Raw genomic sequence first — 72,089 nt, 5'->3', positions numbered from 1 at the left:
TTTCGCGGATTTTTTTCGGAAATATCGCAGAAATAACGGACTAGCGAGAATATAACGGGTCTTTAGAGGGATATGACGGATTATAATATGATATGGCGGACTTCGGCCGAAAAAAACGGATTAGCTAGAATATAACCCTTTTTTCTGGTTATTTATGACATTTTACCACGGTTGTGGCATTTGTGTCAATGGAAACAATAGGATAGATGGGTATAGATATAGATGGGGATAGAGACACATTTGACACTCAAATCTCGAGCTTCGTTTCTTTAATGAAGCGGTTTACTACCTTCTCTCTGTTGTCGTCGTTCGCTAAAATTTCCATGACTGATCCGTTGATACTGTCCCGGATAGAATTTTACAATAGCATTTACCCTACAAACAATCTTAAAACAATAAATATTGTAGTTATTACTGTTTCAACATTGTTCGATGCCAAGTTCTCACAGTAGATTTGCAATAAAATTTCATGTAACAATAAATTTCACTGTTCAGCAAAAAACTGATACAGTGCATTCACATTAAATTTTACTGTTTCCGAGAAAAAAATGCATGGAGAAAAATTGATTTTTTTAATGTTAAGATACATAACCACCCCCCTTTTTCACTGTAAAAGTCTATTTTACATTGAAATTTACTGTAAAAACGTTAAGGTTTAATGTTTTTGTATTTTAGCATAACACTAAAACTTACTGTAAATTATTGTAAAATTACTGTACTGTCACAGTGAAAATCATGGTTTTGTTACTGTACATTTCTATTCGGGGTACTGTTGTCGAATCTGAACATATCCTCGGTAATTCACTAGAATATGCTTCACTGTTATTGGAATTCCGCAGTAGTAACAATTCGCCCGGGCTTGTGCTAGCATTATGTATGAGTGGCTAAAACGAGTATGCCCGATTCTGAGTCTGATTAGGGTGCGCTGTTCCGATGCACATTTTCTATCTGCATTTTTTCCTACGTTCGGTTTTAGCAGTCGCAAAAAACGATGGAGTGCGGTTCCATTCACTTTACCAAGCGTCCCATATTTTCTTCGTGATGAAGAGTACAACGTCTTGAGAAGGAATTGGAATGTTCATTGGATTTCCAGTTCTTCCTTCGTTCGAAAGTCTGTCCGCTTCTACATTACCGGAAATACCTGCATGTCCTGGAATCCAGCTGAGCGTGATTTTTCGTCCTTCAAGTGCACGTTCCAGTTGTTGGATCCACGGGTGCCTCGAGCGGCCTCCACGGAGGGCGTCAAGACAGCTAGCGGAGTCAGTTAGTATGATTGTCTCGTAATGTTCGTCTGTCATTGAAGCAGCAGCAGCCAGTGCATATGCCTCGGCTGAGAATACGCTGCAGGGTCCCGGTAGAGTATAGCAGATTTTTTTCCTGTTTGTCACTAGACCTGCACCTACTTTCTCGTCCTCCTTGAAGCCGTCGGTGTAGATTTGTTCGTGCGTAGCGTAGTGGTTGTTTATGAAGTCCTGGAACTTTGGTACCACTATCTAACAGGATGTACCGGCTTGAACATTTCTTCCTATTTCGTCAACGATTTTTGTTGTTTGGCTATACCACTCCCTATCAGTAAGTCTACAAAGAATGCATGTTTTTGGCACGGAATATTCAGTGGTTCGGTGTAAAAGTTCTACTGATCTTTTGGCTACTGGATATTCCGCCACGTCGGCATTTTTTCGGTGAGACGTGTTACTAGCTGCACTAATCGCTGAACTAGCAATAGTCTGAACGGCAGGCCACCTGCTTCAGCCATAATTGAGGATACTGGACTTGTTCGGAAGGCACCTGAGGCCTGGCGTATCACTTCGTTGTATACTGGAGCAAGCATTCTTTCCATCGCCTCATGATTGCTGCTGGTCGAAAAATAACTTGGAGACAACTAGTGCGAAACCGACTGACAAAAGCGTTGATCTGCTACTTTTTTTTTTTTTTTTTTCAATTCGTTTATTTGATAAGGCAGGTTTGCGTTAGCTTAAAGGTGCCAATTTTGTTTTGTTTCACATTTTAAATTACTTAAAACTAGGGGCTTACATATTGATTTTTGAAATTAAACTAAGGCTAATTTATAGCTATACATATACACAAGGGGGTAGTATAATTTTCGTAAGATTAGAGGGGTCATTTAGTTTTTATGGCAATATGGTTTGACATTTTTAGCAATGAGATTATTGGAGCAAATAATGTTTAACTAAGGGGGAAAATTTTTACGACTATCTTAAAAGTAGAAATAATTAGAGGGCGTGATTAAATTTTGTAAAGATTCGGAGACATTAATTAGAGTTATTTTACGTGGTAGTAGAGTTGGGCATTTTAAACGAGATCATATAATATAATAGTTAAAACTAGAAAAGGCAAGAAGAGCTAAATGCTTCATGAAGATATTTGGGGGGGGAAGGGGTGTTACTTCTGTGTATAAGAGTCAGGGGAAGTAGGGTGGACAAACATGGCAGGGGGAGAACATTGTTTCAGTTTCAGACTTCGGGAGATCAACGGATGGATTACAGAATCAGGGTGGTCTTCATCAGGAAGAATCATGTACTGGGACGCCGGGTGGTCGTTCTCGAGATGGCAGGGGTTTCTCCAGACGATTTCGTAGTGCGGCTCAGATGTTGATCGGCTACATTTCGAATTGTGCGTGTGATGTTCGTGCTTTAGGTCCCGTGTTTGTTGGCTCATTCGACAGTGATGTTTTGTGTCGCCTTGGAGTCCACAGTGGCACGACTTAGCACAAAAGGTGGACTAAAGTCCAAACTTTGCCGTATCGGTTCAAATAGGACGATTTTATGTAATTTTGGTACGCTGAATTCGTTTTTGATATTAAAACATTTCAAAAATAAGCGTTTACTAATCATTAGGGTGTCTCAAAAATATTTTTTTTCGATATCGTTGTTAAAATTTGTGTATATTAATTTTCGTGTGCTAAATCGTTTTTGATATTAACACAGGCAAAAAAATAAATCATTATACGTTAGGATGGCTCAAAAAATTATTTTGTTGTGAAGGTTCATAAATTTGTTTAAAGAAGTTTTTGTGCGCTGAATTTCTATTTTAATTGTAAAAATAAAAATTAACTTTACTACTTATTAGAGTGGCTCAAAAGTAAATATTTTGTCTTTTATAATGATTTTTTTCAATAGTTATTTTGGAATTTATTTTCCATATTGAAACGAATTAATGGACATCTCATTATGTGGCTTCAGAAATGACTATTTTGTTATTACGGATCAAATAAGATGTGTTCGACTAATTTTGGAACATTTAATTCATTAGTGGGTTTCTTGATATGAAAGCTACATTTTCTATCATTTTCAAAACAAACATCTTATTGCATTCACTAATCAACAAGATGGTCAACGATTTTATTTTTTTCGTAGGTGTGTTTTAAGTTACTTAGATTGTATATTTCATATCTTAAATGAAAGCAAATCCAAAACCCTTTTTCCGCGTATATGGTTCATTTAAAAATGGTGTTATTTTATTTAGATAATATCGCATACCCGTAAGCTATATCAGTGTTATACAAATTCGGATCAAAATACTCTCACTAAACGACTAAAGCTCAACTGTATTCACTCTATTTGACAGTTATTGCGCAAGTTAGCATGAAATAGTTCCAGAAAGATTTTATAACCTATTTCAGATGGTTGAAATTTTTTTTACTGATTTTCAAACATTCTTAATGCCTCTACCATTTAAAAAACATACTTCCCACTCGGCTCCTTACTCTTGATCACTAGTAAATCCCTTGTTCATCATGCTCTCAATACTATTTGACAGTTGTGCATGTATTCGTGTCAATATTCTAGCTAAAAAGTGATTATTCAAATTCAATATAAGTAATAACCATGCGTTTCCATTCACAGTTTTTTAAAATTTTGACTGCTTATCGCAAGTTTTCGCAAAACTAGCATAGACTCATTTTAAAGAGAAAATTAAAAGCTTTCGAATGAGTATAGTATGATCGCGGGCATTCACGGGCGTCGTTGTTGTTATCGCATTAGAAGTTCGAATTTAATAAAAATTTATGACAAACAGTTATCTAAACACTAACTAAACCAACTAGTGACTTATTTTTGGCGATTTTATGATGTAATTTTATCACACGGATAATTTTGGTGAAGTAATGCAATGCATAAAATCAACCAGTTCTTTGAAAAACGAAAATAACCGGATGTAGTTCCTATAGTCAAATTATGCAAAAAACACCTGAAATATGCCCTTAAGAAAGCTGCCAAAAATTTATTTTACGTTCAAATCACTTATAATCTCGCAAAAATGTCTCTGATGGCTCAGCTGATAGGAGAAAAATACTAGCGAGAATATCGCATAACATTCATATATAGACTTAAGTCCGGGCTCGTCCCACTGTGGAGTCGCATCAAACCATCGTGGGTGTATGGTACAGGTGGAAGAGAGCGTTTCTGAGAATGATAAGGAAAAAGGGGCAGTTAAAGTTGGATATTGATGGTTTTTATGAAGGTGTATATAAGGGACATATAGAGGACATCGCGGCTTGCCAACACATCTCGAACCGGGACGTTGGGTGGTCTTCCTCGGGCCCGGAGGGTGTCTATAAGTCGAGACCTGGCGGAACTGTACTCGGTGCACGCCCAGACTATGTGCTCTATATCGTGATAACCGTCGCCACAAGCGCAGATACCACTCTCCACGAGCCCAATACGTCGGAGATGTGCATCCAGCGTGTAATGGTTCGCCATGAGTCGGGACATCACACGAATGAAGTCACGACCCACATCCATCCCCTTGAACCAAGGTTTCGTCGATACCTTAGGGACTATCGAATGTAGCCACCTTCCTAGCTCCCCATTGCTCCACGAGGTTTGCCAACTTTCGAGAGTTCTCTGATGAGTAATACTGAAAAATTCGTGGAAGCAAATTGGTCTTTCAAAAACGTCACCTTCAATGGCACCCACCTTAGCTAAGGAGTCCGCCTTCTCATTGCCCGGAATGGAGCAATGAGAAGGGACCCACACCAAGGTAATCTGGAAAGATTTGTCAGATAAAGCACTCAGTAGCTCCCGTATTTTCCCCAAAAAATACGAGGAATGCTTTCCATGTTTCATCGAGCGAATAGCGTCAATAGAACTCAGACTATCCGAGACGATGAAGTAATGGTCTGCGGGTAATGTGTCAATGACTCCAAGGGTATACTGAATAGCAGCTAGTTCTGCGGCGTAAACTGAAGCAGGGTCACTGAGTTTGTAGGAGGCGGTGAACTTTTGATTGAAAATACCGAAGCCAGTGGACCCTTCGAGGTTTGATCCGTCAGTATAAAACATCTTAGAACAGTCGACTTCTCGGAATTTATTATAAAAAATATTTGGAACCACTTGTGGGCGTATATGGTCCGGAATTCCAATAATCTCATCTTTCATGGATGTGTCGAAGAAAACAGTAGATTCAGAAGTATTTATGAAATGCACACGGTTGGGATTGTAAGAAGAAGGATTAATATTTTGCGCCATGTAGTCAAAGTACAGGGACATAAAACGGGTCTGAGAATTGAGCTCAACAAGCCTTTCGAAATTTTCAATCACCAACGGGTTCAAGATATCGCATCGAATGAGCAATCGATATGAGAGTTCCCAAAATCGATTTTTCAGCGGGAGAACGCCCGACAGGACTTCGAGACTCATCGTATGGGTCGACTGCATGCACCCTAAGGCGATACGCAAACAACGATACTGAATTCTTTCGAGTTTGATGAAATGTATGTTCGCGGCGGATCGAAAGCAGAAGCATCCGTATTCCAGTACCGACAGTATCGTTGTTTGATACAACCTAATTAGGTCTCCTGGGTGGGCACCCCACCACGTTCCGGTTATTGTACGAAGAAAGTTGATCCTTTGCTGGCATTTCTGTTTCAGATACCGAATATGGCATCCCCAAGTACCTTTCGAGTCGAACCAGACCCCTAGATATTTTACTGTGAAGACCTGAGCTATAGTTTGACCCATTAATAGAAGCTGTAGTTGTGCTGGTTCACGCTTCCTAGAAAATACAACTAGCTCAGTTTTCTCCGTGGAGAATTCGATACCCAGCTTAATAGCCCATGCAGACAAATTGTCCAAGGTATTCTGTAATGGTCCTTGTAGATCGACAGCTTTGGGTCCCGTAACAGACACCACGCCATCGTCTGCAAGTTGTCTTAACGTGCAGGAATTGTCAAGACATTCATCAATGTCGTTGACGTAGAAATTGTATAACAGGGGGCTTAGACATGAGCCCTGGGGAAGGCCCATGTAGCTAAATCGTGATGTCGATAAGTCACCATGCGAAAAATGCATGTGCTTTTCCGACAACAAGTTTAGTAAAAAGTTGTTTAAAGTCGCTGAAAGACCATGCTGGTGCAGCTTCTCTGAAAGAATGTTGATAGAAACTGAATCAAAAGCCCCCTTTATATCTAGGAATACTGATGCCATCTGCTCTTTACTAGCATAGGCCATTTGAATTTCGGTTGAGAGCAACGCAAGACAATCGTTCGTCCCTTTGCCTTTGCGAAAGCCAAATTGTGTATCTGACAGTAAGCCATTTGCTTCGACCCAATTGTCGAGGCGGGATAGGATCATTTTCTCGAACAACTTTCGGATACAAGATAGCATTGCGATCGGTCGATACGAATTGTGGTCGGAGGCTGGTTTTCCTGGTTTTTGGATGGCGATGACCTTCACTTGCCTCCAATCGTGTGGGACAATGTTAGCCTCAAGAAACTTATTAAATAAGTTCAACAAGCGTCTCTTGGCAGAGTCTGGCAGATTCTTCAACAAGTTGAATTTGATTCTGTCTGGCCCTGGAGCTTTATTGTTACACGACAAGAGAGCAAGTGAGAACTCCACCATCGAAAAAGGTGTTTCGTTTGCGTTATCGTGACGGGACGCGGCGCGGTAGATCTTCTGTGCCGGGGCGGAATCCGGACAAACCTTCTTGGCGAAATCGAATATCCAACGGTTTGAATATTCCACGCTCTCATTAGTACTGTTTCGATTTCGCATACGTCGGGCTGTTCCCCAAAGAGTGCTCATCGATGTTTCTCTCGTTAATCCGTCGACGAACCGGCGCCAATAACCGCGTTTTTTGGCTTTCATCAAACTCTTCATTCGCTTGTCTAACGTCGCGTACTGTCGAAAACTAGCGGGTAACCCGTCGTTCCGGAAGGTCTTAAACGCGGCGGCCTTCTCTGCGTACACGTCTGAGCACTCTTTATCCCACCAGGGATTGGGAGAACGTTTTTGTATGTTCGCGCCGGGTACTGGCTTAGTCTGAGCTTGATTCGCGCTGTCGAGAATCAAGCCAGCCAAAAAGCTGTACTCTTCCTCCGGAGGAAGTTCTTGAGTAGATTCGATGTTGTCGGATATCGCGGCAGCATAGCTCTTCCAATCGATATTTCGTGTGAGGTCATACGAAATATTGATTGTTTCCAATGGCCTTGAGCCGTTATTGATTGAGACTACGATCGGCAGATGGTCGCTACCGTGGGGATCAGGGATTACCTTCCACGCGCATTCTAACTTTAGCGAGGTCGAGCAAAGGGATAAATCTAATGCGCTTGGGCGCGCTGGTGGGGGAGGAATCCGTGTCATTTCACCCGTGTTTAGAATTGTCATGTTGAAGTTGTCGCAAATATTGTGAATTAAAGAGGAACGGTTATCATCATAAAGGCAACCCCATTCCGTACCGTGAGAGTTAAAGTCGCCTAAAACTAGTCGCGGTGCAGGCAGGGATTCTATGATGTCATGTAGCCGGCGATGCCCAATCGCGGTGTTGGGGGGAATATATATGGAAGCTATGCAAAGATCTTTGCCTTTGGTTGTTACTTGACAAGCGACAACTTCAATACCTGTTATCGAGGGAAGGTTAATTCTGTAGAAGGAATAGCGCTTTTTGATCCCCAAAAGCACTCCTCCATAGGGGGTGTCTCGATCCAGGCGAATAATATTAAAGTCGTGGAAGTTGAGATCTATGTCGGAAGTTAACCAAGTTTCACATAATGCAAATGCATCGCAACTCAAATTATTTATTAAAATTTTGAAGGAATCGATTTTCGGGATGATACTTCTGCAATTCCACTGTAGAACAGTGATCAAATCCGTGACCTCGTTCGATGAGTTAGCCATCGAAGGATACAATCGCTGAAAGGAGGGGCCATTTAGCAGTCAACTGCTTCAAAAATGTTCTTACTGTAGGGAGAAAAGCTAACATAAGACTTTTAATAGGATCAGTTATATTGAATGTTTTTATTATCCAGTCCACAATGTCCGAGAGTTTGATAATTCCAGTGCCGCGATTATTCTCGAACTGAAACAGAGGAACACTTGGGATTTTTGATGTTCCGGGAAGTGCTGGGAACTCCTTCTCTGAGTTTATTCCTCCGAGACCAGGAGCTAATTGCTTCGGTTTGGTTGCAACACTTCCAATAGATGTGACTTTCTGAGTCCCGTCAAGGGATACCTTCTGGCCTTTACAACGAACTTTAGGAGAGGAAATGTTCCTCCTCTTCCTATAACTTCTAGGCGCCCTAGTAGATGTTCCCTCTTGTGGGTCATCAGCCTCGCCCTCGATAGGAGGCAAGTGAGCATAGATGTTTGTTGAGGTTGGTGGTGTAGCTTTCTTTAGCATTTCTGCGAAAGAACGTTCGGATCGTCCAGCAAGGGAACGTTTTAGTTTATCCCCGCGTAGTTTGTACGCGGGACATGCCGAGATATCATGCAGATTCTCTGCACAGTAAGGACACTTCTCAGCATTCTTACTGCACGAATCATCTAGATGATTCTCCCCGCATTTTCCACAGCGGGCCTTATTGCTACAATGGGCGACTGTGTGACCCAATTGTTTACACTTTGTGCAATTCATGACCCGCGGCACAAACAGACGCACAGGCAGACGAACCTTGTGCAAGAGGACTTAATTTGGCAAAGCAGAACCAGCGAAGGTCAACCGATAAGAGTTTGATTGGGGGTACGTTTTTGAACCATCCCCCGCGACTACTACTGAGTGCAAACGCTTGCACTCGAGTATTTTCACTGGCTGAAGTAAGCGGTCTCTGAAACGGCCAACCCCGTACTGCAGCAGATCCTCGCATGTCAAACTGTCATCGGTGACAACGCCTTCAGACTGTACTTTCACAGCTGGAATATACACGTGATAGTCCTTCGTAAAGTGCTCGCAGCAAGCAATATCGTTTGCCTGCTTTGAGTTAGTCAGCACGACCCTCAGCCTGTCTGAGCGGACCTTTTTTATTTCGATCACAGCCGAGAACCGTTCCGTCAGGTCTTTTGAAATCTGTAATAGATTCAGCGATTTTGTTTTGGGCCGAAAGAAGACCACAAAGGGACCGGTCGAGAGCTCTGGATATTGTTTGGGTCGGGGGAGAGCCTTAGGAGTCGATTCGATCTCCATTTGGCCATCCGGGGAGGAAGCCATCGACACCGTCAACGCACGGGGTCAGCACCCGCGCAGACGGGAAAAAGCCGTAAATGTATCAAAAAGGTAGATTTCACTTATCTGTATACTCGTTTCCCACGACGCACCAGTCCAGCTTAAATAGCTGGTTATTGTTCAATCCTCGCTTTACGAACAAAAGGTTGAGGAATGTGGCCTAACGGTTAACACACGCACAAAAGAAAATAAAAGTCCAAACCTCGAAGAGGCAGAGAATGGCAAAATAACCTTGAACGCGGATTACTGCACTGTTCTTTTTCCAACAGACCGAAAACAAAACACTTCTATCTCGATCGAGCGATGCGTAGTGACTGATCTGCTACTTCTTTTTAACCGAGAGCCCAAAATCCGCAAGATGTTAGATCTTTTGGTACAACTGTTCTTGATGGCTGTGAAATGCTGCAGATAGTTGAGTTTAGAGTCCACAAGCACTCCTAGTATCCTCATCTTCCTTAAGCAGGGAATCGGAGTCTTATTTATTTTGATGGCCCGGCCACGCTTGCGATGCCTTATGTTGCAGATGAGAAGTAGCTTAGATTTTGATGGTGCGATTTCGAAACCAACATTGGCGGCCCAATAGACAAACGCATTGACAGCTTTTCTCAGTTGACATCGTATTTGCCCGGGGTTCGTTCCTCTAACAGCTAGTACATCATCCGCATATAGCAGAACTTCGACATCAGCTGGGATTACTGCAAAAAACCGGTTCCATCGCGACAAGAAAAAGGGTAACGGATAGGATGGATCCCTGCGGAACACCGTTTTCTGCCACGGAGCGGCTGGAGGATGCTCCGTTCGCTGATACCGGTAAGGTTCTATCGGATATGAAGCTTGATAGGATGTTAAATAATCGGCCAGAAATTTTCCAGCTTGCGAGAGTTCGGAGAATAGTAGGTTTCCAGGTCGTATCGTACGCTTTGGATATGTCGAGGGAGACTATCTCGGCATGCTGATTGCCATTAATACCAATGAACGATTCCATCTGAGCTAGATGGGACTCGACACCTCCTCCCGGGCGAAATTCATGTTGGTGGCGATCCAGTCTTTCATTGTCTTCTAGTTCAGTAATTAGACGACGATTCACTAGGCGTTCGAATAATTTGCCTATGCAACTCAGGAGAGTGATAGGGCGATAACCGACTGGACTGCAGCGGTCTCCTTCCGGTTTTGGGTCGGGGTTACCATTCCCTCTTTCCACTGATCCGGGAAAGTGCCAGAGTCCCACACCTGGTTAAACAAATCGAGCAGAACTACTTTAGTGGAGAACGGGAGTCATTGCAGTAAAGGGTATCCGACATTATCAGGACCTGTTGATGCTCAACCACCCTTGGAGAGGGCCCACATCAGCTCGTCCATAGAGAAATCTGCATTGTAACGTTTAAATAGGTTCGGTCGGCTTGATTTTGGTAATGTACTTATCAGCGCCGTTTTCTTCTTACGAAACTTTTCATTATAGTTGGCGTTTTTTCTGGTATTCCTCTGCGAATGTGTCCGCCACTTTCTGCGCATTAGTGGTAATACCACTTGGAAGGTTCAGGCTGACCGTGTTTGAGCGCCTTTTACCCTGGAGCTGATCAATCCGATTCCATATCTGTGTTGAGGGGCTCTCGGGGTTGATGCTCTGTACTAGATCTTCTCAGCATTTCTGTTTAGCTTCCGAGATGATTTTGCGGCAGGCAGATCGAGCTTCGTGGAAAGACTGGAGAGCTGCCACTTCGTTGGGCTCACCGTCCGTAATGCGACAGGGAGCACGTAGTTTCTTTCTTCAAATTTTGACTGCTTGTTCTACCCCTGCGTTCCACCAGACCACTGCCTTGGGTCCTGGTTTACCACTGGTTCGAGGGATACTGGCTTCGGCGGCGGCTATCACTTTTCTGGTGAAGTCTTCGACTGTCATTATCTGGCCGTACAAATCCCAGTTTGCTCTTTCGTAGATCCATCTTCGTCATCGCCTTGGTTCATCTGATGTTCCGGGTGTATCAATTTTAATGGGGAAGTGGTCATTGTCTGCGCAATCTGGAAGTGTTTTCCAAATAAAATTGCCTGATATGGATGTTGAACAGATTGATACATCCAACGCTTGCGTGCTGCCGATGGATGGATCGACTCGAGTGTGGGATCCGTCATTTAATACTACCATGTTTTTATTAACTAATGTTTCTAGAATCGAATTGTCACTTTTCTGTGCATCAGATTTTGTTTTTGTCAATCGACTACCCCAAGCGGAGTGGTGGACGTTCAGATCACCCAAGAGGATAAGTGGTTTCGGGAGTTCTTCCAATAGACGTGTTTTAAGTTATCAGCAGCATTTTTGTCTCTTGGTGGCAAGTATACTGAGGCCGCAGTCAGTTTCGTGTGAAGCTGTATTGCCTTTGCCTGTATGTTGGTGTTTATTTGTATTCGTTCTAACGCAGTGCCATCCTTAACCGCTAATCCTACCCCTTGTCTGCCGCGGGTGGAGCAAGGTCCTAATAGAAAGTGATAGGATCTTCCGATGTAATTAACTATGGTACTGTGTTCTTCCGGCGTTAGTTTCTTGTAGGCAAACTTCTGTTGGCTTATACTTGGTTAGTAGGTGATGGTGTTAATTGAATGGCCTTCTGCCATAGTGGCGATATTTCCGGTGTCAATTGATGTGGGATTTGGTGCGGGGTTTGGGAGAGGGTTTGGAGGGAGGGATAATGGTACTCTGCAGCAGGATAATAATGGTTTTCTATCATTGGTGGGTATACTTGGTCTTTGATGTTGGTTATTTGATTAGGCTTGAAAAGTTAATCGGATATAGCATGTACCTCTTCAGTCTCAACATTAATTTGAATTGTTCCACCTTCTTTTATGCTGGGGGACCTGCTTCTGCAGCTACTCTCAGAGCTGGCGCCAGGTCCGTCTAATTTGGGATTCTTGGGGCGGGCCCTAGTCGCCGGTCCGATCGGTGTTACGAATTGCGTTTGGTCGTTGTGATCCGAAGAGATTTGTGTTCGTAGTTGAGAGTGACTGGTTGATTCATCGGCGCTTTCCCCGCTAGTTGCAGGCCCGGAGTTTCGCCCTTTTTTACTCCGTTGATAGTGTGTAGATTCATTGGAATTACTTTTGTGCTCCCCTAAATTTTTCCTGTATGCGTCTTTGTATTTCCCAAGTTCTGCCTTCAGGGCATCAATCGTTTGGTTGATCTGTTGCTTGGCGGCTGCTTGCCTACGGAGACTTAATACTTCATCTCGCAGGGCTTTCATTTCATCGTTCTGTTTCCAGGCCTTTTCCAGTTCGTGTCGGAGTTCTCTGATTAACTGGTCCTTTTCGCTGTCCAGAGACTTAATTTGGTTAGCATAAATTGATGGCTCCTCAATTTTTTTTGAATTCTGCTCGGGCTTCTCCATAAGTAAGGTTGTTATCAATTTTGAATTTGATCACCGCTTCCTCTTTTTTTGTATATCGGACAGGTTCGGTCTGTGGGTCCATGATCACCCTTGCAGTTGCGGCAGAACTTCTCCTTCTTACATGGTTGGGCATTGTGTATTTCATGTGATTCAGAACAGGTAGCGCAACTCGGGGCTTCAGCGCAGTTTTTCCTGGAGTGTCCGTATTTGGCGCAGCCGTAGCATAGGAGAGGTGATGGATAGTATTTGCGCACCGGAAGCCGCATGAGTCCGAAAAAAACGTGGGGCGGAAGAGATTGTCCCAAGTAAAGGAATGTTGGTTACCATCTCGTTTGGTTATTCTCCTGACGTTCAGGATGCCCTGCGAAGCTATATTTTCTTTGAGGTCCTCGGGTGTCATATCAATTGTGTCTACATCGTACACAACGCCTTGGCAAAAGTTGAGAGTGGGGTGGTAGATAATCTCAACGGTAGTGCCATCGACTAGTTGTTTAAGGGTTAGCAACTTCTGGTAGGTCGAATGGGGGCTGGTGCGAAGGGTGTATTCGTGCCTTTTGCCTCCTTGGAAGCACTTACCAGAGCTTTTGGATCTTGACCCAATAACTGCTGCAGAGATTTGTGAATGATGAAAGGATTGGAAGGAAGTTTGGGTGGAGGGGTGGTGGTGGTAGGGTCTTTGTTTTGCTGATCTACTGACAGTGGTGATGTTTTGCGGGGAAATGTCATGCAGCAGCAATCAATCGAGCAGAACAAATGCCCGAGCAAATTATCATGGGCTCAAACACCACACAACTCCTTAAAAAGATCATGAACATGGTCCGCTTCAAATTTCACAACCATCAACACACCGTAAAATTGTTTCAATAACCAAAAAATACACCAACGTACGGTTTTGACATGGGATCTACCGGACCATTGCGATGGTGTTTTCATGAGTTGATCCCATGGCATACACTACATTAAAATATAGTGGGGGTGAATCTGGACCATGAGAATGGGGGTGTTATGGGCTTCCCGTTTGATCGAATGTTTCTGCGCAATAATTTCTAAACTCAAATTTCACTACAGCTACAGGTTAGTACGATTAGGGCAGTAGTAACTTGTGTACTTCTTAAAGCTACTAGTACGTGAGTAGTACGGATAAGTTATCTTAAAATTAAGACTTACTAACTTACGAATTGAATTAAAATGCACAACTATCAATTGTCAGGCAAATAATCACGTTGCCTGAGCAGAACGAAGAAAAAAACTATCCACACATAGTAGGCAAGCTCTCGTCTGTGATAGGGCGCTTTTTCTTTTCGCTCTCGGTTTTTCCCGTGCTCGTGGATAGTTATATCTGCGTTTGAGGCGACGGCTATCACGATATCGAACACATTGTCTGGGCGTGCTCCAAGTGCAGTTCCGCCAGGTCTCGGCTAATGGATACCCTCCGATCACCCTTGGTAAATGGCTGGTAACGCGATTACAGACCTCTCTAATGGTCCTTAGCCTCTGCTTTCTTTTTTTCTCGCTCTCAGAAGTCTCCAGTACTGCTTTGTGACGCCGACTCGCATCAGAGCGCTACCAGGTGATTGTCTTCACTCTCACCTTTGTACTGGCATATATCAAAATTCCATTGCGTGCTTTTTTTTACAGTACAGGTCGTACCGTCAACGATGTGCCATAAACTGCAAGCTTGATTCGTCTCTTCTCTATCATGGTTAACCACACTCTCTTCCCTGTAAATTGCCGGTTTTACGATGCTGAAATCAAATCCCCATGAAAATGTCTCTCTCAAGTAAATAGGCCGTTGTTAGAAAAGTTGAATTTGAGATTCGAGTGTGTATCTTCGTTGCGAGCGGTTGACTCTCGTAGAGCTCCCTTCGTGTCGGTTAATTTTCATCATTTTTGCCACAGTTTACTGTCTCCCGGTTGTCAAAAGTGTTAATAACGGTGCAATTTAACAATTATACAAAGTGAAGTGGTTTATAAAACCATTTTTCGGCATATTTTCGACAGACGCGAGTGGTAACAGTTTGTGAAAATTGAATTCCGGCAAATGAAAAAATATCTTTTCCTCGCATTACGGGCCGTCGATTCCCGATGCAAATTACAATGAAAGTGTACACAAAACATCTAGAAACACAGTGTACATTGTGGGAATGGTGAAAAATGGTTTTTCAGAGAAAAAAATTCGATCCGAAAAGTGAAAAAATTTGGCAATAAGAAAAATTGACATTCAAATAATTTGCGTTTCACCAGCGACTAGCGACTACCAGGTGTCGCCCAAAATTCTTCACCCGAAAAATAGATGGCAAAGCAGCCGGTCGGTGCTCAGCTAATTTCGTCCGTGTCCCTTGTCACCTTTTTGCCTTTCTCAATAGAAAGGTATTGCAATTGCTCTGAAAACCGACTTTTTAACGGAGGCCCGAAGGGCCGAGTGACATATACCATTCGATTCAGTTCGTCGAGTTCGGCAAATGTCTGTGTGTGTATGTATGTGTGTATGTATGTATGTGTGTGTATGTGCGTATGTGTGTGTGTATGTGACCAAAAATGTCACTCATTTTTCTCAGAGATGGCTGAACCGATTTTGACAAACTTAGTCTCAAATGAAAGGTGCAACGTTCCCATAGGCTGCTATTGAATTTCTAATGGATCCGACTTCCGGTTCCGGAATTACAGGGTGATGAGTACGAACACGCAGAAAATGTCGATTTTAATAAATTCTGCAATGAATGTATAAAGGTGAATTTTTTTCCAAAATATGACCACAACTGCTTCGATTTGTAGTATTAGGTCACTAACATCCATTCAAAGTCTATTTGGCCACATTGGCCACCATCATCGGTTCCGGAAGCCCCGGCGGAAGTATCTAAATTCAGAATAACAGTCACATCGGTTTCTCGGAGATGGCTAGACCGAATCAACCAAACTTAGTCTCAAATGAAAGATGTTGCGTCCCCGTAAATGGCTATTAAATTTTATCCCCAACCGACTTCCGGTTCCGGAGTTACGGGTTGTGGCGTGCGATCACATAGCAAATTGTGATTCAAACCGATACTCCGATGGAAGCAAAAAAGGTAAAAATTTCGCCAAAATGTCTCTCAAATAACTTAACTGTGCAGTTCTAGGTCACCGACGGCCAAACAAACTTTCGTTGACTACATTGACTACCATAGACGCTTCCGGAAGTGCCCGGGAAAAGCGGCCATCTTTCAAAATTTACGAACTCACATCAGTTTCCCGGAGAATGCTTGGGCCGATTTTCACAAACTTAGCCCCAAATGATAGCTATAATATCCCCACAGATGTCTATAAAATTTCGTACGGATCGCTTATATGGGTCCGGAAATATAGACTAAATCGTCCGGTCACATATGAAATTCCCATATAAGTCGGAACTCTAATTTTTTTTCAAAGGGGGGACCCCATTAAATTTCAGAAATCGAATTCGTATTTTTGATGCCAAACATCTTTAAAATGCATGAAACGTCGAGATTTTATGTTATCTCGAAAAAAATTTTTTTATAAATATCGACTTTTTGGGACTTTGCCGATTTCGCACCTTTTTTTTCAGTTCAATATTACCATGGCTGTTTTTTCTTTTTCAAAATTTTAGAACTCGAATAATGATTTATTTTCTTGTATATAGTTGTCATGTGTTGTATAATAATAAAATGTAATATATGCATTTAAAAGTTTTTAATGAATATAAACAACGCACACATTCTCGTGATTCATGATTGAGAAAGGCACAATTGCACCGCTAGGTGGATTAAAATAGGTTTTTTATTGAGTATTTCATCGGCGGTGCTATCTTTAAAAATGAGCTGCCTTGGATATTCAACTGTGTTTTTTTTACTGTATTATTTTATTGCAAATGAGTAGAGGTTTTGAGTCTTTTATATTCGGGATTGCAGATATTTTGTCGTATGTAAATTTTGGGTGTTCGTTGATGTGATGGCGCTGTAAGGGAACACGTATCTGCCGGTCGGCAAACCTTCCTTTGAACTGAACAAATTTTTTTTAATGTTTCTTTAGGGTTTGTTTTACCAACGAGGGAACTGATTCATAGAACATTCAATGTGCTTTGGGAAAACACATGGCCTTACTTGAGTGGAATGATGACTTCAATCATGTATAAGGTTTGAGCATTGACAATTCGCGAGAGGGATCGGGGACCGATTGGCAATTACCTTCAGTAATGTCAGCACGAAGAATAAGTGTTTTGCTGTCATTTTCATTACTTAGTTTTCTATTCTATCGCATGTCTCCACGCGAGTCTAAGTCTATTGATGACATTTGGTCCTTAGACCGGCGACGACTGGGAGCTATCAGCCTTCTGCCGATAGTAGCAGAATGAGAGTATGCGATATAGCCGAGAAAACAATACCGTAAAAGTTGTTCGGAAATCAGCGCCAATAAGACTTTAATTGGACTAGTATCGATGATCGTGGGTCAATACGTACTGAAAATTCGCCGCGTCTGTTTTAATGAATCTAATTTCAAGTTCTGTTATTGGTAACAAGCCCGTGCATCAGGTTAACGATCCTCTGTATTTCCCTTCAATGTTCGATATAATCGTTCGTATACGTGTATTTCACAAACAATCCGATATTAGAAATAGGAAATACTTTCGTTGATTTATAACATCTAGAGCTATCATAAATCTCTGTCTGTATAACGTTTTATCCCTCGGTAGTTTGTAACCCAAAAAATATATCGTAGAGAATAGCGAAATTAGTCTAAATAATGTCGCAATAAATAGTGATCCGGCCCATTACACATATAAGATTAGCTTTTCTAGGCAATACTTCCACGATCGGCTGTGTGGATGTGAAATTGCTTTTATTTAGAAAACATAGGATACTCTCGGTAGATCTTATTTTTCGAGCGATCGTGTTCTCGAAAACTAACTGAACTACTACCTAATAAACTATGCTGTACAGGTCGCATCGCTTGCTTGGAGCGAATCCTAGACCCTATTCCCTTCCAAACCACCAACTCCGCGATACCTGTGGAAGATTCTGATGAACCTTCTATATAAGAATCCTCATTTTATTCAAACGATCGCCGGGTAAAATCAGCACCGACACGATAGAAACCACGAAAAAATTCGTTGTGTGATTGAATATTATTAAAAAATATAAGCAGTGCTCCTTATAGCCGACTATCCGGAGTTCAAGGTGCTTATTTTGCTAATCGTATTAATACAACAAATGATAAATTTCCCAAATTCTCGGCAGCCGGCTGCCCAGAGCAATTATTACATGATAACGCTATTGGCACACTTACTAACAACTCTCCCCATCCCGTGATACATGTGGAGATGCAGAGGATTCCTCGGTCTCTAGTAGCAACATGTATCGGACTAACATTCCTTCCTTTCCCAGAAGATCTGCATTCGGACGTGGCCGGCGTCGGTATTGATCAGCATGCAGGGATCAGAATAGATTGTACAATGTGGCTCATCATGTTATTCCCAAGCACGTTGTTCCAATGAACATTTTGCAACCTAATTTGGTTCTGGTCAATAACGGAGTAGCAACTACGGGCGATCTCTTATGCTTATGCTTATGCGTTGTTAGAAAAGTTGAATTTGATTCTGTTTCCCCTTATTGCTCTGCAATAATTCTCAATTACATTATCATTCCCCTAGAAGTTAAAACTAAGGTGTATTTATAATAGGCATTATATTTAGTTACCGCCCCTCTTTTTAGTCTTAGTGATAGTGATCGATTTATTGCTAGTTAAGATTCTCCAAAAATTGCTCGAGACTTACTTTTAAATTGTAGTTTTGAAAAAATCATACTGTAATCTTCTAGCTTAACGAAATTTAAAATGTAAAATACAATAATTGTTACCTTTGAGCTGTAATTGTACCGTAATATACCCTTTTTGTGTATACACTCCGTAGAGTGTATTTGTTTACTTAAAGTTATGCTGTTCGATACCGTCCACATTTAGCTTGTAATTTTTTGTAAAGTTTCGCGTTTCGCGAACGGTTTTGTGCGTCTAGTAATTTTTGTTGTACAATTGTAGATGAATAACATAGTTAGGTCACCGTTCTCCTTTTGCTGTACAATTGGTTACTGGATATGCTGCAAAGACGTCACCGCCTCGGTGCATAGCTGTCATCAGCTATGCACCGACGCGGTTTATCGGTTTTTTCGTCGGGTGGAAGACGGCCATCGCAGTGATAGTTTAGAAAGTGACGAACCACAGCAGACAGACGCGTCCGTTTATAAGTTTTTCGGGAGCGTTCCGCCACTAGAAAAACGTTTCAGTGCGCGCGTGTGACGGCAAACTAAGACAGTCGAAAAGTTCCGGCACGTGGTTCGGGCACCCGTGAAAATTGCGGAGTCGGTTCGCCAACAGGGGTAAGCTAACAGTTAAGGAGTGTATTCGCTTCCCCGGCTAAACAACAAGGAACCGTGACATCGGCCGTTCTCGCTTTAGAGGAAAAGTAGAACGAGCCAAGCTCTCCTCTACAGCTAACCGTCAAGAAGAACAAAGCAGGGCGGACAAAGGTTCCCCCAGGGAAGTGCACCGTGGTGACTTCCGGGATCGTTTACGGCGAGTAGACGGTCCAGCGATAGCTCGCCAACGTTGCTAGGGAGGTTCCAACAAAGGAGCCAAGCTCACCTCCCTAACTAAACGCCAAGAACCGCTGCGATAGTAGCCAACGATACCAGCAGTCTATAAAAGATTCTGAGAGACAGGGATAACTTCTAAACTAGCATAAAAATAGATTATTTTTTAAGTCGCTGAATACGATTCTGATAACAGAATTTGAAAATTCCAAATGGCGGCTACACAATGGCAGCCATTTTTAACTAAATTTGAGAATTTTGTGACAATGAGCATAAAACTCGATTTATGAGAGTTCTTGGGGTCGCTGATTACAGAATACAAACATTCAAAATGGCACCTACAAAATGGCAACCATTTTTTACGAAATTGGCAAATTTTATTACAGTCAGTATAAAACTCGATTCACGGGGGTTTATTGAGCCGCTGATTTCGATTCTGAAATTATAATTACAAAATTCGACGACGCTCAGCTTTGCTTCGCCGATTTCTATCCTAGAAGACGTTCTGTGCACTCTTGTTATCTTCATCACAAACTTCAACGTTCATAAAAGGTACAATTAAAATTATTGCTTCGCTTGTTCACCCTACTGACATCTGCGCTTTTATCGTCAAACTCCCCTTTTTGTTTTCGAATTGGTGTCTTATCTCATACAAATTCAATTTGAACTTAAGCGCCTCTCGGTACTTTGGTTCCGACGTTTGCCACCAGGGGCGCCACAGTCTCTTCGCCTATATAAGAGATTACAGCGAGCACTTTTGTACAGTACTTCTGGCACCTGCATTGACCACTGAACAAAGATGACGCCCGGTAACAATATTTCGAACGCGAGGGTCTGCAATGTCTGAATTTTTTCTACGTGGTTAATGGACAACCCCTAAGTTGAAACGAATGTTGCACCCAGCTTGTAAGTAAATCATAGATTTATTTATTCACAGCTACTGTGACTCGCTGGAAGTGTATGGTGAACTACCATGCGGTTACATCGTTTCCATGCATGTGGGGTTTATACATAGATTTTTTATTTTCAAAAAATTATATCTTCGAAACCTCTAGATCTGGTTCAAAAACATGTTTGGAGATGTTGTGTAGAATTGAATGATCTTTCAAATAAAAATATAAAAGTATGGAGTATTCAAGGACCCTCGAAGTGAAAATCAAGAAAAAGCATTTAATGCGTATTTTGTTCGCACAAAACTCAATATTTTTCAAAGTTAATAATTTTTTCTTGAAATTACACTACCTTTCATTTGACCTATAACCCATGAAAATCAGTTCAGCAGTTCAAATGTTATGAATTTAAAAAAAAATCAACTTTTGAAAAATCACAATTTTTTGAACCAGTCTAACGTGGAAAGGGACACCCTAATGACGAAATAAAAAATATGTGTCTTATATTTTTGGGTAAGGAACGATTCTACCAAATATTGCAGAATTCGGAGAGATCGTATAAATTTTTTTCATGGAATTGCTGTATATATACAGGGTGTTTGGTACATGATTAAGAATCTCTCGAGGGGTGATTGACTGTCATATTTGGAGAAAAAAATCGTTCTACACATACCATCGAATCTCAACCGTTACAAAGTTATTGAACTTTTTTGTAAAAAACTTATTTATCTTAAAATACCTCTAACTAGAAAATTATACCTCGTATTTTAAATCTTAGTTCCATTGGAAAGGTGAGAAAATTTTCTATCGAATGGCGTTCTCATATCTTTCAGTTAATTAGTTTTAATTACCTTTTAGTTGTAAAGTAGCTCAAAATTGGTGTTTTTAATGAGGTTTTTGTTAATTTTCTCAAAATAATGAACTATGATTATAGCAATTCCTATTATCCAAAAGATGGGTTTGAGGACGTTTTATAATTTGTTCTTCAACATGATATTCCTATCGTCTCGTTTCCTAGTAAATTCACTTCTAATTTTTTCCTGTAATCGACCTGCAAGTGCTTAAAAGACTTTAATCTAAAAAATATGCTTTATATCGTTATCACCAGGGCTTCATTGGAAAGTTGAGAAAATTTCCTTTCGATGTATGTACAGATATCTTTTAGTTAAGTGTACTACATGACTTTTTACTAGTAAAATAACTCAAAATTAGCGTTTTTTGGAGAGCTTTGTAATTATTCTAATTATTAATCAACTAAATTTATCATCACTATTGTTCATTTGGTGCCCCTTAATATTCTCTACAACTTTCTATTTGATACTTTATCCCTATCGCTTTTCATTTCGCTGCAATTTAATAGTTAACACAGCATGACCTCGCCACAAATGTAGTGGATCCAAAATCGTTGCTTTTGCATATGAAACGAAGTGATAAAAATGATCTAGCTTCGAAACTAAAAGAGATACTTTAATGGAGCCAAAGAAAGAATTGTAGAACTTGCTGAGATGCATTAATTCCATGATAATAATGATGCTGTTTCTAATTTACTATTCTAAGAAAATAACGAAAATGCAAATAATAACACTAACTTTAAACTAATTAACTTCTAAAAGAATACTAAATTCAATTAACTGAAATGTATTTATACCTTTTTCTATTCAAAATTTCCTGACTTTCGAATAAAAATAATAAAAGGTACAATAAGTGCAATACTTTTTCAAAAAGAGCTAGTATTAGTGAATATGAGATAAAAATATCCAAGTTCAATAACCCAAACACATGAAAACAAGAAAAGATAAGTGTATCATGTCAAGGTACAAATTATGCAACTCTAAACTAAAAATTTGAATTATTAAAATGGTGATGTTAACTATTAAGATTTCGCGAAATGAACGAAAAGTCGATCAAAATCGTTAAATTTCAAATAAATTACTGTGAAAAGGTTACTTAACCTCATTAGCTGAAACATTTGAGGACATTTTTCAATGGAAAATTTTCTCACCTATCCAATGGATCCAAAAGATTTGAAATACAAAACATATTTTTTGAGTTAGGGCTATTTTAAGACAACTAAGTTTTTAACGCAAAAAATTCAATAACTTAGTAATGCGTAGAACGATTTTTTTCTCCAAATATGACAGTCAATCATCCCTCGAGAGGTTCTTAATCATGAACCAAACACCCTGTATATATGTATATATATATATATATATATATATATATATATATATATATATATATATATATATATATATATATATATATATATATATATATATATATATATATATATATATATATATATATATATATATATATATATATATATATATATATATATATATATATATATATATATATATATATATATATATATATATATATATATATATATATATATATATATATATATATATATATATATATATATATATATATATATATATATATATATATATATATATATATATATATATATATATTGGTATTGGTATTGGTGCATTACTAACGGTATTAGGCGGCAACAAAAAATATTGGGAGAACACATTGTAGGTGACATTCAGTAATGTGATTAATCGGTAACTAGTTACAACAATCCCGATTAACACCCTTATTATAGATTGGATATCGCAATAGCGAAACTGGACAAACTCGGTATTCATGGACAGCTTCTGCACTGGTTTCGCTCCTATCTCGATAAAAGGCAGCTCTAAATCAGCATTAAGGACTGTCTATCTATACCATTCTTCGCTACATCCGGCTTTCCATAAGGAATCCATCTCGGTCCAGTAATATTCCTCCTCTACTTTAATGACGTCAATAGCAAATTTCAAGGACCTCGCCATTCTTTCACTGACCACATGGTAATTTTTCTACAAATACGGGATAAAACCGATGCCGAGTCTCTTCAGAGTGAACTGGAGAGCTTTAGTACGCGGTGTGATCTAATCAGAATGGTTTTAAACCCGAGTAAATGCTCAATCGTTACGTTCACGCGAAAACGCCATCTGATTCAGTTCATCTACCATTTCTTCGACTCGAGCATTTCAAGACACTCTTACATCAAGGATCTCATACTTCATACATCGAAGATAAGGCATCAAGACAGCTTGGGTTCATCTTCAGAATAGCGAAAAACTACTGTATACTGTTTAAAATCACTCTATTGCGCACTGGTTCGCTCAACACAATATTGTTCTGCAGTTTGGAATCCGTACTACCAGAACGACGTTGACAGAATCGAGGGCGTCAAACGTCGGTTCATACGCTTTGCACTCCGACATCTCCCTTGGCAAAAGAGATTTCAGCTGCCGAGCTACGAAAACCGTTGTCAGTTAAAACAGCTCGACACTCTAGGCATCCGGAGGGACTGCTCTCGAGCCCTGTTCGTCTCGGACTTACTGTCTGCCAGGGTGGATTGCCCCACAATCGTCGGACGTCTGGATCTTCAAGTCCGCGTTCGAGCTCTACACAATAACTCTCTTCTGCGAGTTCCGTTCAGGAGAACCAACTTTGGTCGTTAGAGAGCTGTTACCGGACTCCAGCGCATTTTTAACAGAGTGGCGACGGCCTTTTTGACTGGACGAGGAACTCGATTAAAGCCAAAATATTATTCATTCTGAAGTTTAATTAGTTTAAGCAACCATCATTGGGGCCAAGGGGTCGGTTGGTGAAGGAACAACAAATAAACAATACACAACAATAAACATCTCCCTTTGTTAAAATTAAAACGACCCGATGCAAGAGCATGGGAGGCATGTGCCTAGAAGCGGCTCGGCCCTCCATATTTTGACTACTGTCAACGTCTGTACATCAACATAGGGATGCCGCCCCCCTGGTTAGGAATGATCAACCTCGCGCGAAATTTAAATTTTGTAATTTATTTCTCGCATCATTCAGGCTAAAAGAATCTTTTTAAAATAGTTTATTTAAGAAAATAAGCGAAAAATGCAAAAATTCCCCTTTGATTTACTTCAATCCATTTTCGGGTCCATTAATGTTTCTTGGATTTGCTTCAAATTTTACAGGTATTTTTTCAGGCTAAAAGAATCTTTTTCAGCTCGACGCTCTTCGAGATCGAAATGGCCAGGCTGAAGAAACCCAGCGGATGAATTCTTAACAATTAACATTTGCTGCCGTCCAGCATCGAGACTGGGTTTGTTCAAAGCAAACTTATAATTGATCTTTTTTGATTCCAACCGAAAACGCCTAAATGTACGCCTGTTTGAAGTCCGATCAGATGGCAAAGTTTCTTTTATTTCACTAAACTTGAGAAAATCGCTCATGTTATCTCCAAGTAAGCAATGTTTGATTATTGACTACACTTATAAAGACATTTTCTGAACTAGACTGAGTCTAAGGGCGTGAGAAACTTGGACGTTCTGGACCTCTGCTAGATAGTCGAATTCCGGAGTGATTGCATAATCTTTCAATTCAAGAAAGCCAAAGATACAAGTATCATATACAGTCTTTATTTTACATTCAAAATAAAAATATAAAAAATCGCACACTTTTAAAAGTGTGTAAAGTTTAAATATCACTGGTGATATAATCCCATTTGTTAAAATTGATTACTTCTACTAAGAGTCCCCAAACTACGTTCTACTGCAAACAAAAAAGTCTTCTACTTTTCATTCTGCCACGAATTTTCGTGGAAAACAATCGCTGAAATTAATCACACATCCCGCCCTGGGAAATCTCACTGGCTTCTCATAGCCCTATCCCTGAATATCTTGCTAATATTTGTTCTACGACTTTAGATATTTCCAAGCACTGTCGGCATTCTTTGGTTTGCCTTGTTCACGTAAACTTAGCCCGGGGATCGTAGGTTCGCGATTCGACACGTGCCAATTGCTGGTGCTGGGAGATAATGTGACGCAGCCAATTGCATTCCCTGTACACGGTTTCGAACTCGTTGCATGTCTCGTGAAAAATCGGATACAACTGGGGCAGTATTCCGTGGTCCAACGTGGGAAACATGTGATGCAAACAGTGATCCCCGAAATGGGTCAATACCGCAAAATGAGATCCCTTGATGTCCGACCGATCGATGACGGTGGCAATTTGGTATACGCCAAAATCAATTTCATCCCTAAGGTCATAAATTAATATTAATTAATAAGGTGTGGTTTATTTGAACCTGTTGTGTAACTACTTACGGAATTTCATCACCGGAGTGAAATATTTCCGGATGATGATGCGCAGCGTTCAATCCAATCAATGCGAAAGCAAAACTCGCCACCAATACAATAAAGAACCACAGTTTCAGGACATTCAACACACTACTCGAGTCAACCAAGTACATGAAGGTGGGCAACGCAAACGCTATCATGTCGTCCGCGAAGAAACTGCTCTTCCCAGTTTGAATGGATTCTACAAGTCTGTAATTAAAAAAAAATAATCCCACCAAGCTTTTATGCAGCTCAAAAACAATTGTTTCGTTACCTTTTAGCGAATTCTGCTAAACAAAGCATCGAGTAAACAAGCGGTCCATAGATCCAGGCCCCGAAACGCTTCACAACTCCCTTTGTCTCCGGGTTCGGCAGCCAGCACAGAAACGGTTCGAAGTAGGATATTTCCAAATCGAGTATCGAGTTCGCATAATGATGATGGGACATTGCATGCGATATTCGCCATTCCCTAGAACCAATCGAGTGATATTGAGTACGCAATGCAGTACTGAATAAACTCACCTATAACTGAAAAACGCCAAGTTGAACAGTCGCATCCTCCAGTTGTCCTTCTGGTGGAAGTAATTATGGGCAGATATCACCGTCCAGTTGACACAAAGTGCACACGCAACCGCCAGCAGATAGCTGTTGAATTTGATCGCCAGAAAGGAGAACATGAATGCCGCTCCCAACAGTGAATCAATTATCAAATTGGACGTCTTGATTGGTGACTTGTCAAGTTCGGGCAGCTTGTCACGAACTCTTCGCTTCAACGTGCGGTAAAATCCATTATCTTTGAAGGACAATCGCACATTTCGAGGTTGTTTGGCTTCCCGAACCTTGAACTTGGGAAGTAAACCTTCCGCCCTCGTGGTGATGTGATGCGTCTCGAACAGTTCTGTGATGTCCGTTCCCTGACGAGGAAAATGATCTGGTTTTAGAACTGGACTTGGAATTAATTTGCATTCACTCTACCTTTGTCCACTGAATCCAATCCCGTCCTCCCGGATGCCGCTCGACAAAATCCGTCAAATCGTACAGCGTGTCATGAATTCGCCAAAGCCCTTCGGCACCGTCGTCGTGGCGTCTCCCTTCCAGCCATCGGTACGGAGTTTTTAGTGGTTCATCACGGAAAGTTGGATACTTATTGGTGATCGTAGTGATCAGCTTGAGCGCATGGACGCCGTTCTGTTTCGCCGACATGACTGCGACGTTCAATTTCGACTAGTCCGTGTAAATACGCGTCTGAAGAAAGTGAGTTGAGAACATTCATTAGTATGCAACGAGCTGCCTTCGGATTAATCAGTATTCAAAGTGTTCACCCCCCGCACAGGTTCTATCGACAGGTTTGAGACTAGTTCACGGGAGAGCTGTTCTGATTTCGACCTGTTTCAGCACTTGAGTGATGAATTTCTGCACGCTGTCTAACTGTGGGGATCTCGTGAATGCACAGACTAACTCACATGCGATCAATTAGATTAAATGGGAGCTGTCATGGCTACTATCGGTTTGATAACAGTGTGCAAATTCTGCCGCCAGCGAGGTCAGCCAGAGCAAAATATTACATGTTTACAAAGTAGCATGCTATGGCGCCTCATCAGACAAAATATATTTGAATATTATAGCACTATTACATTCAGTTATTTACGAATAAATGCAGACACTGATAAGTGATAACCGGCAGCAGTTATCATACACTACGATGCTATTTCGAATATGGTTAGTGTGTAGGAACGCTTCCTTATAACTCGACGCAAATAACTTGGTCCAAGGATTTGGGTAGGTGTTAGCTCGATTGAATTCCGATGGCCCATTTCGTAAACAGGGAAAACCATGTTTGGAGGCGATCGTTTCATCAACCAGCCTTGTTGTAACGTTTGCATTAAATGTATTTAAGCTTTAAAAAAAATTGTTTGAGCGAGTATATAAAAATTCGCTTGATAGTGTGCGTTTGAAAAAATGTGTTGAGATTTGTCACCCGTTTATCCGTTTGTAAGACTATAAAAGTCGATTTATTACAGCGTGCGTTACCTAATGTAGTCTAATCGTTGCATCAACTCTACTAGCTAAATAAAGGGGAACACTGCAGTCACCTATCACGAGCAACTATATGACAAAAGCTGTCATTCATATATTTACGTCTGTACCAAGCAGAGTTAAAAATAATCGAAGCTCTTTTTGACGGCTGAAAATAAACTTGGCGCGACTCGCGGTGAGTAGAAAAAATATTCATTCAAATATCCATCCTTATTCATTCAGTTGAATATCGTACAGTATATTCATTTCACTAATTATCTCGGAAAATGTTTTCAAATGCCGGTAAAGCATATGAAACAACAACCATCATCGCTTACATTGTGCCAGGGCCTACTTTGATGCGTTTGATTCGTTGTTGCACGGTCGCTTCGTGTAATAATCGGAGACGAATGAAAATCTGCATGGATAAATGAGCGGTTTGTTCATTTGACGTTTTCAGCTGCGTCACTGAATATTGAAAATGAATGCGGCAGAATATGATCAATTTTCATTCAATGAATTTGAATATTTTTAACTCTGGTACCAGGTTAAAAAAATTCTGAAAATTATGTTTAAATTTTGCTCTCATTTCTTCAATTTTTGAATTGGATGAAACCAGCTTTAAAAGATCTGGAATTTAGTCCAGTTTTTATGTACAGAGTAGCGTTTAAATCCGTAGACCGGTTCCGGAATTAATCCGAATTCCCGTGGAGTCTATCCGGCATCCCAGTGGGGTGACGGACGAGTTTTGAAGAAACATCCCATAAATTTAAGTAATTGTGTTTTGAAATGTGCTACATATGACTATTTCCCATTGATCCTTCACAATAGACTTGAATTGGACCAATCTTGGCCACCGGAGAACTGTTCCGGGAGAACCTAAGAAATTGTATATATTTTTCTATTATTCCAGCGATTTGGGTTCATAGCATTATACGAAATGCGAAGTTCTTCCAATCATACGGTTCTACAGCTCCCTCAAGCTTTGGCCATTCCGGCACCGGTTCCGGACAGATGAACATTTGACGCCATTTTGAAAACCAAGATGGCGGCTTCCGGTTACCACAAAACAGTGAAAACCACCATCAATATGGGTGTTATTCGAAAAAGAGGATGGTCAGCAAAAGCCGGAAATTGATAATTGACGCCATTTTGAAAACAAAGATTGCGGTTTCCGGTTACCACAACACAGTGAAAAGTATCCTCAATATGGGTGCCATTCGAAAGGGAGTGGTCAATAGAAGACAAAAATTGATTTCTGACGCCGTTTTCAAATCCAAGATGGCGGCTTCCGGTTATCACAAAGCAATGCAAACAACCATCAATAATAGTGTCATTGTAAAGCGCCGGTGGTCAGCAAAAGCCGGAAATTGGTTTTTTGACGCCAATTCAAAAACCAAAATGGCGGGTTCCGGTTACCACAAAACAGTGAAAACCACCACCAATATGGGTGTTATTTGAAAGAGGATGGTCAGCAAAAGCCGGAAATTGATAATTGACGCCATTTTAAAAACCAAGATGGCGATTTCCGGTTGCCAAAAAACAGTTAAAAGCATCATCAACATGGCACAGTGTTTTAAAACGTCGTTTTCGTGCTCAAAATTAATAGCGTGTAAACCGTTGACTTTAGAAGTATAGTTTGTTCGGAAAAGTTGATGTTCTTATGATTGCGCATCCGTATACCGTTCAGTGATTAATTCACTTATAAGTGATATACGAACTTTATTTTCCGAACTAATTAAGATAGAGACTTTGTGTCTTCGGCAAAGTTGTAGCATATATTACTACAAAAGAACGATACTTGTTTCAAAGTACATAATTAGGTTTTTCCTGACATCAAAAATTGCTTGTTATTTGAAAGAAATATTTGAATGTCTACATAATACAGATATACACTGCTTTATAATATTAGGGACCATCCATAAATGACGTAGCATTATATGGGGGAGGGGGGAGTTTTGTATTTTGTGATGATGTGTGACGATGGGGTAGGGAGTCATGCTACGTAGCTTTTTTAAAGGGGAATAGGAGTTGACCTGATGTCACGACAACCCTTACCCGTTTCATCTAACTAACATCGCTTTTTTATTTCTTGCGGGGACAAGGGGGGAGGAGGATACCGTCAAGCTACGTAATTACCAGGGGGGGGGGGTATTTGGAGGTTTGTGGCGAAATGCTACGATGGGGGGGGGGGTGTTGAAGATAGCTAAAAAATGCTACGTAATTTATGGATGATCCCTTACACTAACACAAACTGGATGAACAAATGATTTCATTTTGATAACACATTTGTCAATTAGGACCAACAATCAAAGAAATGTTCAGATGCGTAGCCAGAGGGAGATATGGGGCTAAAGACAGCACCCCACCCATAAATTTTTCAGAAATAAATTTAGGAAAAAACCGTCTTCTTCGGTGACTCTTATCAAATTTATATCTCGTTTGGTTACAACAAATTAATGAGAGAATGTTGAGAAAGATTGCTATTTCGAACTATATATATAAATTATTTATACAAGCAACCATTTCACGTGAAGAGTCGCTAGGAGACACATCATGTGCCCCTTATTTTGTAGTCTTTTTAACCCTCTCAGGCCCGTCTAAATTTAAGCTCCTTTTAGCCGTTCTCATATAGAAAGGTTATGCAAACGGTCGAAATTTCGACTTTTTAACCGAGACCCGCAGGGCCAAATCTTTTATACCATTCGACTCAGTTCGTCGAGATCGTAAAATGTCTGTATGTGTGTGTGTGTATGTATGTATGGATGTATGGATGTGGCAAACAATCTCACCGATTTTTCTCTGAGGTGGCTGGACCGATTTGTACAAATTTAGTCTCAAATGAAAGGTACAGCCGTTCTATCGGTCGCTATTGATTTTTTTTATTGATCCGTCTTTCGGTTCTGGAGTTACGTGTTGAAGAGTACAATCACACAGCAAATTTCCATAGAAACTGATACCACCATGATGTTCAAATGATGCAATATATATTAAAATATGTGCAACATTACTGGGCTTTGCATGTCTAGATCATTAATGACCCACCGAAGGCACTTCGACCACACTGGCCAGCTATGGCGGTTCTTGATGCCCCGGGGGAACTTACCAGCGAATTCTTTACCGATTTTTACAAACTTGGTTTCAAATGCAAGGTACAGCATTCCCATTGGCTGCTGTTGAATTTCTAATTCTTCCGGTTCCGGAATTACAGGATGATGATTACGAACACGCAACAAATCCCGATTTCAGCGTATAAGGCGATGGATATAAAAAGGTCAATTTTTTTCCAAAAGGTGAGTACTCGGAAGATCACTTCGACTGTCGATTAGTTCTGAGCTCCATTTCGTTTGAACACGACCAATAAATGTTTCTGGGTTGCTATTAATTTCTTCTGATGCAAAACCGGAGTACATATTCATAATTTTCTGCATCAGATTCATCGTCGGAAGCAATATCATTCACATCTTCTTTCTCGCTTTGCAAATCAGTTTCGGAATCGTCTGCTGTTGAATTTGCTCGAATTTCTTCCATTATTTCAGATTCTTTGAGACGATTGAAAACATTAGCATATCGTCTTATAGCCATTTCAATTTTTTGTTGCTTTTAGATCCTACAATTTGAATAATTATGACAACTATAACACAAAGAATAGACAACAAATATAGACAAGAACGACAGAGTTAGATTATGTTGTATCCAAATAATTGTCAAGTAGACCACAGTGGGTGAAATAAAAGTATTCACCCAAAAAATATGACACACGTCATTATCGCATGATATTTTTACATTTCTTATAAAAGAAATGTATAGAATTCGCTCAAACTTTCAAGATTTTTTTCTTATAAGAAAAGGTAAAAAGATAAAATCAATCAAAACATGTAAAAAATTCCTGATAATATGAAGATGAACTCATCAAAATGTTTTTTTTAGATAAATATTAATGTATAAAACCCATGGTACTCCTAGTAAATATTGCATGCACACCGGGCCTGCCAGGCCCGGCTTGCCTTTTTGTGCATGTAAAAAATTCAAACATAGCTGCGCATCACTCCATAGATGAAAATTTCACAATTCTTTATTTTTGTTATAGATTTCAAAGCTACTTATCGAAATTTCCATGCCCAAGCTTATACTGCATACACATTTTTTGTAACTAAAAAATTGTAACGTGCCGGGCCTCTGAGACCCGGTTGCCTTTTTGAGGGTTAAAATACTGTCAGATGGTGATAACATTGATTGCAACTTTTTGCCACCTTCGGAGTTATTTACCTTAGAAAATGTCGTCGATAACTGTGTTTATATAAAAGTTAGTGATTTGGTTTCTGAAGAAGAAATGTGCGCTTTTGTAAGAGCTAACTGATGGCCGAAGTCGATATTCTCGTGCAATCAACTTTAAAGACGTTATATTAATAAAACTGAACTTTTAAGAGTCACCCTAAACGAAACAAGGGAAATCGCTGAAAAAAACCGTTTAATATGGAGTTTTGACATTTTCAACAAAGTTTCTCAGAATTGATTTCTCTACATTTCTTTGGAAGGTTGTATTCTTCTATCTTTTTCCATTCAGAAGATAATTTTTTTGTTTCAAAAATCGAGAGGGCCACCCAAATTTTGTTTTCCTCAAAATGAAGGGTACTTATTGTAGAGAATTTGTTCGAAAGACACTGAATCTCTAGCACCAACGGTTTATAAGTTCTGGATTTTCGACCAAAAAAATTAATTTGTGGCCCACGGTGCATTGGCCAGTGGCGTAGCTAGAAATTCGGTTTGGTGGGGGTTTTGACAAAAATCTATGAAAATGCTAGAATTTGATCTAACTTTAATAAAATAATCTATAAATAATTAGAATATTTGGGAGGGAATAGCATAGTTGGGATATTGATTGCCTTGTACGTGCTCGCCTGGGTCCGATTCCCAACCTCGCACATAGAGTTAGAGATGTTTCTAACCCGACAAAAAGGTGAATGCCCCTAGGGTTAAAACGTCTATAATCTAATTAAAAAAAACAATATAGGACAGTTTTCAAATCTCCCTAGATAACTTTTCTTTATTATTTGTTTTAAAAGTTAAAGAATATACACTTCTAAAGTAAAAGAAATGTTCAAAAACATTTCTTATGGTTAAAATAACGAAATTCTGAAACAGTCATCTTCGAAGGTTTAAAAACTTCGAAGAAGTGTTCTAACATAAAACATCGCGTTTTCTGATAAAATAATTTTAGTAACAAATTTTCTTATAAATTATGGAGAAAGAAATAATAAGAGACTTCGTGTCTTTAGCGAAGTTATTGAGAATGTCATTTAAAACAATTTGTTGAAGTGTTGTTTGTTGAAATATTTTCGAAATCTCCTTAAATCAAATATTCTTCAAAATAACTTCTTATTTGAAGTTTCAGAATCTAATACTTTTTATAAAATGTGGATTTTATTGTTTATAAACAACGGAAGAAATTTATCGTTTGATAGTTATATAAGAATAACTCATTCCAAAAGGTTTTACTTCACAAATAGTCGAATATATTTCGGTAACCTAAAAACATGGAGCATTCATGTCTGCAAGAAAGTTGTTTGTAATTGCACTCTTGAAAACTTTATTGAAGTATCGAACCAAATTTATGTGAAAAGTGTTTTCTGCATGACTACGCGGATTTAGGAGCAATTTTTTATCAGAGGAGGTAAGTTGTAACTAACTGTTTTTGAACATGTCTTTTAAATATTCATATCAGTGGTAATATAACAAAATTCAAAAGCTCAAAAAATTGATTCTGATTTCTAGAGACAAATGAAAAATACCAGTTTTCATCATTTTTCTTCTACTTTCGTAAAGTGCTATTTTCGCTATTGATCCTATTAAGTTTTCGTCTCAACACTACGCAATCTAAAAAAAAACATTTTCTGCAAATTTTGCAATGATAGGAAATTTGATAGGAAATTTGACGGCTATGATTATAATAATAATTATAATAATTATTTTCAGAACGCCTCATTCAGTTTCTATTGGAGTCTTTTCATGCACGTATTTTTTATGTTATTGATATGATTTGACAACTATGGGATCTTGACTACGAGATCAGTCACAAGATCCTATTCCTACTATTTTTCAAGAGTCCCCGTGATGCTTAAACATTCAATTAGGGTGACCATATTAGACGAGTAAAAAACCAGGACAGTCGTAAGTGGCCCCGCCTTCCCGTTGATGCAACTGGCCGTTTTTTCAGGTTTTCGGTGTTAAAAAATCACGAGTCCAATTTCTGCATATACACTACTTTAGATTTACACACATGCGGCTCTTTCTATACCAATCAACGAAAACTGGATGCAGATGTTGGAGAATCTATAATTGAGCGAATCAGACGAAATATCTACAGATCATTCGCGAAGGACAGTCGTAATGTCTTCAGCACTAAAAGTACATCATTGAAGTACAGCGAAAACATCAACAATATCGGTTGCCTTCCATGAGGTATTTGTTGATGTTGAAGTACCTAAATGTGGGAAATCTCTTTCGTGAAGTAGGATCGAAATTAAAATTAAAATTAAAAGTAATCAAAATATCTGCGTTTTAGAGACCATTCTATGTAGTCTACATATGCTTGACGAAAATAAATAAATTTCTCATTTATTTTGGTTCGAGTTATCAGAAGCGGCAGATTAGTTGTTGGTTGATCACAACATTCCATACTCTTTATTATGAAGAATATTGTAGGATGTTTGAAACAGAAGGTAAGTCGCTGTTAACCCTCAAAAAGGCAACCGGGTCTCAGAGGCCCGGCACCTTACAATTTTTTTGTTACAAAAAAATGTGTATGCAGTATAAGCTTGGGCATGGAAATGTTGATAAGTAGCTTTGAAATCTATAACAAAAATAAAGAATTGTGAAATTTTCATCTATGGAGTGATGCGCAGCTATGTTTGAATTTTTTACATGCACAAAAAGGCAAGCCGGGCCTGGCAGGCCCGGTGTGCATGCAATATTTACTAGGAATACCACGGGTTTTATACATTAATATTTATCTGAAAAAAACATTTTGATGAGTTCATCTTCATATTAGCAGGAATATTTTTCATGTTTTGATTGATTTTATCTTTTTACCTTTTCTTATAAGAAAAAAATCTTGAAAGTTTGAACGAATTCTTTACATTTCTTTTATAAGAAACTAGCTGATACCCATCGCGCGTTGCTGCGACTTTCAACGAAATACGAGAAAAAGACAATTTGTTCCGAGGCGCCATCTGGCAGGTAGATAATTCCAAACCAATAGCACACAAACACGCTCCAGAACGAATGCGAGTCCATAAATCATATACGTTTGCGAGTCCATAAATCATATACATACAAACATTGACTTTTATATAGATACATGTAAAAATAGCATACGATAATGACGTGTGAAATATTTTTTGGGTAAATACTTTTATTCCACCCACTGTGGTCTACTTGACAATTATTTGGATACAACTTAACCTAACTCTGTCGTTATTGTCTATTTTTGTTGTCTATTCTTTGTGTTATAGTTGTCGTAATTATTCAAATTGTAGGTTCTAAAAATTTAAATGGCTATAAGACGATATGCCCATGTTTTCAATCGTCTCAAAGAATCTGAAATAATGGAAGAAATTCGAGCAAATTCAACAGCAGACGATTTCGAAACTGATTTGCAAAGCGAGGAAGAAGATGTGAATGATATTGCTTCCGACGATGAATCTAATGCAGAAAAATATGAATAACCGGAGTGGTTATGCATCAGAAGAAATTAATAGCAACCCTGAAACATTTATTGGTCGTGTTTAAACGAAATGGAGCTCAGAACCAATCGACAGTCGACGTGATCTTCCGTGTACTCACCTTTTTGAACAAAATTTGACCTTTTTACATCCATCGCCTTATACGCTGAAATCGAGATTTGCTGCGTATTCGTACTCATTATCCTGTAATTCCGGAACCGAAAGTCGGATCAATTAGAAATTCAACAGCAGCCAATGAGAATGCTGTACCTTTCATTTGAAACCAAGTTTATAAAAATCGGTAAAGAATTCGCTGAGAAATAGGTATGACATTATCTTAGGAACCTGGTAAGTTTCCCCGGGGCATCAAAAACCGGCATAGCTGGCCAATGTGGTCCAAGTGCCTTCGGTGGGTCATTAATGATCTAGACATGCAAAGCCAAGTAATGTTGCACATATTTTAATATATATTGCATCATTTGGACATCATGGTGGTATCAGTTTCTATGAAATTTGCTGTGTGATTGTACTCTTCAACACGTAACTCCAGAACCGAAAGTCGGAACAATAAAAAAATCAATAGCGACCGATGGGAAGGCTGCACCTTTCATTTGAGACTAAATTTGTACAAATCGGTCCAGCCACCTCAGAGAAAAATCGGTGAGATTGTTTGCCATATACATACATTCATACATACACACACAAACACACACACATACAGACATTTTACGATCTCGACGAACTGAGTCGAATGGTATAAGAGATTTGGCCCTGCAGGTCTCGGTTAAAAAGTCGAAATTTCGACCGATTGCATAACCTTTCTATATGAGAACGGCAAAAAGGAGCATGAATTTAGACGGGCCTGAGAGGCCCGGCTTGCCCTTTAATGTTAGGATTTTAGCTTGCCTTCACAAGGGTTAAACATCAGGCTGTGAGCCATGTTGCCATGTTTCCTGATCATTACATTGAGAACCGTATTTCAAGCATCATGAGGACTTTTGGAAAATTTTGGGAAGTGTATTTTGTAACTTATCTCTTTGCCGAAATCCCATGGTTGTCAAATTTCTTCAATAAAATAACTCCCTGAATTATCTTGAGCTCATTTTTTAAAAGATGGTGTAATATAAGGATTAGAAACAATTTGAATAGGTTGATTGTCTATGAAATATACACACCAAATTCAATTAAGCAATTCCCCAACGGACATGTAGTCAGCAAATTTAGAAACTGATATCCCAGTAAAGTGAAATTTGTTTGCTGATTTTTCGTGAAATATTTTACGAGTCTCAGCTATGAAACGTCACTTTGACTGAGATCTCAGTAAAAAAAATTGTTTACTGAGATCTCAACCGTTGCGATTTCGGCAAAAGATGCGAAAAAAGCAAAGATTCGGTAGAAAAAATTAAGTGTGTAAACTTGCTCACCGAAAACTTACATACATTTCAACATTCGTTGAAAATGTTTTTTTTAGATTGCGTTGAGTTCAGACAAAAAATTAATATGGGTAATAACAAGAATAACGTTTCGGAAACAAGTTGGAGGATGATAAAAAATGACGTTTACAGTTTGTCTCAATCAGGTCAGGAACGGCTTTTATGAGCATTTGATTTTTGTTGTATTATCAATTATATGAATACCCTCTAAGCAGGATTGGAATTAATAAATATTTCAGTATATTTCAAGATAGTGGCTATCAATGGTGTATATTTGAGTGCTGGCTTGAATGGCGTGCTAAAATTTCGTGTCTAGGACTTGTTGTGAGCTTGAATAATGAAGAAAAGTAAAAAAAAGCTCGATAAATTTTTAACGCTACGATCACATTCATTCGAAACTGTCAAATTTCGATGTTAAGTAACGATGAAGAACTTCAAAACGTAAAACTACCCATCGTCTAATAAAATAATTTTGGCGGTTAGGGGACGGGCACAGCCTAGTTGGTAAATCGATTGCCTTGTACGCAGCTCACCTGGGTTCAATTCCGAACCCTGAACATAGGGTTAGAGATTTTTCTAAAAGAGTTTTCTCTAACCCGAAAAGAGGCAAATGACTCCAAGGTTAAACCATCTATAATCAAAATTTAAAAAAAAAAATGGCGGTTAATCCTCCTAGAAATAATTAAAAAGAATTTACTGTTCAAGCAAATTTAGGTCGAGACTTAATGTCTCCAGTAAAGTTTTCGAAAATGCTATTTCAAACAACTTTTGAAGATATGAATATCCCATATATTCAGAGTATCACATTTCGGTACTAGATACGATAGTAGAAAACCTTTACAACAAGTTATTCCGATATTACTTTATTTGATAAAACTGGCTTAAACAAATCCCAAACATTAAAAAAGGACTAGAGGTTTGCCCAGAAACATAAAGAGTGTTTCCGTTTTTTGGAGATAGCTTAGTCCTGTCACTAAGTTAGTGTCGAAGTCTTATGAGAAATCTGTTTAAACGCAATAAACAATTTTCTCTATAGTGCAGAAAAATAGTTTTTACCTAAATGTTTCTTCACTAAGTAGAAATATAGCATGTTGTTTTATATCTCGATATGCTGCATTCATGCAGCCTGCATATTTTCAACAAATTTTGTTTATAATGACATTATCAATAGCTTTGCTGAAGGCGCCAAGTCTCTTACTCTTTTTGAAGAGTTCATTCTCCATAATTATCTCTATGAGAATTAATCACTAATATGTTTATATTAAAGTTTGCGCTATTTTATGTTGTCAAACTTTCAAAGTAAGGGATTTTTAAATTTGATGATCTTGAACGTTGAAAATGTTTTCGAAATCATAAATAAATTTTAGCATTTTCCGAAAAAAAACTGCGATTTTCATCATCATCATCCCAACGATCCGAGCGAAGTTCGATCGTGCTTGATTGTCGCGCATTTCATGTAAATTCCGACTGCAAATCTTGAACTGTATATTCGCGGGATTATTTGACGCTAGGTGTTTGAAGGCGGCGGAGCGAGCATCTATTCAAGAAACTGTATATCAAGACCGGTATACTGAGGAAACAGTTTTTAGGTGCTTTGACCTGGTTGGTGGAGTGTAAATTGGGGTGCAAAACATCAGATTTGACTTTTCAGTCCAAGTGCCGTCACAATATTCCGGTTAGGGTCCATCAACCCTTTTGCAAATGCGAGTGAAACAAAGATGCTCATATTATCTATTGCTGATAAAGGTTTTTACACATTAGTTGCCAGTTTGTAAGAAAATCGGTAACACTTCGACTTCCCGTTTACACCATACACATTGAACTCGGTCTCACGTTATTTTTGACCGTTCCGTTCTTTCGCATCAAAGATAAAGCGATAAAACCGTGCCAAAAAATAAAAAAATGAATGTACTTTTAAAGTGATCTGTTGAAGGTCTGGTCAAATAAAACACAAAATCACGTTGGATTAATTTAATATACCCTCAAAATCTTGATTTAAAGCAAAAAAAACTATATTTCAGTACTTTCGGCACTAAAAAATTTTGTGCGATTGTATTGATCAACCGATTTTCAAATCTTTGGGTGTTCTGAAAAGAAGGAGAAATTACCTTTTTAACGGTATGCTTTTTCGTTAAAAATACTATGGTGATTTGGGACAACAATACTAAATCAATAATTATTTTGCGATTTTGTCATAAAAAATATGAAAATTGCTCAAATTTTTTATTAAGAAGCTTCTTTGTTTTAATAATATTTTAAATAGAACATTTAATTCCGCATCCAACAACCTATTTATCATAAAAATCGGTTGAAAAATGGCAGAGGTATTATTATTATTATTATTATTTTTTTCAAAGTAGAAACTTGCTTGCATGAACTTTTAAGAGGATAGTCCCACATGAAATTTTCCAAAAATTCGTTTTTTTGCTCCATTCTATTCTGTAAAAAGTATGTGTGTGGACTTTGAAGTTGAAATTGGAAAAAAATTGTGGAAGATATAATTGTAGAATTTTATAGTGCGCGACAATGCCTTACTAACCCCGTAAGGGTCCATGCGAGCAAGTTGCTAATTTGGAAAAAAAATGCACAGCTCTACAATTTTTCAATCAATTTTTAGAAGGTCGTTAGATGCGGAATTAGATGTCATCTCCAAATTCTTATTGAACCAGATACACTTCCTAAGAAGAATGTTGAGTAATTTCCATAATTTCCATAAAAAATAGTATTTTTAACAAACGAACATAACATCGCATACCCTTAGAATGGTCATTTCCTCTCCTTTCCAAAATTCTAAAAAAATTGAAAATCGAGAGCCACGAAGATGACTCTTGCATTGGAATTGTTGAAAAGTGTGTCTATGGTGCGGAGAGTCCATATGATGTATTACCATACCCCGTGTACAAAGAGTGGCAGAAAAATCTGTAACTTTCCCTTAAGAGACTCTCTAAGTAGAGTAAAGCCATGTCAAGTGATCCTCGATTTTTTCGCAAAATCACCGATCTTCTTAAGGTATATTTTATTGTATAGGGATTATGGTGAATAGCTTTTGGTATTAATATTTCGTTACAATTCCTTTTTTTCTTTAAGATATTAACCCTTAAACTTTATTGCATGATAAAATTGAAAATTTTATATCTCAAAAACTACTGAAGATAATTCAATGAATTTTTGCACACCCATGGCATGATATTTGCACTATCTTATAAAAATATTTTTACTTTATAATTGCGTGAATAACGGTACTTTGCATCTATTTAAAATTTTCAATTGTATTTTTTCTTGTGTTCTTCACGCTAAAAATTTTCAAAACGTATGTTAAGTTATGCGGCAATCTTTCACCTTCAATAATCTGTTTAATTTTTCATTTTTGTTCCTATCGAGAGTTATGGAGGATTTTGTAACAGTGCGCTGTTTCAACGCACGACCCACTTTGAAGCAGCCCACGAGAACGTTCATATTGGCAACGTCGCACGTCACTACGTCAGAAAGCGCATCGTGTAGGAAGTGCGCATCGCATGACTAAAAGAAACCATATCTCTCGATTAGCGCAAAAGGGCAAACTTTTCAATACGAATTATCGAAGGTAATTTTTTTCCGGATATTTTGAAATGCGTTAAATTTTTTTGACTGAAGTGCACAACGAAAATTATAGTTGTTAAATATATTTTTTATTATTATAATTTAACGCTACTAACGATTAACATCTTTAAAAACACTTTTGTTAGTCAAAATACATCTACGTTATATCCAAATTCTTTTTTAGTCTACAACATTACTATATGAAAGTGGAAAATCTTATGCCAACAGCATTTTATTTCACGTTTTTATTTTCACCGAGTGAACAACGATGTGTCTTTTGAAAAAAGTTTACGTAAAATCTGTTGTTCAATCGCATCGATGTTGGGGTTTTTTATCACTATTGCTTCTGTTAATTCTGTTGATTGGTGGTTCTCCAAGTTCTGGTACGATATTATTTATTTTTGTCGAATTTCAATTATTCATCAACGATCTTTATTTCAAAATCCTCGTTACAGTTTTCCGCATGTACCTGTTGAGTCATCGAATATTCCAGTTCCATTACTTTGGCAAACACTATAAGAAGAAAAATTAAACGCGTAAATTTTCCTATATTTTAAACGCGTTATAGAGGAACCCATTACTATAAACATTGGATGTAAAATCGAAAATTTAAGGAAAATTGTGTTTTGTTCATGTCCATATTTATTTTCGTTGTATTTTTTGCGTCCATTACGACATATGCTACACATGTGTTGACCAATATAATTTTTAAATTTATCACTCCACATGGATGCCATAAAAACAAGATACGACGAACATATTTATGAATTTTTTTTAACGGAATACATCATTCGTGTGATCGACCCATATTTATAACATAAATCAATCGAATGTTTTTTTGAGCAAATATTGTATATCTTGAGATAATATAGCATTTCGTCCAGTTCTCACTATATGGGAAACACCCAAGTGCGATCGAAACAAAAACAAACGTCAAAACGTTTTCTCACTCGCACTGATGCAAATTAAATGAGCGCGTAATTTAACGCACGACCCGATGACGCATGGCTGAAAAGGCGCTATGTGGATTTAAGAAAAGATTCACAATCTACCTCTTAGACAGAACCAAGTGAAAATAAAACGTGGTGAAGTATGTCAATTTGTGAAAAATATGCTAACGAAGATTAAAACATGCCCACTGCTCAACTTTGCTCATCGGCTGGCAATAACCGAGCGCACTTGTCCGAGGTATTGAGTGACAGAAAATTAAATAACTCTTGAACAATATAATAACGCTAAAGAGCGTGTAAATTACTCAGAAAACATCACTTTCAATTATCCATAAAGAAAAGCTTTTGCTTTAATCTCAGAGATGTCAATTTTGAACATGAGATACGCTCCTTCAAAGCGATGCGCATTAGGACGTTGCGACGTGCGGCATTGCCAATATGTACGTTCTCGCGGGTTGCATCAAAGTGTGCCGTGCGTTGGAACAGCGCACAGTTACAAAATCCTCTATAACTCTCGATAGGAACAAAAATGAAAAATTATCAATACAGATTATTGAAGGTGAAAGATTGCCGCATAATTTGACATAAGTTTTGAAAATTTTTAGCGTGAAGAACACAAGAAAAAATACAATTGAAAATTTTAAATAGATGAAAAGTACCGTTATTCACGCAATTATAAAGCAAAAACATTTTTATAAGATAGTGCAAATATCATTCCATAAATGTGCAAAAATTCATTGAATTATCTTCAGTAGTTTTTGAGATATAAAATTTTCAATTTTATGATGCAATAAAGTTTAAGGGTTAATATCCTAAAGAAAAAAAGGAATTGTAACGAAATATTTATACCAAAAGCTAATCACCATAATCCCTATACAATAAATTATACCTCATGAAGATCGGTGATTTTGCGAAAAATTCGAGGATCACTTGACATGGCTTTACTCAGTACTCTTTTGCAGAAACACTAGAAAGATCTACGCCGCTAACCACCCCAAGCTCTCTTGACTCAGGAAGAGTGTGACACTGATGATTCCCTTGTGTAGATATCTTTTACTGCTTTTAAAAACTGTTTTTTAAGAAACATTCTAAAGCTTACATTTGGATTTTTCGTGGAATGGAATGTATATAAGATAGAGCTTTTGTATCTTCAGCAATTTTTCGTAAAATGTGTTGTTGTACAACTTCATCGAAGAAAATCAAGCTCTATCTCGAACCGTTAAAAAGTTCAATTTTAAATCTTGCTAAAATTGGAACCACCCTAGCTTCTGTTTGAACGAAAAGAAGGACCATGCAAAGCACAACAACTTTCCTAAACATATTGCAAGTTTAAGTTATTTAGTTTAACCCTCCGGCACTTGCGCAAATGGTTCCCCGAATGAGCAATCGCTAGTGCTGGAAGATTTCGCTAGAGTTTCGGAAGGTAAATACAACGGCGGGTTAAGCAGCAAGTTAAAATTCTTGCTAAATTTACATTGTGGACCACTGTGCAGTGTTGAAATCCAATTAAAATTTTGACGGCATTAAAAGAGCATTGACTTAAAACCAACGGGAAGCACGGATTTAAATAAAGGGAAAAATGCAGTCACCGAGCAACCATTATGACTAAGGTAATGACAAATTTATTTTCGACTGTTTATAAGAACGAGACACGTTTCAAAGTGCATAATTAGGGGTTTCCCTGCGTCAAAAATTACTTGTTATATGAAAGAGGTATTTGAATGTATATTTTATACAGATATACTGTAAATTTCAAGAACCTAATAAAACGAAGTGTAGTATTTCCCTTACTTGGTCCATAAAAAGCATAAACTAGTTTGGACAGGTATAGCAAGATAGTAATTCCAGAACTCCAAAAAAAGCCGTTTCTGAGACTATATCAAGATCATCCCCACTGCTTTTGATTCTCTAATGACATCAATAAACTATCATACAATTAACGCTCTCACAAGGTATCATCCAATCAAACTATCATTTCGTAGAAAATTTCATACTCACAAGTCATACAAGATTGGATATGATAATCCCCGAAAATAATCTTGGTTATTTTGCAATAGCAAAAAAGGATCAGAATGAATATGCACCGATAATTTCATACCATTTTTACCATGTGTTCGCTGGTTGTCGTTGGTCACGTGCTAAATGTCAGATTATCAACCGAGACAGTTTCAAATGGCGCAAGATGACTGTGCATAAAACAATAATAAAACAGTCGTATATCCACAGAACCCGGCCGAAAAAGACCGGATTAGTTGTAATACCTGTTTGAAGCTATCCTTCAGGGTAGAACCGTCAACAGTGAGACAGTACATGGATGAATAAGTTTGAAATTTAGATGGAAACGTCATTATTAAATCAAAATTAAAATTATTGAAAAGCTTGGGAAAATTTTAAAATTTTCAACATTATCTAGTCTTTTGCGCTTCCGAAATGTGTTGAAGCCCGATCAGCTTGGTATAATACAATCACCTAAGGTATCATTCTTTCTTGTATCCTTATAAACAAATTGTCCCACTATTCCAGCACGGTAAGTAGCAGTGAAACAAAAAAGAACTATAAAGTCCTCTCAATGCTTTGAGTCAACAATATTATCAACCAAACTTCACTAATTTTGAACAATCACAACTGAAAATAAAAAGTCGCAAAACAAATGGCGATTCTACTGTAACCTAACTACTTCTCTAAAACTCTCCCACCTAATTGCCAATGTGTATTAGGGCACTGTGGGGGAAGTGAATCGTTAATCTATCGCGATGTACAATTTGCAGGAAATTAATACGAGAAATCAAAAAAATCTGTAGTGATTTTGTCGTTTAATTCGTGATACAGTTTACATCACGGCGAACTCTGTACATAGGCTGCTCCAGCCGGTTGACAATGAGGGTCCACGCCATTCTGACAAAATATATCTTATACACGATTTAAAAATTTGGTACATTTAGAATCGTCGAATTTGAAAACCCAATTCCTAACACGGTTCATATTTGGAGGGTGGCGAATAATTAGACAAATCGCACCGTCCTTGAATGCAATAACTATTTTTGAAATTCGTTTATTTAGCATGGCTCATTGCGATGACTTGACGGGGCTGCAAATATTTACTATGTTTACAATATGTAACTAAAAATGTAAAGTAAAAACAAATGCTACGTCCGTCGGATATCGGACACACAGCTTTCGATTACGCTTCTTTCACGACAGAAAAACATTTGCCTGCTCCTTAGGCTGTGAACCATTTGGCGATTTTTTTAACCTTTAGTTAAAATTTGACAATTCGAAAGTTATTTTCTCTTGAATGGAAAAATTTAACCGAGAGAGCGAACCATTTTAAAAGTTGACATATGGATAGTTTTTTTAGAATCGACAGCTGCGATGACCACAAGTTGGTAGAGGTGTGAATATTTGTCGATGTTTTAAAATTGGTTTTTTTTCTTATTACATTAAGTATGACAGTCATAGCCTCGAAAAGTAAACATCCACATCATGAAATAACCCAAACAAATCTTAACACAACACGTTATCGCTTCCATCTTTATCCCTTAATTTTGTATTGAAAAATATTGACAACCTCAATTAGGTACAGAAAATGTTTTCATCTTTTTATTCTGCATCATGGGCAAAATTTTAGCCATCGAGCTGTCAAATTTTACCATGCTCCAGAGTAGGGTTATTTTACAAATAACTTTCGAAGCGTCAGATTTTAACTAAAAGTTAAAAATTTCACCAAATGGTTCACAGCCTTAATAGTGCTTGCTGTTGAAGTTAGGGTGCTTGATGCTGCGTTTGCTGTAAACGTTATAGCCAGAACAGTGTGTCAGCTGTTGGCAACCGTTGTGGTTCGGATAATGTTATTAAAGCCTGTGTTTTAAATTGGTGTGCCGTGGATGAGTGGGCAATCGTTCGTGACGCATTCTCCTAACGATTAGGATACTGCTCTTCATGGGTGCGTGACGTAGCATGTTAGTAGTAGTAGTAGTAGTCTTCCGCCCCGCATCCTCACCAAAAGGCATACCCGGAAAGAAGTTTCTCTTAGTATCAGGAGTAACGGATTTTACTTTTCCTAATTGCGGCATGTATTTCTCAATTGGCTCACAAACGGTACATGGTGCTAGATCATGTAACCTTACTTCCATCTTGTCATTTTTCATATAAACGAGAGTCTTGCTTGCAACGCTTTCACTTTCTACTGCGTGTTTCAGGTTTCTGCAAAATAAATCTTTCAGCTTGGTATAACCTGTGGAATATCAGTCCTGCATTGGGTAGGTGATGATACTGAAGATAATTTGCTCTTGCAACAATGTACACTGCTAGTTGTTGTCGTTCACTTTACACTTGAGGAAACCGATCAGAAGGTTTGAAGGGTTTCGTTATAACAGGTTTGTTAGTTCTACAACATCAAGAAGTATTTTCAGTAGAGTTAATATATAATAAAGCTGCTTTCCGATCAAAATCAAAAACGACATAACATTTTGATGTCATTATTTTGATTTTAGACTATAATTGTCAAATAAATTTTTAAATTTATCTTAAATTTCGAATTTTAAATTTTGTACTGATTTTATTTTTTAAGTTATTGTCTATCTCGAGATAATCTAGCATTTCGTCGAGTTCTTGCTATATGGGATACACACGAGTGCGATCGAAACAAAAACAAACGTCAAAACGTTTTCTCACTCGCACTGATGCAAACTAGATGGGCGCGTAACTCAACGCACGGCCCGGTGGCGCATGGCTGAAAAGTCGCAATGTGGATTTAAGAAAAGATTCGCAATACTACTGTAGTGTAACACTACAAGAAAATTCACAATCTCAACGAGTTTACAATTTGCTTTCATCGATTGCAGAAATAGTTTTCTGCTACATGTCAAGGGATTTTTTTTTTATTTTGATTTTAACATTCCGGCAGTCGCGCCAGTGCACTGAGTGCACGCTGCTCTGAAAATCTAGCGAAATCGTCTAAGGACACCAGCGGCTGCTTGTTCAGTACGCCATAAGCGCGACTTCCGGAGGGTTAAAACAACTTTTAAGATGGCCAAATGGACAACAAACTGAGTTATCATTATCATCATTCAATACTTTTTTTCGTGATCTACAGGGTAGTGTTTGTCAAGCATTTTTCGGGGAAGCTTCCGAGCGAACTAAAGCACACTCAAAGTGTTTACTTAGCCAACTGGAAGACTGGTTTCCTCGATTCCCTCACCGCAGTTCAGCCAGTACAGCCAACGTTCACCAGTCGTTCCAGTTCTGTGTACAGGAGTGGGCAAACGGTCTTAAAAACTTCCTACTGCGGCGAGTATTTATCCATTCCAGCGTTAATGTGTTCCCTAATTCCAGTTCACCGTCATTAGTTCGGACTTTGTATCACTATCACATTTTCATGCCAGCGACCCCTTGCCACTTGAGATATGTCAGGAATAGGTTCGTCAGGAAGAATGAAAATCAGTCGAACTTTTTATTAAAAAATCCAATTATGTTTCTTGTGCAAGTTCAATGCATACAGAATAAAAAAAAATATTCACTCAAGCCTACATTTTAGCGAACGCGAATAACCGAACATTTTCTTTTACTCCTTCCATCAAGTTTTGCACAGTTTCCTTCGTTACTTTCCTCGCGCAGAACGTCCGTTTGCCTCGAACTGCATCTCGCTGACAACTGCCTTATGCGTCTTCTTGAGGTGAGGTTTGACGATTGCCCAACAATTTTCTTTTGAGAGGAGCTTGGTGTATTGGGACAGTTCATGTCCATGAGCACCCTCTAGGCATTGTTCTCATTCACTCCATGGTTTTTCCGTAATGGCAAGATGCCAGATCCGGCAAAATAGAACGGAACAATTGTGTTACTTGAGGAAAGGCAACAGTCGTTTTCCAGGCACTCCTACACATAAGTTTCCTGATTGTTGGTGCCGGTTGCTAACATAACATGTCACTTTTAAAGCCACAGGAACAGATAGCCTGCCACACGAGATATGTTTTGCGAACTTAATGTGTTTGAAAATGTCTGCCACCTTTCCTCTTCCAGTCGATGTATAATATTCTTGTTCAAGAATATTATATATTATGTTCATTATTTGCATGGTGAACACTTACCCCGCTTAGCCCTGTACTGGCAAATATTCAATAAACTTGAAACAAGCTTTTAAATTTCGACGAAAAAAAAGTTTGATTGCTTTTTGATGTCCTTTTGCACTTTTTGTTTCCGAATCATTTAAATACGCTCACAATCTGTGATTGATGGAATCAGTCAGTCGGCAGAATTATTCAAATTCATTCTTAAAGGAATGTGTACAGGTTTTTGAAAATTGCGGAACTGAGCAACCCGTTAGCGTATAAGATCCACATGGAAACTCTACTGAAAATATAAAACTCATAGGTTCGGGCTTTCACGATTGAAAAACCTGTTTTAATCCACCTAGAGGTGCAATTGTGCCTTTCTCATTTCTCTAAACTATGGCACGGAGGCTTTTTATGTTCAACATAATTGTGGAAATGTCCATTACATTCTTAGTACACTTTGCACCTTTACACAATGGCATGCCAGCCACGAACTTGATGAGCTACGTGTCGACGGTGAAACACTTGAAACAAAAAATATCATACTTCATTAGCCTAATCAGCATTAGATCAATGTTATCTGCTTGCTAACTCATTTTGTCATGCGGGGGTGGGTATGTGAGGAGGGCGAAAGTCCCATGAACGAACGACTTCCCAGCTTAAATTGGTATGCTTTGTGATATAGTGGTGGTTTAAAGATGATGGGGTTGAAAGGGAGGGGTATGAGGGCTGGATGGGGTGGTGGTCTGAGGGGTGATTTAAGGAGATTTTTAAAGGAGGGTCGCGAACAGTAGAGGGGGGTGTAACCCCTCTCCGTAAACCATCAACTACGCTCCTGTTAAAATCCAGAAACCCTAAACGAGTTGAAAAAAATTAGGATTAGGTTGACGTTTTTCAGAGTGATTGCATAACCTTTCTATATGAGAAAGGCAAAAATGTGCCAAAATCCAAAAAAGTGAATCGTAGTCAAATTTTTTTTTCGAGTTTACATCAAATCTCGACGTTTCATGCACCTTGAACACATTTAGCATCAAAAATAAAAATTCAGTTTTTAATTTTTCCTATAGTTTATATGAGAAATTTCTGTGTGGCCGCACTCTGAAACCCGTAATTCCGGAACCAGAATTCCGATCGATCCAAAATTCAATAGCAGCCGATGGGAAGGTTGCACCTTTCATTTGAGACTAAGTTTGGGCAAATCGGTCCAGCCATCTCTGAGAAAAATGAGTGACATTATTTGACACATACGCACATACATACACACACACACATACACACACACATACATACATACACACACACATACAGACTTTTTCCGATCTCGACGAACTGAGTCGAATGGGATATGACACTCGGCCCTCCGGGCCGGGATTAGGTTGACGTTTTTCAGAGTGATTGCATAACCTTTCTATATGAGAAAGGCAAAATATGAGTTCAATTTGAACGAAAGTTTGCCTGTCCCTTTGATTTGAGTGATTATTACATACATTTATTTCCGCCTTGATGAGACATGATTTTAATTGAAGAAATGATAAATTCCCTGTGACTGGAGTTGCAGTTTGCATTAGGATCAAATGCAGTGATTCCAAAATACATACGACCTTAGAATCACTGTGTGAAAAGACATTAATTAAAAAAAGGGGGTTCCCAGTCAAATCAATTTACATAGAAGCACATGGTACTTTCATCCACGTGATGTGTAAATCTGCCCCTCGTTATTAGTTATTATTAGTAAGTAAGAAAAAGAAACGAAGCTTCAGATCGCTGGGCTGTTGTTTGCTGTTAATTGTACCCCTGAGAAAAAAAAAGTATGACTAAGATAACCGACGCGCCATTAGCAGTGATCAAGGTTAGAATTAAAGTAATAAATCATTATTTTATTACCATGATGGGAAGTGAGAATATAAATTTATATTTAAAATGTCTAACAGTACTACAAAATGATTTGGTTACAGATATCGTGGAGAAATCGTGACACTCAGCAACGATCAGCTGCTCTTTATCACTTACCAGAAGAGAAACCATGCCATCACAGCAGGAATTTGAAACCCATGTGCAAGGATGCAAAATGCCTACCTTTTCTGCGGCTGTAATTTTTCTGCCTACATTCTCATTTCTCTTTTGACGCTGCTGTCGTCCGCTATTGCAGGACGCCCAGCGCTGTACGGCAGTCTGTAAGCAAAGCAGTAACATGACAAAGAAATACTGCCCCCAGTACAGCCACCAGATGCGAGCGGTACAGCTTCTCTTTCCTTATTTTACACTTTTTAATATTTTTAATCTATTCAATATTTTCAATCATAAACGGCGGCAATAAATGCGGTTCGTTTACGCCACGACCGGCATCATCGCTTTCGTGTGCGGGCCTCTCCCTTTAGGGCCCCGTACACGAGGCGTTAGTAATGTCATTACTGAGCAGTAATGTCACTTTTAATGAACGTGTAAGGCGAGTAATGATGGATTTCCCATACAATTCCAGTAATGACACTACTTAATAGGGGTCATGCATAAATGACGTAGCATTTTAGGGGGTAGGGGGGGTACACCAAATTTGTGACGAAGTGTGACGAGGGGGAGGGTAGGGTCAGAAGTTGTGCGACGTAGCATTAAGTTTAATTTTTTTGGCGGGCATCAAAACCCATTAATTAGAGAAAACAATTTAATGTTCCTCCATTCCTAAGTTGATTTTCACGCGGTTTTTCATTTTGTAAATTTTACTGTTCGCGGAATGGCAGGCTCGCAAAGAAAAGGATAGATTTTTCATGCGGATTTAAATTTTCACATTAGTTAGCTAATATTTCTAACTAGTAGACTTATTTTGGTAGCTGAATTAAATTTTCTTTCGGATTCAATCAAAGAAAATTTAGTAATTTAGTTGAGCTTATGCTTCCTAAAATCGTTGGCAGCTGCAGCTTTGTGAACTTTTCTTCATGCTTTATGACATGTAAAATTCTAAACAAAACTATCCACACTATATTTGTCATGAAATGGGCTTCTTTTGTGGGTAATTTGCTGTTATAATGAAAATGTTGATAAAAGTCGTCAAACATTTTGTAAGGACATATATTTAAAAGAATTGAAAAACATATGTAATTTTTTCATCTCCCGGTCACGTTGCGGGGGGAGGGGGGGGGGGTTAGAGATATGCTACGTCAATTACAAGGGGGAGGTTAGAATTTTGTGACCAAATGCTACGAGGGGGGAGGGAGGGGTCGAAAATCGCCAGAAAAAAGCTACGTCATTTGTGTACGGCCCCATAATGACACTTTTATTGCGCGTGTAAGGGTCCCTTTTGACTATGCAGAGAAAAGTGTACAAAGCGAGAGAACAAACTTTACTACGCCACACTCTCACCGAGCAGTCGGAGTACAGCAGCAAAACAAAAATGTATTCTACTGACACATTCTTTCGTGACGTTACAACGATTTGATGATTCTTCATTCCATAAATATGTTATAACTTTATCAAATGAACGCCTACATCAAAACTTATCACAGATTCGGAAAGCAGACAAAATTTCACTAAAGATTTAATAAACATAAACTGAATATACTGGAAGAGGATTGTTTTATGATCGATAATGTAACGTGACGTTACAACGCGTCACAAATTAGAACTTTCAACGTATTTATAAAAAAGTCAAAATATCTGCTCTATAAGATTTTTTATCAAGAACAAATCTTCTATGATGTATTTCTAAATAGCATACGAATCACTAGGTGTCATTAAATATATTTTTTATTGTTTTGTTTCTTATAAAGCATCTTTTAACTTTCGTGACGTTACAACGCTCCTTTCTCAGAAAAGCGATATCTCATTGCGTTGTAACGTCACGAAAATCTTCAACTTTTCTAAAACTCCGTAAGTTACGCTGGTGCTATTGTTTTGAGTAAAATTTTAAATATTTATCACATTTAGCCATGATTTAATGATAATTAACTCGAATAACAATATGGGGTTGTTGAAAAATCACGATACAGTTAATTTTTTGATTGTAGCAGAAATTATTGATCAAACTAAGAAAATTTTTATTTCATATCTTGTTGTGGATAGAATTGAGCCATTAGACAAATTTATTTATTTGACACGGCTCAATATGGTAGTTTAACGGAGCCAAAATGGCAGCTTTCATCACATATTTCACAATCAAAAATAAATTGGCAGTACTGCTTTCTTTAATTTGGTAAGGAATCAGGTTCCCGATCAGAGTTTATAGCATGATATTTGTATTGTTGGGCTTAAGCAAGTGGATTTAAATGACAAAGCGAGCACAATTTAAGCGCCAGACAATCGACAATGCTAAGTACTCTGAAATATTGTATATATTTTAGTTACAAAGATTCAGAGAAAAAGAACACGTCACATCGCCGTGATGAATGTGTTAATCGTCAATTCGACGGAATTTTAAATGTCTGCAAGCACCAATAAACACTCCCTCATCTATCTTTTTTGAGCTCATTTAAGATGAGCCAAATCCTTTTTATCCGACTCTAAGCAATTGAGACGATTTAGTGTGGTCACCCGGATAGGTCTCTGTAGACCCAATTATGTTTTTGCAACCTCCCGTAAATTCGGATACATACCCGTCTATATTGGATTTATTTCGATTATGTAGCTTCGACGATGTATTTCGGCTTATAACGGAAGAATTGGTTAGTTACTAACTGACGGCACGTGCGACTACAACAGAGGTTGCAGACAACCTTATAACGGGCGTCTCGTCGATGATGGCGAAGTGTGGAATGGTTGATTACTGTGAGGAAAGATATATTTAGGGAACGCATTATTATTCATCGCTAAATACTAACTCGAGAACACAGTTCAAAAATTCCATCGCATGTCCTGGACTACGTTGCTGTTAGCGTAATTGCATCGGAACGTGCCATATGACCGGCGCCGAGGAGAGTACAGCGTAGGTGGACTTTTAAATGAAATATAATGTGACGTTGCTCAATCGTTTTTTAAAACACCTTCTCTAGTGCATTCAAGTGTTGTAGATCAAATCTTACATAAAATTTCGTTTATTTTCTGAATCTATAATTAGGTTTGATGAAGGAGTTCATTTGAAAAAGTTATAAGAGATTTATAGAATGAAGGTTGGTCAAATCGTTGTAACGTCAAGAAATAATGTGTCGATGGTATATAACCCCTTAAGCACTTAAGGATATACATTTTGAATTTATGAATATCACGCCAGTATAATTTCCTGTTTACGAAACAACTTGAAAGCATTTAAATAAACCATACGTAGGAAAATTTGACACTATATCTGATAAATCATTCAAGCGTCCGATAAAAGTTGAATTGCGTGACGTTACAACGCAAAGTGTACCCTGTTCTAACTTAAGTTCCGAATATCCAATAAAAGAAATTGTAGGCTTTTTAGAAAAGTATTTTCGAATACAAAGAGAATCCGGAATATAAATTTGAACAAAATTTTAGTTTTTTAATTAAATTAAAAAATGGGAATTTTTCGTGACGTTACAACGCAGAAACATTCAAAACTTCTATTAGCTCAAAAAGTATTAGTGGTCAAATCAAGAAAAAAATCTTTCTAGTTTTACTGTTCTACACTCAACAACGAATAAATTCTTTTAAACAGATAAAAATTTCAATAATAGTTTCATGAAATAGAACTTTTCTTAGAAGTCAATAATTCAGAAGCCATTTTCCGTGAAATTCAACTTACTTTTCTATATATTTTTCAACTATTTGTCCAAAAGCTAATAGTTGGATTACATAACTTTTCAATGGTTTAAACACTACCGAATCGAGGAAAAAATATTGTGATACCAAAACAAGACAAAACAAAAACGTCCTTCTGGTGTACAAGCCCGCGGAATGTGTCTACTGCTGTTCGGGAAAATGTACTCGGTTTGGCTACTGTTCTGGCAAGAGCTGTAGTGATGCGTCGCTATAGCGAGCTGTACGGCTTGTGCAAATGTAAATATACCGAAAAAACGCTTTTAATCCACCTAACAGTGTGATGAGACATTTCTTATAACTCTTATCACTCTCTTCGGATATTATATCGTTTGAGAACATTTAGAACTTGATGCTTCGCGATGTTTTTGATAACACATACTACATGGGATAGTGGCAGGACTCAGAGAATCACTCAAATCAGCATAGGACAACATCAGTGCTAGAAATCTCAAACCAAATCAATGGGAAGGCGAAAAAATGGCCCATAAAATAGACATATAAACGAATTATTGCTAATGCTCTGTTAATAAAATATCTAAATTCCTCAATCAATGCATTGTGGTGGGAAAACTGATTTTTCTAAAGGGGTTATGTATATTGTACTGAGCCAAAAAAAAATTTTTTTAATCGATTTGAAGTTTATACTTTACTCAAATTTCCAACGCGACTGAGAATTAAGAAATCAACGCTTTTTCTTTAAAAAACCCACCATTCCACTATGGGTCACAAGGGCGGTTTTTCGGTACAAAAATCAATAACTTCCAAACCGTTCATTTTAGAGAAATTATGTCTGAGAGAATATTTTTGGAAATTAAATTTTCTTACTTTTAAAGCAAAATGTAGCTAGGGTGGTCCTCTCAAACATTATTTTCGAAAAATTATGTTCAGAACTAAATGGTGTAGCAAGGTACTTACTTCAGCAAAGTTGTAGAAAAATATTTTTCAAGTAACATTTTCAAATGCATCAAAGTTATAGCATTATAGCATTATTGGTTTTCATGTTATAATTATTTTTCTTCTTTATCTTAGGGTGTCATTTTAGTGCTTCTGAAAAAGTCAGTTTTTTAACTATAACTTTTTAAATAGTTAGTCTATCTTCATACTCTCTATGAAGCAATTTTAGTACTTTTCATTGCGCATATTTCTGCTGAAGAATGTGAATCGATATCATTTTTCGTTATCGAATTACGATCATTTTTTTAAATAAAAATGATAGTTTTCAATGACCTCTAACTCAGAAGGTTGCAAAAACTAGCAGCTAAATTTGTACTCTTTCGAAAGTGCATCAAAAATACTGTAAAATATCTCAAAATCAACTTTTGCTTTTTTGTCATTCAGCGAAAAATGTTGACATCAACATTATGATTAAATGACATCAGCATACGGCTGTTTTTAAGGGTCTGGTCATTGCCATTTAGAACCTGCTTTACTAGATCAAAAAGTCGAGTTGTTAAATGATTTTTTGAGCTTGTCAAATATATGTACACAAATATTTAAAACGTTAGGCTCAGACAGATATTTATTTTACTATTCTACGTAACTACTTTATTATCATCGTCATCCTCATAATTATTATAATCACAATCATCAACATCATCAGCATCGTCGTCGTTATAGTTATCTGAATCGTGTCTCTTTTCTCAAAGTGCTAACTCATTTAATATTGAACTTATTTCAGTGCGTTTACTGTATCGGGATCTTCTAACTGCAAGAACCGGATTAGACGAGTCCATTGCTCTAAAGAAAACATCTTCCATGTTCGCGACTCTTGAACAATTTCTACCGTGACTCAGTCGATCGTTCCGAGCCTCAGCTCCTTGTTCGCTCATGAAACTTGTTGGTAATGGAAGTGTAATATAAAATGTAGCGCATTTTGCCTTAAAAAGCAAATGAATTAAGGATTACCCTTCATTCTGTTCTAAGTAAGCGACGAATTTCTGTGAATGCTGGTTTGGGAGGAAGTGCAGTTTGAATCTTTTGTAGGAACTGTTAACGGCTTCTCAAAATATTTCGAATTTTTATCGAGCACTTTCGTCTCAATTCGATTACTGTCTTTCCAAAATTGATCAAACCTTTTACATGTTTTAATTGTTACAGCTTTTGCATTCTGAGTGAACTTTTTTTTCATTTTGTCCCACATCAAATTATCTCATTATTTCCTCAAACACAACTTTTATTTTATTTTTATTTTCACCTTTGGCCACTTTCCAGAGATCGAACAACTTTATTTTATCCATTTTAACAGCACTAATAATACAAAGCACTACACGCGTTGATCAAAGCAGTCGTCGGCTACTGCGATTCGATTCATGAATGAGATTGATACCAATTAAACTGTCACGACTCGTGGTGTTGTTGTTTATATTTGACATCGAAGGGCAAAAATGCTAACGTTGATTTTGAAATATTTTATAGTATTTTTGATGCACTTTCAAAAGAGTACAAATTTAGCTGCTAGTTTTTGCAACCTTCTGAGTTAGAGGACATTGAAAACTATCATTTTTATTTTAAAAAAAATGATCGTAACTCGATAACGAAAAATGATATCGATTCACATTCTTCAGCAGAAATATGCGCAATGAAAAGTACTAAAATTGCTTCATAGAGAGTATGAAGATAGACTAACTATTTAAAAAGTTATAGTTAAAAAACTGACTTTTTCAGAAACACCCTAAGTTAAAGAATAAAAATAATTATAACATAAAAACCGATAGTGCTATAACTTTAATTCATTTGAAAATGTTAACTGAAAAACATTTTTCTACAACTTTGCTGAAGTAAGTACCTTGCTATACCATTTTGTTCGAAAAATAATTTTTCGAAAAGAATGTTTGAGAGGACCACCCTAGCTACATTTTACTTTAAAAGAAAGCGAATTTAATCCCCAAAAATATTCTCTCAGACATAATTTCTCTAAAATGAACGGTTTGGGAGTTATTGATTTTTGTACCGAAAAATCGCCCTTGTGACTCATAGTGCATTCAAAGAAAATCAACAGTGCATATTTCCAGACTTGGTTTTATTTCCAATTTAGAACTATTGTGTTTTTTACATCCTAGATTGCATGATTCAGTGATCGAAACCCAAAACTTCATGAAGTATTTGAAATTATTAAATTAAAATTTGTGTTTGCTATTGAAATTGACAAAATGATTGTATATATAGTATACATAATGTATAGTCCCTTTGGCGATTGTTTACTTTTTCGGTCCCACCTATCAGCATTGAAGTATCGCCCTTACGTTTTTTTACAATACCAATTTTACAATTGGTGGGGGTTTAGTGAAAATCGATCTTAATGTCTAAACGGCATAATTCCGAAACCGTAATTTTTGAAGTTTTAAAATTATGCAGAATTAATTTTTCAGAAAATAGTAACAGAGCAAATAAGTACCAAAGTCCAAAAAATCAATTTTGTCAAACGTTATTTTTTCGAGTTTACATCAAATCTCAATGTTTCATGCATTATAATGTCATTTGGCATCAAAAATACAAATTTGATTTTGAAAATTTTTCATTTCAGTTTATATGGGAATTTGTTGTGTGATTGCACTCTTCAACTCGTAACTCCGGAACCGGAAGTCCAATCAATAAAAAATTCAATAGCAGCCGATGGGAAGATTGTACCTTTCATTTGAGACTAACTTTGTGCAAATCGATCCAGCCATCTCTGATTAACAGAGGTCACATTTTTTCCACATACACACATACACACACATACACACACATACATACAGACATACATACACACAGACATTTTCCGATCTCGACGAACTGAGTCGATTAGCATATGACACTCGGTCCTCCCGGTCGGGATAAGATCGACGAATTTTAGAGTGAATGAGAAAGGCAAAAACATTTTAAGCAATTGTTGAAATTTATGCATTTTTTGTTGAGCAGTTCTATGTTTCATAGAATTAAATCAATTTTAACTTCGCTTCCTATTAAATAAAGACCCTTATTACAGTACATCTCTACAAAAACGAGATCAATTTGAAAACAAATCTGAGGATTATGATTGATTACAGAACTCTGGAATTTTCTATTGGAATGTTTTCAGACAGGAATTTGATATTGATGCTATTAGACAACTGTGAAATCAAGACCAAGAGATCAGTTACATATCAGGACCTCATTCCGACAATTTATCAAAAGTCCTCATGATGTTTACAACAACAGGTTATCAATCTACGGATCAGATAATTGTTATTGTAATATTGAATTAAATCAGTCTGCATCAATAAATTTTCAACTTCAATCCAATTTTTTTTGGGTGTTGTGGGGGGGGGGGGGGGGTTGCATGGTGTTAAACCCCAAAACCCCCAAACCGCCGTTGCTTGGAGTTATTTATTTCGCTTCTCATTTTCCGATATGTTTCAGATCGATCCGATGGTTATAAGTTAGCAAAATTGCAGTCAGAAAGTTCGCACAAATGAACATTTTTGTACTGATAAGTTATCAAGTTCCTTCCAGATAACTTGGAAGTGTTCGGTGATTATTTCTAGCGGTTGTAGATAGTAAAATGAAATACAAAATTCGTTTTATCGAAATAATGTTTGGCTTATTTCAATGGATTATTACTATATTGAACAATAAATAAGCGACAAAGAGTAATCAACAAACAACAAGCCATAACTTTTAAAGTATTCAAAATAGATATTTGAAGTCTTCAGTAACGTTATTCGCAAAAGTAAGAGCTACAAATTTGCTGAAGGCATCATTTCGATATAATCACTTCCAAAAAAAATTTGTGAAAATATCTCACTCATAGGGGGATTAATCAGCAAAAGCACAATACCAAAAGAAAGGGCATATTGCCTCCATTAAATTCTCCGAAGATACTATTGACCTAAAATAAGCCGTTTTGGCGTTAATAATAGATTACATGTTTTTGGTCATATTTCTGGCTATGGGAAATGATAAAAATCTTTCGTCCGCATTTAATGTTAAATATCTCTTTTGATAATAGTACGATTTCAACAATCTATAGCTTGTTCGAAAGGTATTCGTTAAAGCTGTCTAAAAACATATAAATTGTTAATCTACATTGTCAATTTCGGCAGATAATTTAAAAAAACTGCAAAAAACGCCATTTTTGCGCATTCAAACATTCATATCTTGGAAACTAAACATCAGAATCAAAAACAAATTAATAGCGTTCATACTGTTTTTTAGTTCTTTCATTTAAAATTGGTTTGGATAAGATCGGTTCAGCCATTGCTGAGAAACACGAATGAGAATTTGTCCGTTACATACACACACACACACACACAGACACACACACACAGACATTGTCCCAAATCGTCGAGCTGAGTCGACTGGTATATAAGACTCGGCCCTCCGGGCCTCGGAAAAAATCTTGAAAGTTTGAGCGAATTCTATACATTTCTTTTATAAGAAATGTAAAAATGTAGTTTACCAGTACCTTTGGCATCCCCGCCCATGTGTGTTACCCGGTGTCGCGAAATTTATTGATCCAACCGAACATAAGATGGAATAGCTACGACTAACTAACTTTCGTTCACATATCATATCATAACAAATAGACAAGATGACATATCAACTTAATTTTTCTTTTAATTTATTCAGTTCTCTACAGATTTCATCATGATAAAATATACGCTTGAATAACATCTTCAAAGTTTGGAATTTTCAATCAAAAATGACCTTTCGGTTAAGCAAACTTGACGCGATTTGCTGCCAAAAATACATATTTTCAAACGAAATGAGTTTCGTGGATGATGGATTATCAACTAAACAAAACTGGTTGTTTAGTGTGATGAATAACCAGAGAAGAGCCTAAAGACCCTATTTTATTCCAATAAAAAGGACTGTGTCATGCAGTTTGTACTCGAAATGTCCATTTTTCGTCAAAAATAATACTGAAGCCAACGTAATCACTTGCGAGCCTTATCGAGACATGCTTAAGCACTAGTTGCTTCTAAAAGTTGTTACACAAGATTTGGAAGACGTTTTGTCTAAATAAAATGGGGCAACTAGTCGTACATATTGCATATACATCAAAGTCAGATCACCACAGCTGTCAGTATTACAAAAAGACGACACTCCAGGGAAAGCCTGTCCTGACTGCTTCTAAGATTAGTTCATTTATAGTAATCTAAACAAGCACACAGCTGTTGTACAACCGACGCACACTGAGGAAAACAACAGCAAAATATTTTAAAATCCAATGATTTTAATGACCACTGAAGAAATTGAACTAAACAAACAAATTTAAATTGGCGAAGCTCAATAAATCCAATGCGATCTACCCGACTTTGTGCACAATAATAACGGTGGCAAAATTTACCCCGATATATTTATTAGTACCGAAAAATATCAAGGGAATTCAATAAAAATTGTCTTTCTCTACTCTTTCTATATTTCTAATAGTTCAGCTAAACTTTTTTGAAACGGTTCAAATAATTCTAATCTTAAAAGATGTTTCAACACTAAATTTTATGCTGTTGAAAAATATGATAGTTGGAAAACATAAAAAATTACTTCACATTAACTTTATTGCATTCAAACATACAACATTTATTTCACACAAACTGGCATATTTTGCAATTAAAACGCCCCAATACCCCAAACTCTTTTCTAATCAAGCTTACGTCTAGTACCTCTAAATCATCAACCAGCAACACCAGCCGAAATGTTTACATGTTTATTTCGACAAGCATATGCAACATATAAATATATTTACTAATTTACTACAGTTAACTCTCTCTATGTCGATATTCTCTATGTCGATATTTTTCTCTATCTCGATTATTTCGTAGGTCCCTTCAGATCGCACGTATAAAAACTCCTCTATGTCGATATTTTCTCTATCTCGATATCTCCCTATCTCGATGTACCTAGCTTTATATTTGCCTGCATTATTCTCTCTCTATGTCGATGTGTTTTTTTTTCTCTCAGGACATCACAAAGCATATACATAATGAAATGAAAATCGTCGATCAGGGCGCTAAGTCCTTCAATATTCTGCATGTAGGGACAGTAAAGACATGATTTGGGGTGAAGTGGATATTCAATGTTTTCCTACGAGACTTTGTAAAACGAATTCATCTTAATCTGCATATATCGAGGTTTTCTAGAAATTATGCATTTTTAGGTTCAAAATTTTAACTTTAACGTGCTATAAAAATATTTAAAAGCACGGAAATCATTCTTTCGTGGTCAAAACAATTTTTAAATTAGGGGAACATGGAGAGACTTGACCAAGCGCAGAATTCTATTATTGGTTATGACGTGTTCTATTAGGTTCTTAAAAAAAATTCAAAAATATTTTTATACTAGTTTCGGTCCGTCAAGGTAATTTTAAAAGTTTGGAATGAAAAATGCTTTCCTTATAGAAAAGATTCCCCATTTAATAAATTTGCGTTAAATGATGTAATTTTGTATCAAACTTTGTATGGACATATCTTCTCGCCTAATAATTATTTCTGAAGTACTCATACATTATTTTATACTTTATGAACTAGTGAATGATTTTACATAAATCGGAACATTGAAATAGTTATTACTAAAATTTGCACGAGATTGAACGAAATTGTTGTAATGTTGGGGAGACTTGAGATTTTATGGGGAGACATGACCAAGTGGCAATAAGCCGAAGAAAGATAAAAAAATTCTGATATTTACCTACTGTTAGTTAATCACGTCACAAAAAAATCCCACATCTAACATCAGTCTATATCTTTTTGTACTAGTAAACAAAGTTAGTAGTAATATGGCTGATTTCGTGACGTGTTAATATGCAATGTAAGCAGTACAGTTAATCCTTAAAAGGAAATACATTAAACACAGTCGAAATTTATGAAATGCGACCCTTTTATATTTCTTACTGCTACCTAACGACCTCGACAATATGGAAAAAAGGATTACAGTATTATCTGTCATTTTTTGTTCTGATTTTTCAAAATTCTCTTGGTCAAGTCTCCCCAGGCCTTGGTCAAGTCTCCCCACAGTGGGGAGACTTTACAAAAAAAAACGATCTCAGACAAACTTTTATAACTTTTGAAAAAGTAAGTTAAAAATTCCTCAAAGAATTATGAACACGAATAATACCTTTATACATTATATCTCACTTTGGAAGGATTGAAAACTTTTTTAGAGATTTTGCAGGTTTATCTGAAAACCTGGTCAAGTCTCCTCATGTTCCCATACATGTGCGGCAGATTGATAAACTGCAAATAAGGGATTCCTTCTCAAACAGCAAACTTGATATTTTACAGTGCGAGTGCACTTTACCTCGTCGTCAACTACCCTACTCCCCCTAATTCGCGATCTAAAGCTGGATGTAGACCGCAAGATGGCATGGAAGTGCAATGATGATGTTTTTACTTTCAACTGTCAAAACACATTGAAAGTTAAATTTTGAAATTCATAAACTCAATCAAAATTATAATCAAATGTGATTTCATCTAATGAAAAGAAAAATTGATGAAGAAAATATGTTTCCTACGTTTGAAAAATATCTTGATGGTAAATATCTTGATACACCACTAAGAATTCGTTCTTCCGGTTTCAGTTTATGCTAAAATGAAATTTAGAGATTGAAATCTCAATAAAAACACGATAGTGGGCGAAAATCACTGGATTAAAGAGTGCAGGTATTGAAAGTCGAGGTTATCCACTGATAAATCCAATTTCTAAGTAAACATTTCCCGTATCTAAATCAACCGACCTAACCTCAACAATAAAAAAAATTATTCCGGATCTCAATAATTCGTAATAAAATATCGAGTTCGACTGAATGTTTTGGTGCCAAACGAAAGAACGAGTTTTTTCTTATCACCTGTAATTAAATTTTTTGTGGAACTATGTATTGTTTATCTTAAAACAATTAACATAGTACAACCGTCCTACATCATCAATGCAAGAAAATATTTTTATCATCATTTGACTGGTACCAATAATGAAATCTAGTTGGCGCGTCGATCGGATAAGTTTCACGTTTGAGAGCCAATACGAGCATCTATATTCATTTCCCGGTATGTATTATGATGTCCTGAAGGAAAAGTTGTCTCAAAGAAAATCATTGTGTTCTATATGTCGATCTCTCCCTATGTCGATGGTCCCTTCAATATCGACATAGAGAGAGTTAACTGTATAAATTTTTTGTGCCAAAATATTGTAAAACCTATCAAATTAACATTTTGCATAGTAAATGAGGATCGTATTGTGAGTAGTTCTAGATCATTTTTACAGAATTCTGAAATTTGGGCCACCCTACTATACAGGCTCTAATCACGTATACGACTAGTTCCTATCAAAACCGAAAAAGTAGGTTATGAATCTCTACACAGAAAAACAGCTTATTATAGTGACTCAATTTTGTTGGTTTCATTTCAAATTAACGGTTGATTTTAAGCATGAATTCGAAACTACTTGGCTTAGGGTAACTTGGGGCTGTTAAGACTGTGGGAATATTTCCGACCCCCTCGATGTCTCAGAAAATCTGACAAATAAAACAAATAAATCATTCTAGGGGTGTTTCAGCTCAGAAAAAATTAAAATTTCGCTTACTTTCGTTCCTCCTGCAACAAAAATAATCCAAATTTTTTTTTTTTTTTCTGAACTGAAACGCAACTCAGCGTACACCTTAAAATGTTAAAGTTAAAGTGGACAAACTGTTAATTCTGCGTAATTCTGTTGATTCAACATAATTACCGCAGCTGTTAACAAAAGTCAGGATTGATAAAAAATGCACCACTAATCATTAAAACACGAGTCTGTGTAAAGTACAACTCTTCTTATCACCTAATATTTGTTTGATAATAAACCGAAAATAAACCCTTATCAACGCAACGTTGGTGGCAAATCAGTGGATCATAGATAATACGATGTCCTGTGTTTTGAACGTCTTACATATTCCACGACTGCAATTTAGGACGGCACCGGTTGTTGAGTGCTAAGCGTGACCGCCACTCACCCCAATTGGTCTGTGTTCAATCCCAGCCGAGGTCGTTGAGATTGTTCTGAGGTGAAAAAAATCTGTTATCACGCCTTACTGCGGAAGAGAAGTAATGACATTGATCCATAAGTTGATGGGTCCGTTTTTCAGTCCAGATAGTGGAGTCATATCGCTGGTATCGGTGTTTGGCTTCGTAGCGGAAATAGGCTGACGGAAAACAACTAGAATGTGAACAAGAAGAAGACTGCAATTTATCTGTTTTCAATTGCAATATTTCACGATCACTTCAACACAGTGAGTTCTGCTATCACAGCACTACAAAAACAACAACTTGAGAGTGCTAGGTCCGCCTTTATTATATTCAGGTACATTTATGACATTGCATTATACCGGTGTATCCGGTGTTACACTCATTCACTCTTTCCTATTTTACACTATACCGGTGCTATCGCTTGAGATATCTGACGTTTAAAATACGCACACTGAGAGCTCGCATTTTTATACTACCGCCCTCCCCTTAAGACCAGAAGCGGTTTGTTTTCCTCCCAATTCGCAGTGCAAATGATTTCTTTTCCTCCCAATTCAAACGTCAAAACGGCACAATACCAACGCAGCTGGATAAGTCTATTGGCATCTTTATGCAGAAAATATATATATATAAGGGACACTAGATGCTTGGGGTGGATGTTTTGCGAATAAACTGTAGCAAATCTTTCAAAGTTTACATAATTTTTGCATTTTTAATAAAATTGGCCTTAGTTGTATAAAAAATTAAAGTGAAGTGGAAGGAAACTAATTTTCTTCAAGATGGTAATAGATTTATTATGCAAAACAGGGATAATATAGCATATTTTTAAATTTTTCTTTCTGAACCGGTATAAAACCACTTCGTACAAAGTTGTGTATGTTCGAAATGAGAGCTAATTCTTGCCAAAATTGAATTTATACTGGTTATGCTTTGATTGGTCCTTTAAATATTCTTAACTCGGGCGGTTGTTAACCCTAACCTAGAAGCTCAATATACACATTTTCGAAGATTTCATATGTTTAACTTGAGTGTATCTACAAAAAACTATTATCATTAATTTCCAAATTGTTTTTCTTCCCCTCTGAGTCCATTATTTACTATAACTGATGCGTATTTACGAAAAAACATAAAAAAATTATATCAAATTACTTACCGAAGATATGAAAAACGCACAAACATCCACCTTATCTTGTTTATGCTATTAATCTGTAGATGTCGCAACAGGAATTGAACTTAACAGCAAGATGCCAAAAGGTGAAAATGAAAACGCTATTGGCGATTTGCGGCGAAACTAAACTTAGCCATGCGACACCTATGATTCAGCTCATGAACTGGCAGAATTATGCAGTTTGTATTTTTTTCACTCGCAAGTGAGTCGTAGATTCCAACAAAACTTCATTTTATTCACAGTAGGACAGTAGTAGAGACCTAGAGAGGGGCTAGTTGGCGGTGTTTTCAGTTTTCACAGTTTACCGCTTTGATTTAGGAAGATCTTTCAAAATGGAACGCCTTGCATAAAATGGTAGACTATTGGCAACATCCCCGTGTTTGTTGCATTGTCTTTGGTTTTATAGACAAAAATAGGTGACCCGGAAAACCCGCCAACTAACCCCGTTGAGTGTCTTTTCAAGAAAACTGTATATTAAGCGACATTTGCTATTATATTTCAGTCTCATTACCCCAGTCAAAATGACTTCCACGCGTACTCCATGATCAAAAGCAAACATTCGAAATTTTTCAGGCAATAGGGATCTTTAGGAGTGTGAGGGTTAAGGCATATTCTGATGCAGATTAGTACCGTGAGTTAATATCTCAGTCCTTTTTCAATTTTTTGGCCCGAAACTATTGAAAAAAATATTTTTTAGTTTGTTTCCTTTTAGGACAATAACTTGGGATGGCAGGCTGCTAGCGGATTGAAAAAGTACCAGATCATGCTGTGTGGGGTGATGTTCCGATTAACAATGAGGCGAACGAGATATTTGCAGATACGTCATTTAGTAGGACAACTGTCAGTTTGCTGGTTGAATTTAATTTGGTTTTTTTTAAATTTAAAAATCATAAAAGAATAACTAAGGTTTAAGAATGATATGAGTGTACTTATAAGGACACACGCTATCAATACATATGAAAAACTGGCACAATTTTTCCAAATTAAAGATTCCTTTTGGCCGAAATAAATATCCCCTGCATTAACGAGATACACAAGAAAAAGATTTTCTTACTTTGGAGTGTACCAGGAAAAAAAAATTTGATCTCTATTTTTGCACTGTAAATTTTACCGCCAACTTGCCTAAACCGCATATTTTATAAAAAACTATTTAAAAAATAACTTTTGTTCAAGGATAGTTGTAATATCTATACGGATACTGAAAGCTCTTTGCGGGCACTATCGAAACATATAATCATTATAATAGCGCTCCATCTGGTCACTTTGGGCTAGTGTAAAGTTTCGTTTGTTGGAATCATTTTATTATGGACCGGTGGCGTAATTTTTTTGGATTTGGTTGTGATAGAATATTAATTCTCTCTCAAAAAAGCAAGGGGCGATCGAACGTTTACGGTGTCCAAGCTCTCTCACCGTGTCCAGAGATGGTACGCTTCGAATTTATGTTGCCTGAAATATCAATGGAAACCGGAACAAAGAATGTTGAAATAAATAAATGGAAGCTCGCTACAACACAAAACACCGATGCTTAATTCTAAAATGTTAAAATTTATCACTCTAATAAATAAGTTGTTGGCTGCATACATTCTCGCTATTTGAATAATTCAACGCGAATACAGTCGCGATTCGCTGGATGGGCCACACCCGCTGTCCATCTATCGAATGGGAATCTACTGGATACTACTGACAGATGTTAAAAACTCTAAAATGGATATTAGTAGTGTTAAGGCATCTGTTCACATCTCTAACTGTTGTCAGATAGATTGTCAAAGTAAATTTAATATTGGCAATCAGATCCTGTTGGACAATGGTCTAACTAATGGAGATCTAGCTTGAAAGTAGTGCTGTTAAAAAGTATCAAATCTGCGAATCACAACTGTACCACTATTTCACAAGAGTTTATAAATATTCACCGATTGATTGACAAATCCACAGAACAACGTTCTTATTTATTAACCCTAGAACGTTACACTGGGGTACCAATGTACCCCACGCCATCTTCAGAGCCGTGTGAAAACGATAATTCGGCATTAACCCTTTACCGACCTGGGACCCCAACCATAATTCAATCTGGAATTCATAGTAAGAGTAGGAAAAGGTGGTACAATCGCGATTCGCTGGTTGGACACTCTTTAACTGGATCGCTTTTCAGTTGGACCTCCGCTAGTTGGACCATTATCCAACTAAAAAGCATCTGAACGCCAAAATCTCATGTCAAATTTACTTTGACACACTTTTACTTTGAATCACGAGTGTATTTTCAATTTTTTATAGGTTTTGCAAATATATTTTGCCCAAAGTGACTGCTGTAAAAGTAGTGTTGTGTGTTAACAATGTATTACTGGTCAGAAATAATATTGAAATTTCAAACCATTTCGTGGTATTTTCTAAAACTCTAATTTTTTACTTTCACTCTATCAAAAAATGCATTTTTTTAATTATCTCTATTTGAACCGTTTCTAGCCCATTCTTTCAACTGTTAGAATAATTTGATTTTTTTCAAATCGGTTGAAAAATTGCAAAGATATAGTAATTTTTGTGTATTCACTTTTTTGTGTAAGCCAATTTATGTATGATTAGGCAATCCATTAGACGTTTGTTTGACAATTCAGCGGTGGGCTCTGTCAACAGGTCTACTCCTGCGAACAGAAAAAACTCGTCCGACAAACATCTTTCGTTAGTCCGATTCGTTTGATGTTGGTTCGAATCAACGATATTGTTGGACGTCGCACTCCTCGGAGTAACGTCAGAACAAGTAAACAAGAAATAATCAGCTGATCAGAAACATCTCATGAATTGCCTAATTGCTAAATTTCGTACCTGGCCAAGGCTTCTGTCTGTCACGTTACAAGTTAACGCATATTTCATAAGATAAGTTTGTAAAAACGCTAAAATCAGATTACATCACAATTGCACATTATTAAGGTCAGTAAGACGCACATTTTTTCTACAGAAAGTTATTTTCTATCATGAATGGTTTTCGCTTTATTGTCATTTTGATACGTCTGTCACGTTACACAATTTTCGCAGTGAGTTTGGAGGTTGCCCTACTAAATTGAAAAAGTCTGTTCCGTTGGCCCCCAAATTTGCGTGAATACCTAGGGGCAGATCACTTGTGATGCATTTTTAAAAATCAGCTAAATTAAATGCATTTATTTCCATCAAAATATAAATTCATAATGTATTTTGCGTTGCGTGCAATATTTTTGCGTTGCGTGCAATGTTGTTTGCGTTGCGTGTAAGACGTCAAAACCCTACAGAAAAACTAGCCCTACATTTAACGAAACGTCGAACAAAGTGGATCAGCGTAGAACGTTTGTTAAACAAACCTTTTTACGAGGCAGTGCAAAGCTGATGCAAAAATGGAAATTAAATGCATTTTTTTCAATTTGATGCAAATTTGTTACACATTCTTAGAGTGATCTGCCCCTAGGTGAATACAGTTTTATGTTGAAGTTTGGAAATCAAAGAAGAGTTTGAAATATAGTTTTCGTGAAGAATAACTTCTTTTTCGATTTTATGAAGTATTCTCAATGATCTGTCACGTTACAACCAGAATCTGTCACTTGATTGATACTTGATCTGGGAACTGAGTATTGACGGGAAATTTCTTGTTTATCTTGAAAAACATTTTGGTTTTGATGAATAAATGTGCATAACTTATGAAAAGGTCATAATTTCACGAAGTAACACTTTATGTCGAAAGAAAATCTAAAATAATTTAAAACATCTGCATTTTGAAGGACAATGAGCATTTAGAATTGCAAAAACATTTTGAAAAACATTCTATAACTAAATTATTTACACAAAAAAAATTGAATTAGAATTAAAAATTAAATTTAAAATTAAAGATTTTTGAAATATGTTTCAAGTTTTTGTTATAAAATCATATATTGTTTTCTCCCCAATGCAATTATATTTTAAACCTTTATTTAATTAAATTTTAAACGGGGTATGTTTTTTAGTGTTTGGTATTTGTGAGTAACTTAATAAAACCGCGTATTTTCACCACTACACATTTTCTTTAAAAAAAGCAAAATATTTTGGAAAAATTTTCTTAAGAGCATTTTGCTTCGAAATGATATTAACTATTAACGGTGTATGACAAAATTATATTTATGACTGAAAAATATTAGGAAATTTAGAAGCATACTTAAAGTCGTTGTGAAAAATGCTTTCTAACTAATAACTTGCAATGCAATCACTGTTTCTTCTATTTTTAGACTTGCGTTAACAAAAAAAATCATTGTTTTTTGTAATTTTATTTTTCAACTTTTTTGTCTTTTCTTTTTAAAAATTTCACCAAAAAATATTCGCAGAGAAGAATTAGAACTCGCTATCTTATAGTTTTGCTGTAAAAATGACGATTTTCGACCAATATATTTTGAAAGTAGCGTAGATCTCATACGCCCCTTTTAAATATTACTCTTGAATAAAAATTGCTTGTTTAGCAATGCAAAATACTTATGGCGATTTCGCTTGAACCTGAAACTGAGTCAGGTTCTAACCCCAACCACTGTCAGTTCATACATTTTGACAGCAGTTGGGGTTAGGAACTGACTCAGTTTCGCCTCAAACAAAAACCACATTAGTCTCCCATACAGATGAAACGTAAAAAAGTTTCATCAGAGTCAAAGATGCTCATTATTTTTGACGTAATTGTATCAAACTTGATGCAATTGCTTTATGGCAGAAAACATCTGTTACGTTACATACAGAGTGGGAACAACTTGGCAGCTCCTATACAAATCGTTGAAACCACTTTTTTGGGTCTGTGGATCTAAAATGGCGAATCAATCTTTATTCAAGAGCAATTTCTAAAAAAACGTAAACTTGTTCACAGTGAAAATTTTCTTGTTCAGATTTTTTTACTTCCGATAATTCATTTTTGAAAACTTTTTGGGTTTGGTGTTGTTTTGTTATAAAAATAATGCATCTTTATTCCGATGCATTATTTTTAAATGATTCATGATTTTGTGGAATCATCAGCATACAAACAAGCGGCGCTTATGCTAGTTAGTGAGCATCTTCATTTAGTTTTAAGATATTAGGTAGTAATATTTGCATCATCACTTCTGAATTTTTGTGGAATCCTTTGCATCGTAAATGTCGCATGCTGTCAGAAATAAGCAATCGAAGTCAATCCCGCCTTTGTTAAATGCGAAATGAAAAATGATAATCACAAAACTAAATGTATTTAAGATTAACGACAAACTTTCGAGAATTGTCATATGCGAAAGATATTTCAAGGGCGACGGGTGAAGAAAAAGTTCACACTAGAAGCGCACTCAAATCAAATCATGCATTTTACATTTTACATTCGGCACAATTTGTAATCCTTTTATGAAACTCCAAAATGACGAATTAACTTGTTTGTATTTATATTAAATTATTACGCTGTTTTGAAATGATCATCTTGATTACCGCTTCCGAATGTAAATAAAGAAAACAAGTTCGTAAAAGACGTCACGGAATTATTTTCTCGCATAGAAATTTACAGTATCGCAATTTGTGGACGGCGTTCTATGGTGGCGACATCATCCGAAACACGGTGGTTTCATGCAACTTAGGCTAAACGTCAAGTTGCGGGAGGGTTGGTTACATAAGATCAACTGTTTTCTCAAAAATTAATAAAACTATAAGGATTTCACAATACAGTTTCAAAAACTAGACTCAAAATAGTAAGAAAAAATGTAGGTTAGACATTGTATGCAAACTGTTCGTGTGGTCCACAAAACTTTTTCGAATTTTTGATCTGTCACGTTATAAGTTATTAGTTTTTTTATTGCTGCACAATTTAAAAAAAGCATTTTTCCATATTCATCTCAAATTTTCAAGCAATATCATCAGATTTAAATTAGATTATGATGGAAAAATGTGGTTCCAGACAAAATGTTGAAAATATGGATTTTGTTTACCTTTTTAGCTAACAATCTTTCAGTCATTTTCAGGTCATGCAAGAAGCATCAACAAACTTTTATAGAGGACAGACATGGAATTTTTTTCTGGGCTCATAATTCATTTTCTTTAATATTAGAGATTAATATACAAACGGAAACAAAATAGTTTGACGCAAAATTTAATAAAAAAAAATTTCGCCTGTGGTTGCCATTTTCGGAGCCTTGACCACCTTCACATACACAGCTGTTTTCACAATTAAAAGACGAAGAAAATGATATATCATACATTTCTTTTGTTTGAATTTTTATCTGCGAAAATTGCGATCAAACGCGTGGGGTACGTTTGTACCCCAATGCAAGTTCTAAGGCAAGAAGTAAGCATAACGTTCTAGAGGGGTTGTTAGTATGAAGCCAAAAAATTATAACATCGTAGAGAAAGTATGAGCTACTATATTCTGATTCCTGTGTAAAATTTTCTAACAACGGCAGCACTTCAAACTTTATTACACGTCGAAACAAAACAAACAATTGACTTTACGGCCCTTTGAAAAAAAACACGGGATTAGTCTTCTTGTATATAAATAAACTACAGTTCAAAAGATAACGTACAACAATACATCAATATCTTGGAAAGCAATAAATAAATAAAATATATAGGGGACGGTGGGGTATTGTGAACTACATCAATATCCGTTCAGTTGTAAACAGTAAAATCGATGCGACCACTTGCACCTCTAACTACTGACAGGAACTTGCATGGTCGAATATTGCATCAATACGCGTTATTAGCCTTTCTGTAATATGTGGTCTGCTTAGAATTCGGACACCTTATTTATTCTATAGAAGAGCCTCTAGTGACCGGTTTTGACACCGATTTTTAAGTCCACGTGTTTTAGAGAAGAAAGTTTCGTCTCGTTACATGCAGTATAAAAAGAGTTGTGATCGAAAAGAAATTTTATCCTCACGACCTGACGCGCTCAATTCGAAAAAATTGTAAATTTACGTTTCTACCCGCTCTCCCTTACAATAAAACGGTTCGTAATTCCGGTATATCATTCCAAAGCCAGCTCAATGGTAACAAAAATTACCGAATTATGCATTTCTGTTCGAACAATTTCAGCGCACAACCCGATGCATGGTAGAAAACTTATGTTATGGGTTTTAGAAGAGATTCGTGATATTTTCTTCTGACTTACGAATCACCCATACATGACTCGATTTAGGAATCTAATATTAATTATAAATTGAATCTAGACCGCAACAAAAGTCGGGTGAATAACTGATTAGAATTTCTTAAAATTCGTGGCAGGAAACATAGTGGATAATCTAAAAAATAGAAAACATTAAACAAATAGTAGCCGAGACCCTAAGGAAGGACAAGTTTGAATGTAGCTAACTGTTTCAAAAAATGAAACGTGAACTCAACGCACATGACATGTTAAATACTCGACCGTTCTAAATCTTCCATATCAACGAATCAATTCTCAACTAAATATTCAAACTACTATGCTGTAGATTAACAGAAACTCCTCACTGGACCGTAACCGGCGCTCCGCTATAACCGGATTCGGAATGTTTCTAAATTCTGTACTCACATTCAACGCCAACTTGGATGATTTAAATATTGCTCACACCTAGCAAAGGTCACAAACAAAACTCTGAACTCACTTTGCGATCACTCTGTGCCCGGCCCTGGTCGGTCGAAAGTAATTTAAATCCGCACTAGACCGTATCCCGCCTCGAACTGATATGTGTAATTCCCATGTAACTATTATCAGTTCCGTACTGCATAAGCACTGGATTGCAGCGAGAGCGTTGTTTGCGACTTGGGTATTAACGAACTCACTGATACCGCGCGTAGTCCATCAACATTTACGTCGGTTGCGTTCGCACATACAAATCGAGCGTTGCACTTTTGAACGTTGTCGTTCGAATGCGGGTTTAACTATACCTTTATATACATAGGAACGCAGAAGTCAGAAGGATACAAGAGGCTCGTCGGATCCACTATGGGCCACTAGAAGCTATGCCCCCTTTGCGGTAGGAAATATATACAAATTTAAGCCCCCTGCAAAAATTAAGCATATAAAAATTCAGGTTATATGGTGTAGCCCTTTTTCGAAAAGTTGTTCCGAGTAGAT

General features: G+C 37.2%; 1 protein-coding gene across 2 annotated transcripts; it reads right to left on the bottom strand.

Moving 5' to 3' along the window:
- Positions 1-24,754: 24,754 nt before the first annotated feature.
- LOC131678954 (cytochrome b5-related protein-like) lies at positions 24,755-71,765 on the bottom strand. Of its 2 annotated transcripts, none has more exons than XM_058959412.1 (6): positions 71,617-71,765; positions 26,451-26,720; positions 25,998-26,389; positions 25,750-25,944; positions 25,464-25,685; positions 24,755-25,396 (listed from the first exon to the last, which is right to left on the bottom strand). In XM_058959412.1, the coding sequence occupies exons 2-6, from the start codon at positions 26,676-26,678 to the stop codon at positions 25,105-25,107; spliced, it is 1,329 nt and encodes a 442-aa protein (XP_058815395.1). In that variant the 5' UTR covers positions 26,679-26,720; positions 71,617-71,765; the 3' UTR covers positions 24,755-25,104. The 2 variants fall into 2 exon arrangements, with proteins under 2 accessions (XP_058815395.1, XP_058815394.1); XM_058959411.1 differs by having other exon boundaries at positions 71,544-71,717.
- Between the last annotated feature and the right edge of the window lie 324 nt (positions 71,766-72,089).

Source organism: Topomyia yanbarensis, chromosome 2, assembly GCF_030247195.1.
Source record: "Topomyia yanbarensis strain Yona2022 chromosome 2, ASM3024719v1, whole genome shotgun sequence".
Classification (NCBI taxonomy): domain Eukaryota; kingdom Metazoa; phylum Arthropoda; class Insecta; order Diptera; family Culicidae; genus Topomyia; species Topomyia yanbarensis.
This window is presented reverse-complemented; position numbering and strand designations above follow the sequence as displayed.

Coding starts and splice junctions, on each gene's coding strand:
- LOC131678954 (XM_058959412.1), bottom strand. CDS start 26,678: ATGTCGGCGAAACAGAACGGCGTCCATGCGCTCAAGCTGATCACTACG. Junction 25,945..25,997: donor TTGGCGTTTTTCAGTTATAG/GTGAGTTTATTC, acceptor GATTGGTTCTAG/GGAATGGCGAATATCGCATG. Junction 25,686..25,749: donor TTAGCAGAATTCGCTAAAAG/GTAACGAAACAA, acceptor TTTTAATTACAG/ACTTGTAGAATCCATTCAAA.